This window comes from Strigops habroptila, chromosome 15 (assembly GCF_004027225.2).
Source record: "Strigops habroptila isolate Jane chromosome 15, bStrHab1.2.pri, whole genome shotgun sequence".
NCBI lineage: Eukaryota > Metazoa > Chordata > Aves > Psittaciformes > Psittacidae > Strigops > Strigops habroptila.
The window spans coordinates 258,089-314,017 of record NC_044291.2 but is presented as its reverse complement, the minus strand read 5'-3'; the positions used below and the strand labels follow the sequence as shown (position 1 = coordinate 314,017).

The window sequence follows — 55,929 nt, the reverse complement described above, 5'->3', positions numbered from 1 at the left end:
ACCCCAAGAGCACCTGGGAGAAACAAGGGCTCAACAGTGCTGCCCCCAGCAGCTGCTCAGGGTGTGCTTTTCCTTTCAGATTACTCTAGGATGGGACACGGAGAGCGTATCTGCCCTGCACTGATTACTTAGATAACTATCCCATGATGTTGAGTATGTCAGGAATAGGAAGGCAAATGGGAGATATTGCAGGCTTTGAGATTTTCTCTTCTGCTTTCCAACAATGTAACTAGCAAAAGGAGCCCTGATGGCACGCAGGACCTTGTCTGAGCTCTCAAGCATTAAGTCATATTGACAGTGTTTGGAATATTTTCCCTGCAGAGCTAAATGCCAGAGAAAACACTCATTTCCCTCAGACTCCTCTCAAGGTGCAACCTACCTGAACCTTTGGAGAGGTTGAATATTTGTTTTTCGTTTGTTTCTGTAGCAGCTGGGACTTTGGCAGTTTAAAGGCACCTTTTGTCTCTTCACCCTCCCCCTTCTGATTTGTTTAAGGGCTGATGTATTCTCTTTTGGTTATTAGCTTTCCTATGTTAATTGGAATTGTAGTGAACCGCCTGTAGATCTTTGATGCACACACTCGGCCTTGCTTTAGTCTCTGAGTTTGTGGTCTTGCTTTATTAATGCCACTCACATGACAAGTGATGCTCTCGGATGCCTTCCATGCGGAGTCCCCTCTGGTCCCCTCTGCATCTTGGGTTTCACTCGTGGTCCTTGCAGCAATGTCACAGGGGCAGACCCATGTTTCCCAGCCCTGTGTAATGAGGGGAAATAGATCTAGCTCAGTGCCTGGTGTTTTAATGAATCATCAGTGAGTGCATCTCTATGTTAAATTCGATGAGGTTTTTACTGTCCTAAGACACAACCATTACTCAGGAATGCAGCAATTGATCCAGAGTGTCTCTCCTTGTCGGGTGACCTGCTGGTAAGAGGTTTTGGTCTGTCATTCAGCTTTACCAGGCAAAAGGCCAAAGCAGAGAGAGCCGGGAGCCGCACTCTCCCCGGTGAGCACGTCCCTCACCCCATCCCTCGCCCCATGGGTGCAGTGACCCCAGTGCATGGCACAGCCCCGCACCAGCCCTCATGCCGCTGTGTCAGCTCTAAAAGCCCATGTCTGGGTAGCGTAACATGCACGAGGTCTTTAGAGCTGCTGGGAAGGCTCCTGGGGCCGTGCTTACGGGAGGTGTGAACTGAACCCTGCCGTGCCCTGGGCTCACAGCGAGGAGCTGGGTCTGCACCTCTTCATCTCCTGAGCGAGGAGGCAGCATCCCCCCCTTTGCCCGAGGCTCCTGGGCTCATCCCTGGACGTGCTGTGCTCCAGGATCCTAGTGTGAAGGCATCAGATGGAGGCCCCTTGTCCTGCAGCCGTGCCCGCTCGGGCAGGCATCTGGCTGCGTTACAAACCCCCAAGAACAGCCTTGCCCCATTCTGACCTCCAAGCACTGATTCACTCACTTCTCTCTTGGCTTTGTTTCCTCATTGTAAAGGGAAAGAAGCTGAGCTGCCAGCATGGCATCACTGGGGGACATGGGGGGGTCCTTAGCTAATGAGTTCTGCCTCCATCTATTAGAGGTGGAACTCCAGGGTGCTGGCATGTGTGAGTGGAGCTCCTGAGCGTTCCTGTACAGAAGGAATTTGCAGCGGAACAGCATAACATGGGCACGTCAGCTTGGAAACAGCTGAACTTTGCAGATAAGCAGCAAGAATTTATTTAAAGATAAAAAAATTATGTATATCTCTCTCCCCCCTTCAGTTCCTCCCCAGTCATTGCTCACAAATCCGGCCGCCGAGCGAGGATCCAGCTTTCCACTCGTTGCTGGGGGTGGTTTTTTTGAGACTTCAATGAGGTGCAGCAATGCCGGTTTCCTGACTCCCGCTGCCCAGGGCTGATGCAGAACTGCATCCCCCCACCAGGGCAGCGCTGGGGAGGCTGCAGGACAGGAGCTGTGCGTCCGGCCCCTCTCCTCTTGCCTGAGCTAATGCCAGGACAGATGGAGGTACCACGGGAGCATCCTGTGCTGGAGACAGGCTCAGGTGCCCCCCACAACCCCAGAGCCTGCCAAAAACCCGGCAGAAAGAACTAAAGGTGCAGTAATGCACAGGGAGTACCTGGCGCAGGCTGTGAGCCCTGGAGAAGGGCTGTTTTTAATGGACAGTGCTCACTGAGTCCTCAGGCCCATGAACCCAGCACCAGTGTTAATCCCTTTCCACGTGTTGCTGGCCCCATCCTCTGCAGAGCTGCACATCCAGACCCTCCTGGTGACGTGCTGAAGCTGCCGTGGCCTTTCACTGCCATTAAGGACCCTGGGTGCAAAGCCAGCCCTAAAGGGAGATGAGCCGTGGTTTCCAGAGCCCGGGAGCAGCAGTGCCTGGTGTATGTGCAGGGACGTTGGCAGGAGATGAGGGCTGCCTGCTTGGAACAGACACTGACTTACAGGTAAGTGGGTTTAAACACAGTTGATGCACCAAATTAGGGATTGAAGCAGGCAGCACCCCTCCGAGCTATAATCCATTGCCTTGCTAACGTAAATGGAAATTCAATTTGGGTGAGGGCAGGGATGGAAGGAAGGCAAGGGACTGCTGTCTGCCATGCAGCTCTCCTGCCCTGGGGCTCTGCTGTTCGAAGCCCCCATCCGCAGCCAGCCAGCGCCAGGATCGAATCTGCCTCCGTGCTGATGAGGTTAGGCAGTGTCTGGCTCAGGCTGAACCTGACATGGTGTGAGGAGGCGGAAGAGAAGGCTCGCACACAGGGGAGATGTTCACGTGGACAGGCAGTCATGCAGAGCCCCCTGCCCTGACCAGTGCTCTGTGCAGTTTCCCTGGCCAGATCCACCCTTCACCCCAGAGCTGGAGAGGCTGGACCAGCCCCGTGGCTCACAGGAACTGTTTGATAACATCCCAGTGGCGGGACAATTGTTTATTGTCCTTTTAAAAGGATCACTTTTCCTCAGTCCTGTTGCCGTCAGAAATCAGAAGGGGTCTGCAGGCTGCTCCTTGGCTTTGCTGTGCACCAAGAGGGTGCTGGGCTGCAAATCTGAGTTTCTGTTTGCCCAACAGAGGCATGGGCAAGCATTTAATGTCTCTGTGTCACCTGGGCCGTGGGCCACAGTGCGAATGATTGGGGTGGTTGTGCCTAGCGCCTTGCCATGGCGAGCTGGGGATGGGAGAGCAGGAGAAAGGCCAAAATTAGTGATAGGAGAGCACCATTGCCAGGCCCCTTGCACCGGGCTGCTCACACGGCTCAGCAGCCCAGAGAAACTCCCTCCCCGGTGCTGCCGCAGCTGAGCCACCTAATGCAATGTAGTCTGTGCATGCTATATTAGGGTTACCATGGATATGGTGCCACAAACATGGGGCTGTGGCTTTGTTATATAAACAGGAGAGGTTGCCACAAATACTCAAAATATCTGAAAAGGACAGGAAGAGACAACAGTGTTCTCTGGGTGTGTTTGTGAAGGGCTGTGTGATCCGGTGGATAGTGCCAGTGGGAGAGATCTGTGTTAGCTGGAGAAGTGGAGCACAGCGGAGCAGTGGTCTCGGACTCAACAGCCCTGGAGACTCCTCTCATCTCCAGCAGGGTCTGTCTGAAATGCTCCACGTGCTGCCCCTGCCCATCTCGAGAGCTGGATCCTGCAGCACACAGTGAGAAGTGCATTGTTCTTCGCGCTCAAGTTCGTCCCAGCTGAGCAGATCTTGGCCCTACCCCATTTCTGCCATATGCAAAGAAATCCTGATGCTCACAGCTGCTGGGGGCCAGGACTGGGAATGGTGGTGGAGACCTACAGTCATCAGCTCTCCCAAAACTGCCCGTGTATGACCCTGCTCAGCAAGACCATCCAGCAAATCTTGTACTGTTTCAGGTACAGAAAGTCCCTTGTACAGTTCAAGGAATCATGAAATTTGAAGAAAACACTGCTCTAGAAATGGAGGTGGGATGTAAGGGAGATGGAGACATCAGAGTGGCTAAAATTGTATTGTACTCCCACTCCCCTGCCAATAAAACCACCATAAATAAAGTGGCTTTGCAGTAACCATCTCCACGCACTGTAACACAGATCCACATGTCCCTGCAAAAGATGCTTCAAGCAGGATAAACTCAAGCCGTGTTCTGCAAAAGAGGCATGACAAGCTTGCTCCAGTCCTATCATGGCAATGGCTCTTCTCTTCCCAGCAGGTGCTACCCCCAGGCTCCCAGTCTCCATCAGTGGCTTCCTCCTCTCATCCTCCATGCTCACCAGTGGGTGATGTTCCCAGCCCATGGCTGTTTCAGCTCCTTCCTGGCCTTCCAGATGCCCTTCACCATGGATGACCGTCTATCACTTGTTTTCTCTCCTACTGCTCTCCCTGTGAGTCCAAGCAGACATCTTTCCATCCTTTGTTATCTGACATGTGGTGGAGAATACCAAGCTCAGTAAGGAAGGATCTGCTGTGTCATTTAAAACCACACAAAATCCATTTCTTGCTTTTCAGATGCAGGACAGCCTGCTTTGCCCCCCCACATGACCTGCTATCCCTCCTTTTGCAGGACCCATCTTGCTTGTGAGAAGTGACCTCTCGCATCTCCAGAGCAGTGGGGAAGAGTTCTTCTTCAATCTGGTAAGAAACAACAGCAGAAGGAGCTGGAATGTGCTGTGGGCATGGGTCCAGGGCAGGGCTGTCTGCCATGTGAGTGTTCAGGGGGTGGGTTGGTGCTGAGCCCTTCTGCATGGGGCTCTGCTCTTTGATGACAGCCTTTCTTGTTGCTTTTCCTCGAGCCATTGCTTTCTGGCAGTAAGCTGCTTCCTGAAGATTACACAGCAAGCCAGGATCAGCATCAAGAGGAGCTGATCCAGGAGAAGACATGGGGCCAAAAGAGCCTGAGGAGTTTGAAGATGCAGCTTTATCAGCTTAGCAAAAGGGTTGATGTAGTGAATGACAACGGCTGCAGGCCCTGCAAGTTTGAAGTTTGTCACAGACAAGTAAAGCAGGAGGTTGAATAAAGGGTAGAAATAGTGGATAAATATGATTTCCTTCAGAAAACTCAACATGACTTCTGTACAGGGAGTGCTTGCCCTGCAAGTCTCTTGACAGCCTTAAAGGGATCAATAAGCTGAGGGAGAAGGTGTTTCCAGAAGGTACAGTCTCTTTGGCTCTCCCAGGCTGTCACAGAAGGCTCTGGATGTTCCCACCATGGCCCAGATGCCCATGGAAGGATTATTCCCCCAGGTCTTCCTGAGCCCCTTCAGTTCAACAGCCCCCTGGTATTCCTGCCTCTGCGGTGAGGACTGCGTAAAGGGGCCTGAGGGAGTCTGTGACGAGCACCCTTAAACTCCCCCCCGCCTCTCTAAGCCCTTCCTGGGCACTGCTACCCAGCGCAGCAGCTGCACGGGATCACATTCGGGCAGTCTGGTCTGTCACGTCGGTGCAGAGGCTCGAGCTGATGGGAGGTGCCAGGCGAGCCCTTCCCTGGCACAACCTCGGGGCACCTCTGCCCGTGCTGCCGTGGCTGCGGCTGGTGTCACCCGCCAGCATGGCCACTGCGGTGCCAGTCACGGGCTGGGGTGTTGAACACTGTGATTGTGGAGCATGCTGGCTTGTGGCACTGGGCAATTCCTCTGTTCAGGTTAAAGCATGCGCTTAAGAAGCAGTTTCTCTCTGTGGCTGCTTTGTTAACTCTTTTAAGCAGATACATCCCTTGCCACCCTGAGGTTGTCACCTTCAAGGACAGAAATCTCAGAGTAACACTTGGCAGCCCTGGCCCCAGGGCACCTTCAGCTCCGAACCTGCCTGGAGCAGAGTGGTAAGCCACAGGGACCCGTGGGTGCGAGAGGGACATGGAGCAAGGTCACGGTAACTGATCTTCACAGAATTGCTCTTAGAGTAAGTAGAGCTTATTCTAGGGTCCAGAAAACAAGCCCTATATTTGTACAAGGCAGCCCAAGCATTTGCAAAGTCCTTGTTCTAACATTGTTTTTCATTGCTTCTGTCCTGGGCTCAGAAGAGTGCAGAATTGCTTTGACATCCTCACTGGGAGGCGAGGAGGCTGTTTATTGCAGTGCAGGAGTCCAGGCATAGGAACTGAAATGAATGGCCCGAGCAAAGAACCTCCATCGTTCATATTTCTGAGCAGAGATACCGTGATAAATTGCCAGACAACGACATTTGACCCATAGAAGTAATAAAAAGCTAAAATTGTTTTCTTTCCTGGCATAGTTTTGCAATATCTTTTGCACATAGTCCAAGCAACCTTGAAGAAAACTGAACTGGAGCCATGACATAGCCAGCTCAGTACTAACCGATGCAGTCTGTAATAATTAAACAATAATAGTCTTAAGTAGACTCTCTAAAGATAAACTGTATCTTGCCCCCTTGCTTCCATTTCTTGTCATTAGGCTGCATGACTTGCCTTTCACATCTCTGCACAGGCGTTTGAACTGCATACAAAGTGTGCTGAAATTACTGTCAGTAATTAGTTTATTTAGGGAGCAATTAATTAAATGCAACTGTTTCCCCCTCTATAGATTAAAAGAGTGCTATAAGCGATACCATCTTAAAAAGAGCAGATGTGCTATAAAAGGACCAGAGACTAATTATTCTCATCAGTCAACAAGGACAGAACAAGTATCGATGGGCTAAAACTGCCAAAGAGAAAAATTAAGTTAGCTCGTAGGAATAACTGGGACTGGAAACGCGAGTCAGGCAGGGAATAAACGCTGCAGGACGAGAGTCACACGTCCCGACAGCCAGAGGCACTCCAGGCTGGACATGCTTGTCCTCCCCGTGGCGTCACCGGGAGGCTGGCCACGGCAGTGGCCTGCAGAAGGGTCCCTGTGGCCCAAAGAGGCTGATGTCTTGCAGATGACGTGGGTGACAGCAGGCAAGGCGGATGGCAGCGTGTGCAATGGGCCCTTCCGGACACCCTGAGCATCCCCTGTGACCGGGGAGCGAAGGTGCTGCTCTGCGCAGGGTGGCTGCTGCGCTCAGGGGTGCAGCGGGAGAGCTGGGGCAGGTTTTGCTTCCCTGTCACAGCAGCCTGGGGACGGGGACAACCTCCCTGCATGGCTGGGACAGGCCATTTGGTGCCAGTGCCTCTGCAGGTTGCCAACCTGCTAAGGGGAGATGCCAGCTCCAACTGCCGGGGTTGATCCCGAGTTCTGTTGTTACCAGACACTGTTTTTTTCAGCTCTGGGACGTGACACAAAGGACGTCTTGTGAATCACCACTGCGAGTGCCCAGAGTGCCCTGTACGATAACGGTGACTTCGGAGGAAGCTGTGGATGAGGACTTCTGCAGTAGCTGAGGTTGTGCTGGAACGGGCATGGGTTTGGGAAGAGGAGATCCCAGGGGTGGTTTGTACTGAAACCAGACAGCAAAACCCTCAGCACAGCTCCCGAGAAACATGCATGGGACAAAATTGCAGCACGTGTAAAAGTGCCCCGGGACCCTTGTGGGGCTAAACGGGGAATGCTGTGGGGTTTCCCTTGGTTTTCTCCTATTTTCTTCTATTTTCTTCCCTGCAGGAGGTGGGATGCTTTCCCTGGGCTGGGGATGAAAGCTCCCTCGGCCAAACTATGGTGTTCCCAGCCCTGTGAGGGGGAGTCCCCCGGTTCCACGGGGATGACCTGGTTCCATGGGGGGCGACCCGGGTCTTCCCCGCTCTTTCCCCCGCGATGCCCAGCTCAGGCCCGCATCCCGGTATCCTTGGAAGGGAGTGCGGGGCCCGGGCGGGGTGCGGGGGATGCTGCGGGCGGTGCGGGACTCGGGGGGGCTGCTCCGCTCCCGCCGCCGTCATTGGCGGCCCCGGCGGCGCTGGGGCGCGGGGCGGGGAGGGGGGAGCTCCCCCGCAGAGCCGCGGCTGCGGGGCCCGGCCATGTGCCGAGCGTGGCTGCTGCCGGTTCCGCTCCACGCCGCAGCCGCGTCCGCGCCTCGCGGGTTCATCTTCATCATCTGCTAATTATTTTCAACTGTTTCTTGTTTGCGTTGGCGCTCTCCGAGGGGAGGCTTCGGGAGCCGCGGTCCTCACCTGCGAGATCCGGCACAATTCCCCCACTGAAGGTAAGCGGGAGGGAAGGGCAGCGGCGCGGGGGCTCCGGCACCGCACACGCACACGCACTGCCGGTCCCCGGCCTCCTTGTCCCCGGCTATCGCCACGCCGGGGTCCTTTGCGGCGCTTCTGCCCTGTTTACTTCTCCCTCACCACCCCCCCGGCGCATCCTGTGCCGCCGTTCGGCAGCGGCGGGATGGCTGCTCCGCGGGAACCGGCGGAACCCGCGGGGATGCCGGCGAGGGGGAAAGCAGGGACAGCCCCGGCAGCGGGAGCTGGGGCCGGGAAGAGATTTGAAGCAGGGTCAGAGCGAACAGGGAACAGAGAACTGCACAGCATCTGCTCCCCAGCAGCCGGTCTCAGGGGGATTGGTCAATTCCCGCTGCCTTAGACCAGGATGAAAAATACCAGGGTGCTCCAGGCTTGGTTTTCCCTCATCCTACAGCATCTTTAGTTTCAAAGGCATGCCTATGAAGGAAGTCATGAAAGCATCTCTCATGGATGGGGTGGGAAAGCTGTCCCCATCCCCGGCTTGCCTGGGTCGCATCCTTCTCTGCCCCAGGAATGGCTCATCCTTTGCACCCTCAGCATGGAGCTGAAAGTGAACATTCTTGGTAGCCTGTCTGGGCATCTCACCAGGATAAGGGTTTGTTTCTATCTTGTGTCCTGGCTCCAAAGGACATTGGAACCCCCCACTCCATCCAGAGGAGTTTGTAGAGACCACCCCAGCCCCAGGTTAGGCAGCAAACCACCACTTGCTCACACACAGTGAAGCAATGGTAATGGAGAGGACTCCAGGTTGAACGTGAGGAAGGCAACAGCACAATTATCTGTGGGTTGGTTTTTACCACTATTTCATTAATACAGCAGCTGTCTAGGTCTGCGCTCTCCGAGGCACATGGACGTTGTTCAGGATGCTGAAGGTAGTCCGCGGGCTCGGGGGGGCTGTGGGAGGGAGAAAGAAATCCCCCAGGGGAAGATGGCTTTTCATTTCCCCGTATCGCCTGGTTTCAGACAGGATTATTTATATTTGACATAACAGATCACCAAACTTGGAAGGCAGTGGGGGTGTGCTCATACTCATTAAGGTAGACAGTTTTCTGACAGAATAAATTAAAGGTAAGAGAAGACTGCACTTTGAGGTTCAACAGATTGTCTCCTAGCCTAAAATGAGCAGTGAAATCAGCATAAGACCTAGGAGGTAAAATCACGTGCTTCAGTCTTCCCTGACGGGTGTCTGTCATTTTAGGAACCCTGGTGGATATCCCAGTGTTTAGAGTGCAGACGGTGCTCCTGGGTGGCCTCACTTCAGCAAACGGACCCGATGTGATGGGGTTTTGGTCACTGGATTTGTCTTCACTGAGTAAGCACCTAAATTGCAATGCTACTAAGGGAAAACAGTTTGCAGAAATTGTGTGTGACCCTGTGGGTGCCTGAGCTGCCCCCACACCTGTAGTTAGGCTCTCGCCCCTTGCGATGGTGTGTGAACAATGGAAGGTTGTTTGCAGCCTTTCGCGGTTGGTTTTTGTCTTGTCTGAACTGAGCAGGAAGATGCATTATGGCTGTCAGGTGGTGAAAAGAGACTTCAAACACCTTAAAGACTGTGCAGCTGTAATTAGAAGTGAGCTTCCTTCCTCTCTGTGTCAGGATTTCTGTGCAGGATGATGACAGGAATGGTGCTGGTGCTCAGTAGGTACAAAGAACTTCAACAAAATCCCCTGCAAAGTGACTGATGTTGATTTATCACCCCTCAGTACATTGGTTCTCACTTAGAAGGATACGGGGATGTGAGGGGAAGGGAAGGAAACAGCAGTACAAATACAGGCAGCTCTTAAATACCTGTGCCTACCTGAGCACAAGAGTCGCAGGACGTTGCCAGCGCTGTGGTTACTGGCTGGCTCTCCACCATGTTTCAGTTTGTTTTCCAGCAAAGCCTGGATCCTTCTACTGTCACATCTCCTGATCCTTTTCCATTGTAACTGCAGCAGTCCCTAGCCCCTCATGTAGGTGACACGAGAGTCAAGCCTGAAGGTTTGGTCTCATGGGCTTTGCAATGTAAGAAGAACATGTTCAGAAGTGACTAAGTGACAGTGGACCCTTTTGCTGTCAGTGGCATGTTGACCCAACTTTTTCTAAAGCCATTTCCATGTCTAAAGCTGATTGACACCCACTGACCCTACAGCCATGCCTGAACACCCCTGTAGAAGCCTTACAAAGTTCTTCTGGGCACCAGATTCAAAGAGATAAAGGAGTTTAATTCTTTCAAGCATTTAGTGCAGCCCAGAGAGCTCAGCTGCATCCTTGCAGGCTGAAGAAGTCTGTGCCCCAACTTTTGGGCATGTCAGGACACGTCCTCGGTGCCCAGCACATGGGTCAGGGAGGGTTTTGCCACTGGCCAAGCTGTGAGGGCTTTACCTAACTCAGACCTTTCCATGTGACTGTGCAGTGCCCGGCTGCATTGGTGCTGGTGTAAGAAATGGAGATGACTTGCTACCTTCTCGCTCGCCGTGTTCTGGTACCTGGCTGTTGTGTTGTCATGGATATGGATAAGGATGTGGCCAGCGAAGAGGTGCTTGTTGCTGGCAGGGCTCCTGCAGCCACAGCTTGTGATGCAGCTTATAACATTGAAGAGCAGGGAAGGGATGGGGAGAGGTGGCAGGTGTTGGGCTGAGCTTGCCACTTGTTCCCATTCTAATTTACACTTCTTCCCGTGACAATGTTGTCTCCTTCTGTCCTCATGATCTAATTTATTACAGTAGGCAGAGTGTGTTCACCCTTGGCCTGTGAAAAAGGCATATATCCCAGCCCCACAGATTGGCAGAGGGATGATGAATAGGTTGGGTGATGGGCTCTGACCCTCTTCAGACCTTTCAGATCACAGCTGTGGCCAACCTGGACAAGGCTGGGACCTCAGGAACCTGTGATTCCCATGAGAGCAGCCCTGAGCAGAGGTCAGCTGGAAAGGTTGTAGAATAAAAGTCATAATAACATTTTGAAACTCCTTGGGCACATCTGTCCCTGGAAAGCTTAATAACAGCCATGACCCATTAACAGCAGTTCAGGGCACCAGAGGGAGGACCTGGCTCCCATGGACTGTGTGGTTCTCAAGGTGCCTGTGTCAGAGGCAGCGCAAAGGTGGGGACAGGAGCGGAGCTGATTTAGGCCAAAGTCACACACCAGTGATTTTGCCCCATCCTACATGGCCAAGAGTACGGATTTCTCAGTGCAGTTGGAGGGCAGTGGTGTGAGCTGCAGCCTGGGATGACCCTGGTGCTCTTCTGGGCAGGCCAAGGAGTGGAGACAAGTGATGAGCCAGGGGCTGGGGCAGCTCTGTTCACCCGCTTCAGGCAGAGATTTATCCTGCCCATTGAAACAAGCGCCTGTGTTGGGTTAGAGCTGGTGTTCATCTTCATGCAGAATAAATGGCACTGAGACATCTTCCCCCGGTCTGCCTGGCCATGAGGTAGCTCAGCCTCTCCTCGGTGCCTCCAGTGCTTCTCTCCCCACCACTGACCTGCAGGACACGTGCCATGGGCAGCAGCGCACACCCAGCATGGCAGTGTGGGAGCTCTGCCCGATCCAGCACGGGAGCCGCCAGAGGGGCCAAGGTGGAGGCACACGCAGCTCCGCCGCCCTGGAACCGTCTCTGAGCTTTGGTCAAAGAGATGGAAACTTGTCACATTCCCCCTACAACACTATCTGACATCAGCCAAGCAATTTGCCTGTGGTGTGTTTCCAGAAATAGCCAGGCCTACGGTAGACACGGGTGACATCTGGATGCATTACTGTTGTGTTCAGAAACATGCAGTAAACAAGACAGGGTCTGTTGTTTAAAGGTCATTTTAAAAGACTCCTGGCAAGTTGTCTGGCCGTGCAATGGGTAAAGCCTTAATGGCGCTGTGATAATTGCCTTTTTCTGAAGGACATTTTAGAGGAAAGTTAGCAGAAACCCAAAAGCAAGTCTCAGCCCATCCTTGCCAGGCCAGCGACCTGATCCAACCTGAAAACAGGAGGAGATTTTCTCTTTATTTCAGTGCTGGTTGGATCAAGCCCAGGAAATGTGTGCCTGGCTGTGGGAAGCGCAGGCGGGGGACGTAGAGGGGACCACCAGCAGTTCGACAGTGAAAACCAGCCTGAGATCAGCATAATAGGGCAGCAGGGTTCACATCAGCAGGGAGGGTGAGAGAAGGAGTCCTCCCCAAGGCTCTGAAAAGAAAATGAGTACAAGCAGTGGATAGAGCAGCCGCTGCTGAGCACCTGAGCAGAGAGCGGGCGGCTCTGCAGGGAAGGGGGGGCTGCAGCACTCGAGGCCACTGTAGGAGACACTCTGCAGCCCACAGCTTTATTCATCATGTCCCTGCCCAGCCAACAGCCTCCTTGCACACAAGGGAAAGGAGGGCAAGTGAATTTTCGTCAGAAGCCGAGTGCCAGCATCATTCCCTTCCCTCGCCCGGGTGACGGATGCTGCTCACATGTGGCAGGAGGGAAGCAACGTGGCTTTGCTGTCACTCACACTGGCCTTGCATCTGCACCCGCTCCCGGCAGAAATCGCTCCCGGCTCTTACCTCAGCGCCAGGCAAACACAATCAGTTCTCACCGTTGGGTTCATGCCCCTTGGAGAGCTGTGATGGGGAGGAAAGCGAGTCACTGGTTTTCTCTGTGTGAGGTGGGGGAGATCAGAGGGTGCCCGTGGGGTCCCAGAGCCCAACTGGAGCGCTCTGCCCACAGCAAGACTGGCTCCAGCCCTCCTCTGCTTCACTCGGTGCTGCCGTGAGGCTGTGTCAGCGCTGCAGGGAGCCCCAGCAGTGGGTGCTAGCTCAGAGATGCTCAGGGATGCTCGGGGCATGCACAGCCCAGCCTGCCTTCTCCGTCCTGTTCATGTGCTGGTGCTCCTGCCCTGCGCTCCCATGGGTCAGCCACTGCTCCTGCTCTGCAGCCAAGTCCTCTGCTTCCTTCCTTTCCTAGGTACCCATTACAGAAAGCTTAGGTGGTGCAATAACCGTCAGAAGCTGCCAGCCTGAAAAATAGGCTTTGGTGAAAAAGCTTGTAGGTTTTTTTTCTTTAAATTGCTACCAAACTCCAGCTTAGGCTCCTCCAAGACTGCGCTGGTTGGCCTCTCTTGGGCAGGGGATAAAGGAGATGATCTTCTCACGAGACGGGGGACGAAGCCCTCCACGCTGCCAGCTTTAGGTATGGCTTTGAGGCCACGCTATGGCTTTTCTCCTGGTACAAGTTCATCAAAGGGTCTGAGCTGCAGAAGCTCATAAGCTTATTATATTGGAGGAATTGCAAGCGGTGGGCACACCACACAGATGGGATTTCCTTCCTTTCTGCTGGAGAGGACTTTTAGTAAACTGGGAAGAAAAGTCCTTTGAGGTTTCATTTCTTTCCTGTGCAGAGCAGTCCCCTGTTCCTCAGCTGCCTGGAAACCTAGGCTGGACCATGTGGACCAAAGTGGCCTCGTGTAGCTCTGCCTGTTCTGCCCGTACCTGCAGAGCTGGCATCAGTCAAAGCCAGGCTGGCTCTTTTACTCACGGAGAGTTTCGGGCTCTTTGAGATCTAAGGGGAAAGCACATGCCTGGGGGAAGGTGAATACACAGGTTGCCGGGTGATCTGGCTACTTGGAAACCCTCTGGGGGCCCCGCAGCCTCATGATGGATCCAGAAGTCATCATCCACCCACCCTCCCCCCCCCCCCGACCTCCCTCCAGCTCAGGTCACTTCAACTGAAATGGACCAAAATGTTTTGAGGTTCAGACTCGCAAACCAGCACCAATCACAACAGGGAGATAATCAGACTGCTGTAAAAGCTGGTACATGGGCTCCACAGATGCTGGTGCTTTGTGGTGAAGCAGGAGTGTGCTGGGAGACAGGGAGTTCACAGGCAAGCGCCAGACGAGTCCCCAGCGGCTGCGTTACAGCCTGCGAGTCGCAGCACTGCTAAAGCATCCTCTTACGTTTCCTGTGAGAAAAAGAATTTGCCTACAAATAGCTTTGCTCATTTTTATTCCCAATATTCCACCTTCACTCCTCCAGGTTGTTTGTTCTTTTCCCTAGAAATCAGTGCAGTATTTCTGAGATGATGAGCAGGGACAGTGCAAACCCTTTGCAGAGCTGCTACCCTGGAACCTGCGTTTGCTTCCCCATTTAAGCAGGGATATAGCTTGTGCTTTGCCACACAATTTACATCTGGATTCTCTTTGCTTCTGGTGTGGATTTATTTTAAGACCTGTTGTGGGTCTTCCTGCCTGAGCTCTGGCAAACCATTAAGCCTCTCCTTTATGAGTTCCCTGCCTCCATAGCTAGATTACAGCCCGTGCAGTGCCGGGAGGTCTGCCTGCATTACCCTGCAGGCAGCGATGCTCATTCTTCCTCCTGGTTTCCCACCCTTGAATGCACAGAACAACACTGTGCAGGTTGTCACTCTTTAGTTACGCAATATACGTGAGTTACATAGCGAGACATGGTGCCTTTTGTGTCAATTTGAGTTAAACTCCCCCCGGGAAGAAAATACAGTATGGAGGCTGACAGAGGCTTGGTTTTGAGCAAGAGCCACCGTGCCCCGGCTGAGGAAATGCACGGCCTTGTTGTTGGGGATCTCTCTGTCTCCTCTGCGAGCCAGTGCAAGCAGGGATTTACAGGGATGCAATTTATAAGGCTCTCGTGGAAGGAAAAGGAGGTGTCTTGGTTTGATTGGTGTTGCCTGCTGGGTAGCTAAGCCCTGGGAAGATTAGTGGTGGGATCTGGGGAAAAATAGCCATGCTGTGAGAGTGGGAGTGGAGTTGGGAGGGAAGGATAGTACATGTTGATATGGGTTTGCTATTAGGAGAATTCTGTGGGTTTATTGTTATATTACACAAAGGAGGGGCTGGGGTAATAATTCCGGATCGTGAGCAGGATGCTACTGCTGTGCTGTGCAGGGAGGGTCTGGTGGTATCCCTCCAGCCAGGGCAGGATGTGATATCCCGTGGGCAGGCGTCACCCCTGAAAGACAAGCATAATATGTGTGCAATTAATATTAGACAGTTCCAGCTTGCTGCTGCTGATCCACAACAGTTCAGCATTACTGTCTTCTCAAGAGTTATTCCTGATTCTCACAGTAGCTCGTGGGAGCAGATTCAGCCCACAGAAAGGGGGGTTTTCTTGGTTGCACATATTTTCCCTTGTGTTTCTGGCATCACATCTTTGTTTTTGTTGTATTTTTAAACAAAATAGCATAGGTTATAGAAAACACAAGACTGTGATACCAGTTTCTGAGAAACCAAGCACTGATCTTACTTGCTCTCTGGGTACCTTTGTAAATCTTGTGTTATATTGTTGAATGTTAGGATTGACAGACAAAAGGTTGGTCTTTAAAATACTGTCTGGCTTGATTGGTAGTGAATATAAAGCATGAATTTTGCTGGGCTGTGGCAGTGCTGTTGACCTCAGAGGATTAGAGTTGCCCAGCCTCAGAAATATGTAATGCTGGCACGCTCTTGCTGTATCCAGGGCTTGGGTTTTTCTCAAAAAGGGAATATTTCCAAACATGAACACAGATGAGAACGTTTGCAGGAACCTGAAAAGATGTGCTTTGTTTGATAGGAATGCTGACATTGCCTGTAACCTGAACATCACAACCTAGTGCAGTTTCACAATACCCTAATTCAACCCATCAGAAGCATCCCGTGCTCATAGCAGGAACTCACGGTCCCTCCGCTGTCAGGCGCAGAGGCAGCCAGGCTGCAGGGTGTTTTATTAAACAGGCCGGTGCTTTAGGCAGCAGTGAATGTATTCCCAATTCCCAGAGGAGACCTGTGGTCTGTTTAACCTTGCGAGGGGCACCTCCTGCAGGCAGAGCTCCATCTGGAGTCAGGCGCCTGCGTTTCGATGGGCCCTGGTCTGCTAAAGGGCACTCCCAGGCTCAGGGCACATTTACAGGTCTGGGTTTTGTAAGACTTAAACTTCAGGTTTCTGTATGGTTTACCATTGAGGCAGGCTGTTAATGAACTGCTCCTTGTGGTGCTACAGCATCAGCATGTGGTGTCCAGGGGTGATGTCCAGAGAGCTCAGAACATCAGTGTAGGTTCAGTGAAAGGTTGTGATGCTTCAGTTATGGGCTGCCAGTTCGTCGCACCTGCAAGGTCAGCTCTGGGGCAGAAAGTGTTATTTAACAGTACAACATACCCAATTCCCAACAAGTTCAAACAAAGGCATTCAAGCAAAGTAAGCTCACGGTGGAAGTGAAGAGGGGTGAAAGTCAGCCGGGATTCATAGGGTGGAGTGGGGAAGTGCTGGTGTGTGAGTCTCCTCCTGCTTTCCAGGATGGATGGAGCCATTTCTGCATGGCATGGGGGTTTAGCGACCTGACACCCGGTGGCTTCGGGGGGCGCAGCCCATCCTACTGCAAGAGCAACTGCTGTTGGTTCCCTGCCCCGTCCGCCCTCCAGCAAGGCCAAGGAAGGGCTCGGACGCTCAGGGGTGATTCATGCACTGGTCTGAGGCTTGGCTTTCAAAGAGGAGACACTTGGTGTTTTCTAGTCCTTTGAGTGCTGCAAGTCAGGCATCATTTAAGCAAGGAAGGCAGAAACTGCAGCCTGCTGGGGAAGCTGGTCTGCTGCAGACACGAGGAGCTGGGGAGAGCAGAGCCTGACACGTGTGACAGTGGTGGGAGCTCCCTGTGCCGCTGGGTGCGCTGCTCTGGCTCCTGGGGCTGGCGAGAAGGGAGCGTGCGGGAGCACGAGCCACCACATCGCTCTCGAGGGCCTCTCGCACAGCAAGGAGTCATTTCAAAGACAGGGCTTGCATCGTCCTGGTGCTGATGCTGGACAAAAAGATCCATCACGTGTGTTTTGATTTCTGAGAGATGCTGTCCCTGGGAACAGTCAATATTTCAAACATTTGATCCCAGCAGCTCTGTTAAGGCCACATGCTTGTGAGTAGAACAATTTGTGTGAAGGTTTTTCTGATTCTTTATTAGCCTTACGATGGTTTTCAGATGAGCAATATAAATTACTTGATCTTTTCTTCTTTTCTGTGTATCATTTTGTTGTTGTGGGTTTGTTTTTTTCCTCTGAGTTAGATCTTTCATCCTCTCATCTCCCAGGAAAAGCTGTGACAGAATTAAGGTGGGAAAAAAGGAAAATTTACTGGAACCGGCTCACCGTAAATTGCCAAGATGCTGAAAATTACCCTCTCAGACAGTCTGTATTAATTCCCCTGATGCAGCAATGATAAATCCTTACTGAAAAGGATAACATAAGGAGATTTTACTGCCTGTAGGAAAACTCCTGGTCACAAGCAATGAGGAAGCCCTTCTCTCTCTTGTTCATGACCAAAGTGCATGTAAATGCATGTGTCCTTCTGCATGAGCCACTGTGCTGGCACCAGCCCTAAGTGTGTGATTGTTGTATGAGGCATGGATAAAAAGCAAGGCAAACCCCATGTTCCCAGGTCCTGTGGACAGTGACTCCATTGGCAGCAGCACTAAATCTGTGCAGATTCACTGCTTGTGCCAGCTCCTGTCTCTCTGGATGTCCAACCCTGGGAGCACCATGTGGGCAGTAGTTTAAATGAAGTGATTTTAGCCTCTGACCACATCAAGTGACATGCAGGTGTGTCTCACTCACTGTGCAGACAAGGGGGGACTGTGAGGTCTCCTTCCTTCCTCTCCTGCAAATGCAGCCCATGCCCCATCGAAGCGATGGGACAGACAGGGCAGGGAGCACAGTGCTAGTGGCAGCCTCACGTCCTGGTCCTTAACATTTAGCTGTTATTTCCAGAATCACTGAGCTTTCTCTCTCTCCACTTCTTTATTCATGCACTATGCTGCCTTGTATGGCTGGAGTGGGAAAAACACTCTGCTTGCTTCTCATTACATGGGTTGAACCTGAGCCTCTGCCAGAGCAATGTAAAGCTGTAGCTATGGAAACTATGGAAGCTCCCTTCCCCTTTTTGTGATTTGTTTTTTTTTTTTAAGGCAGCATCATATATCTCTGCTGATGCTGGGTAGAGCTGCTGGTGCCGGGTGGTTGTGGAGGCAGCTCCTGGGAGTCACCCGCTTCACACAGACCCGGTCAGGCTGCAGGGACTCTGTCACAAGGGCAGAGGAGCTCGTGAGGAATAGGCAGGTTGCATGGAGAGGCAGAGCCCAGGGCAGCTCAGGAAACAGCACAGGTCAGAGGGGTGCTGGTCTCCCTCCTGCACCCTAGTGTGGTGGGATGGAAGGTGGTGCCTGGAGCTGTCAGGTTGCTGCATTTCATGAGCAGCAAGGAGATGGTGCTCCCATCTCAGGGAATCCTGAGCAATGAGTGATTGTGCAGCTGCAAGGACTTTAATCAGCTGAAGCTCTTCCCATCCTGAGGAGCTGTGTTCATACCTCTTGGAAATGCAGAGCTGCTGTTTTTACTGCTTATTGCTGCTTATGGAGCCATACACGGTGCATTCCCCAGCCCCTGGTCGATGGCTCATCTGCACCTCAGGACATCTGCAGGAACCACCAGGTCAGGTTTGGGACTCATCCTTCCCAACTACTGGCATAGGGGGTGGAAGGAGAGTGGAGCTGATCCCAGCTTACTGCTTACCCAGTGCCTGGCCTGGTGTTTGATAGATTTCAAGCAACCTAGCTTCAAAAGCAGAGCCTTAACCAGCCCAGGGCTCAGTATCCCTGTCTGTAAAATGGGCATTGGCATAGCAATGCTTTCCCTCTCAGCAGGGTACTGCTTCGTTTGCCAGAGCCAGAGGGGAGCTGGGGCCAGAGGCCGAGGGCTGAGCCAGGGCTTTAGCTGAGGTATTGCACAAAGGCTGGTGCACAGTGGGGCTGCTGCTCCTAGTGCTGCGCAGGGGGCTGCGTGGCTTTGTGGCTGCCGGGGCCAGAGCCTAAAAGGCACAAACACAGGCTTCGAAGCATATAGTGTTTCTAATAGCACAGGACTGAATCTCAGCAGGGCTGACTCAGTCCATGTCCTCCAGGCCAGTTGCTGCAGTGTCTCCCATAGGAATGAGGCTCCACGCGTACGTCGCTGCATGGCCAGAGCCAACAAATCTCTGGAGCTAAAGCAGCCACTGCTGGGGAGGCCACCATGAGGGTGGCTGCTTCTGTTGCTTTGCATGGCCGTCAGAGGGTACCCAGACCCTCTGCGTAGTGTCCCTGGCTCCTAAGAGCCTTGTCCGAGGACCACTGTGATAGGGAGTGCCAGACTCACCCCAGCCAGGGCCGGGAGGCAGCTCCAGTGCCCAGCCAGGGCTGGAATCTGCCAGGAGCTCAGCTGGCGTCTGTGTGAGTCTCTTCCCATCCTCATGCCCCACCAACCCTGTGTCAGCCATGAGACAGGTATCTGCTGCGAGGCGGGACAGTGGGAAAGCTGCTGTGAGCTGTTGAGGTAAGGCACCAGGTCCCATAGGGCTCCTTGGGCTGCGCTGGGCTCCTGGGACAGCAGTGGCTGGTTTTCAGCCTGAAGAACTTTCAAAATCCAGGTGAATGGAGCAATTTTGGAAAGAGTTGCTCTTTCAGAAGAACAAATTCCCTTTTTCCGCCTTCGGTGCATCATTTCAGCAGCGTTTTGTAACAATTAAGGCTTTTTGATCTTTCTGTGGGCGCTGCAGCAGACGGTGCCTTACTGGGGGCTGCGCTGAGCTCTCCCGTGGGATGCTGATGGAGAGGGAGCGATGCCTGCTTGGTGAATTGGGCAGGAAAAAGTACTGATCAGGAGTAAGATTTGTTGTTAGTTCTCAGTAAGCTAACCCCAGCTTTTCAGGTTGGCCAGGGGACATTTCCAGACCCTGGGGTGGGCTGATGGATGCTCCCCACACTGACTTATTTCCCACTCTGCTGTGATTGCGGTAGCTTATCTCAAGCTGCTAATACCAAACCCTGCTCTCTCTGATGCTAGGATCTCAGGCTGACTAACCTGTAATTCAGGAGGTGATTAAGTGATGCAGAGCCTGTCTTTCTTTTTTCTTTTCTGGGTTGTTTTTTCGTTTGGGTTGGGGTTTTTTTTGAAGGAGTTTAGGCTGCTTATGTGTGTTTGGGATTATGGCCTGCTTGCCAGCTGATGTATGGAAATAATTCCTGGTACTTAAGCAGAATGTGAAGCAGAAAGCAGAAAGGTGGGACTGGGGAGGTTAAAACCGTCTGGTGTGGTTTGGCAGCAGCTCTCAAATCCTGACAGCCCCTGCAGCAGCTCACTGTGCACGGGTAGGACCTGAGGTGAGTCCATCACATCTGGAGCAGCTTCTTCCTTGTGCCTGGTTTTTGGGCTTACCTCTCCTGGGCAGATGACAGTGTAGGCTGATGTTCAGTGGTGCACTGCTGGGCAGCACCAAATCGCTAGCATCCCTGTCAATGTCACTAGCATCCCTGCCAATGTCACTAGCATCCCCGTTGATGCTTTTCAGGATGTGTCTGTACGGTTTTACAGAGAGTCAGAAGGGCAGAGCAGGGCGAACGTACTCTGCTTTATTCCACATGATGCAGAACTGTCCACAGACACCTTCTCTAGTACCTTTGGGGCAAGATAGCAGCACCTTCACATGGCCCCAGGCGCACTGGAAGGGGAAGCACTGTCCAGGTAAATGAGCATTTTCCCCATCCCTCCCGGCAGTACTGCTGCACTCTGTTCAGCATCTGAAGTCATTGAAATTCACGCCTGCAGTTGTGCCTGGGAAGCCTCAACGCCACTTTGATGAGCTGTGCAAATATTATTTTTCATTAGGCGTGATTTGGTTGTATTGAATGACATTATTGCCTCGTCACTGCAGAGCACAGACTCCCTCTCGCGTGCTGCTGGGGCCGGCATCCCCTAGATCGATGCTCTTTGAAAGCAGCCTGCTCAAGTGTGCTCACTAAGAGCTAATCTCTGCTTTAAAAACTAATAATGGCAATCGGTGGGAGGGGATCCCTAACTGTCCCGCAAACTTCTGCTTTTTTTTAGCTTTAGGAAAACCCAGAACTCCGAGTGGCAGTTGCTGTGTGAGATATCTCCCGAATAGCTTGCGCCCCCTTTGCTGGGTTTCATTGCTGATGAGCTGCTCTGGCACTGCCACCACTGGCAGGGACACTTGCAGGGGTATGTACATGGTGTGTCCTCACCAGTTGGAAATAGCTGATACAACCTACCAGAAAAGCAGTGGCTTTTCTAGGAGGTTTTGGGCTGCCATGCGATATTTAACTGAACAGTTTGGATTATAAAATTATGGGTTTTAATGATATATAATAATTATATTGGACGATAATAACAGATGAACGGAGCAGGTCACTGAGACATTTCAGCATCCCCATTCCCCATCTGCATCCGCCAGCCATCAGCACTGCTCTGGGAGCACAGGAGAGCTTTCTGGCTGTAAGGGCTGAGCTGAGAATGGGCAGAGGAGCAGTCTCTGGCTGGAGTTTATCATGGGATATGATTGATGCAAATACAGGGGTTACAGCCCCCTATCAGCCCAACGTGCATCTTGCACTACTCTTGATGTACCTGCAGGCTTAGCTCTCAGTGCCAGGGCTCTAAAGCCAGCATGAGGGAGCACTGAGAGAGCCCAGCTCTCAGCACCTTCCCCTGGTCCCCAGCACAGCCTGCCCCGAGCTCCCGCCTGGGAGCCTGGAGGTGGCCAGGATCCTGTTCTGCAGAGCTCAGCGCTATTCCAGCAATGTCCTATCTGCTGAATAATTTATCAGGCACTGTGTATAGATTGTCTTTGAAATGTGGTGCTCCTGCTCTGGACATCAGCAGGAGCAAACACCTATTTTCTGGGTAAGGAAAGCCCCTCCTGAGTGCAGAGGCTGCTCTGGAAAGGGCCAGTGTCCAAACAGAGATGGGACGAGCACAGTCCTGGTGAGTACTGATAGGAGGGCAGGGCTGCTGGGGTCCCCAAGGCATCTCCAGCACCCAGGAGGCCCCGTCTGCTATGGATGAGCCTAGGAAATTGTGAGTAGCCTTCCCCAAACAGGGGAGAGCAGGGATTGAAGTGCCCTATGTTCATAGGATGCTCAAAAGAAACTTGGGAGTACAGGGTGCCTGGAGATACAGGGGGTCCCACACGGGAAGTACTTGTGCTGAAACAAGGAAGGATCGATGAGACATGTGTCGTCTTGTCCTTGTGTTGAGGGATGCTCAGATGCTCTTGTTGAAGTGATGGGCCTGCAGGCGCAGTGCTCCCCCTCCCCTTCCACAGCCCCCCATCAGGCCTGGCTGTTTAATTCCCTGCTGTTTGCAGAGCACCAGCCCCCAGGCCAGGAGCGCTGCTGTCAGGAGGAAGAGAGAGAAAGCAAACAAAAGTGATGCGGGCCTTCTGCTCAAGGTGGTTTTCATATGGAAAGCCACGTCCTCTGCCTGTGTTTCTGGCAGCTGCCCTCTCTGCTGGCTCGGGCAGGGCGACGTCTTCGCTGGCACGCTGCCGGTGGCTCCTAGCAGCAGCTCTTATTCATTGACTGGGTAGGATTACAGGAACGGGGGAAATGCAGAAATAAGGCTGTATTTGCCACTAAACTGGTTTTGAATCCTAACTTGTTTGCTGCTTTTCTGCCTCCCAGGCTGGTGGCTGCTGGCCGGCCGGTGGCTTTTCCTTCGCACTGATGTTCTCTTGGGTTTACCCTTGGGCAGAGCTGTGGCACTTCTGTGGTGGCACCAGAGGGAGAACAGGGGAGGGTGAGCCCGGCTCACCCTGAAACTTTGCAGCATCAAGGGCTCAGATCCAGCCTGCTCCACCCTTGCCAATTTATTGTAGTGTGATTTCTTGTTACTCTGGGCTGCCTGCACTCAGCTCTGGGCAGAAAGCAGCAGCAGCAGCTTGGGGAAATGGCATCTCAGACATCGAGCATCACTCATGCTCTCCTGTTTCCCTGGTTTTTGTTGAGCTTTTCCTTTCTTCTGAAGTGGGACTTGGTCAGAAGTGTTGGCATCATGATTCATTGCGCATGGATGAGCTGGGAAATGGCCACATTGACCACCAAGAGCAAGAGCCACAGAGCTTGTGACTTTTGATGATTTCTCATCCCCCCTTTTCCTTTCTGCATCATCAAGTGCAATTCTGTGCCCTCCCATTCTCTGTTGCTCCTGAGAAGCTTCCTCCAGCCCCCTGAGTTGGGTTGTAGCACATTAGGAAGTTCCAATGGTCCCTCATAGCAGTGCCCAAGTGAAGAGGGGAGCGGAGGCTAATGCAGTCCTGGCTCCTAGTGAATAGTGAATGTCTTCAGCCATGCAGGGGATGTCAGCAAGGAAGAAGGTTGCCAGTCTGGGACTGGAGCTGGTGGGAGCTCTGCTTGTGTCTTCTCCAGGCTGCAAGGAATAGGAAAGGCCATTTTCTCACACTCTGGGACTTCCCAGCACCTGCAGGGCTCCAGGGATGGTGCTGCTGTAGCTGCAGCAATAGAAGCCCCGGCAAAAGCAGGCATGTGGTACAAGGGTTGTGTCTAAAGCCAAACAGCTCACCCAGGAGCAACCTGGAGCAACCACACACTGGTTTTTGCAGCGTGACCCGTCCTTCGTGCACTGGGAAAGTAAAGCAGGGTGCTGGGGAAGGAGGAAGTGTTGCACCCAAGCTCCTGTGTGTCACCCAAGCGTTGCACCCAAGCCAGTGCAGCAGCTCCCAGTAACCCCAAGAAGCACCATCCTGTCGCCCTGCAGCACTGGGACCACTTTCCTACAGAAAAGGGTTCCAGGGCTGGCAGCAATCAGCCTGTGCGGAGTTAACATCCCCCCACAGCCCCTTCCCTGCTGTCTGGCAGTGATGGAGAATGTGCTGGGGGCTGGATTCAGATGGGGCAGATGGGCTGGGGGGGTTCAGGCATCCTCGGTAGCTGGAGGGCTCCTAACGTTACCAAGGGAGAGGAAGGAGCCAAGCGGCCGTCTGGTGGGACCGCATCTCTCAGTGCCTGCATTCCTCATACCAGGGCTCCTGCATACTTTCTCCAAGACCACAGCAGAGCTGCAAAGCACTTCCTTCTACCAGGATATTTATTACTAAATATATGAATCTGGGAGCCTGTGGAGCGTGAAATTAGGAACAAATGTAAAAAGGAGGTCTAGACAGGAATTGTTCTGCTTATGGGCCTCCGCATGCTCTGCTTTCCTCGCCCTTTGCATGCTGGAGAGTTTAATGCTTCCAGGTACGCAGCTTTAATCAGACAAGTATGTTATGGGGGGATAAAAGAGCAAAATGCAAACGGCCTTGCTCTGGATGGAGCGGTGGCTGCGGTGCCATGTCCCCTGGCTGCAGCTGGACAGAAACCGAGAGCAGTGGCTCTGTGCAGCCCTCGCTTGTCCCCTGGGCGAGGGAGCCGGGGCACCAGAGCCCTGCCAGAGCCCTGCCTGTCACTGCACACCTTGGGCTGGCGAGGAGATGAGGTGCTGGGCAGCGATGGAGCGCCCAAGAGGCTGCAGGGCTGAGTCCGGCCACCCCAGAGCCAGGTCCTGCGCCTGCCCTGCACGGCCCTGCCCTGGGCTCCATGTCCACATGGTGATTGCAAATGGGAGCAGCCCATGGACAGGCATTTCCAGCCGGCTCTGCCGGTCCCATGCATGCGCTCACAGCACCTGAGGTTTGCAGCCTTCATCCCTCTTTGAACAGGAATCAAAGTTTCCAAATAGGCAGTGCACTGTTTTACAAACCTTTCCCCTGAATGTGTTCCCCCCCACGAGCCTCCTCAGAGCATTTTGCCCGAGGAATGGGACAGGATTTGGCCAGCACATGCCCCGTGGCTGCACTGCTCGAAGGCGTTCAGACATCCTTATAAATTACCTTCCCTCCTGCAGCGCTGCTCAGCAGCAACATAAAATGTGATACTGCTTTATCCATTCAGCACTTGCCCAACTTTAGCAGGACATTAAGCGCCTGAAAGTATGCCACAGATTTATTTTCTTTGGAAGCGAGTTAACTCCCTGACAGATACGGTTGCTTTTCCTCGGGTGCTGAAGTAATTTGGGTCTGGTATGGCTGTTTTTTTGTTTTAACCCAATAGCGTGAGCTGGGGGCCAGCTTTGCTAAAGCACTTGTAGGGTAGGTGGTCAGGGTATGATTTTTCTCTGAATTTGTCACTTCTGTTCCTAGCCCGATGTTTGTGGCACCAAAGTGCTGCTGGAGCTTTAGCTGTGGAGCGATGCTGGTGTTAGTGCTGCTGTCTGCATCACTGCAGGCAGGTCTCCCCAGCGGCTCCCCAGCATCCTTCCTGGGGCAAAGAGCTTGGTCTTATTCTGTGTGGGATGGAAGGAAATTCAAGTCCTCCCACGAGCCTTTGGGGCAGGGATGCTCAGAGAAAGACCTGTGCTGGCACTGCAGGTCTCATGTTCTGGGTGAGACCAGCAGTGCCAGAAGCAGGGACCTTCCACCACCACCACTTCTGTGTCAGCATGTGGATTCCTCTAAGGGACACTCCAGGGAGAAAAGGGTGCTGGTGATACCCTAAAATGCAAACGTGGGGTGAGCTGAGCCACGGTGCCTAGTGATGCCCAGCACACTGTGTCCCAGATGCAGAGTTTGCTGTTGTGGGGTTGAACAGCTTGCCTGAGGCTGTCAGAAACATCATCCTGAGGTGTCCCCACAGCCCCCACCAACACACGGTGAAGGCGAGGAGCTTGGTGCCTCCTGCAGCCAGCAGACACATCCCAGGAGGGGAGAGGCCTGTCGCTGCCATCATTAAAGGCTCACTTAGCAGCTCCAGTTATTCCAAATTAAAATACCACATTGTTTTCATGGGGAAAATGGATTATAGGCTCAGAGAAAAATGTGTACAGCTCAGAAATCCTTACAGCAAAGCTCCTTCTCCCATTGCTGAAGCTCTCTGCCACCAGGCAGGAGCCAGGAGGGTGCCCTGTGATCTGCTGGTGCTGGGCAGAAGGTTCTATTTCCCTTGAGTCCTGCATGCAGAATAGCCCGATGTGACCCCACAGCTTCTGCTAACTCAATTCCTCATCCACTACCTGAAGCTTTTTTTATCCCCATGCACCCCTAAGGTGGCATTTAGTGGGGATGGGGACTCCCTGATGGCTTTCACAGGTGCCCATTGCCAGGATCTGGCCTGATCCTGTCCATCACCTCCCACAGAGCCCTCCTGGTGCCCAGCCCCCTGAGCTGAGGGTTTGGGGAGCTGCATCCCGGTGCATCGCCTGGCGCCAGGCTCACCCAGACCCCCCCACACCCTGTCACCCCCTGCGCTCGCTTTTGCAGGCTGTTAATGGAGAAGAGTGCGGATGACAGCCGGGACCGTGGTCATCACAGGTGGAATATTAGCGACTGTCATTTTGCTTTGTATCATCGCCGTCCTCTGCTACTGTAGGCTCCAGGTAAGGCTGGGGGACGTGTCCCCAGGGGTGCTGCAGTGGGGTGGGAGCCTGGTGTCTCCTGCCTGTGGGTCTCTGGGGCTGGCACACAGGGAGCAGCCCCTCGGTGGCCAGGTGGGAGGTCGGGACCCAGCTGAGCCCCAGCCCCACGGGACTGTCTCATTTCAGTACTACTGCTGCAAGAAGGATGAGTCCGAGGAGGACGAGGAGGAGCCCGACTTCGCTGTGCACTCCCACATGCCGCCGCTCCACTGCAACCGCAACATAGTGCTGACCAACGGCCCTTCCCTCTACCCCTCGTCCCCCTTCAGCAAGAAGCCAGCGCCGAACCGGCCCAGCTGCCCCAGCTGCGCGCCCTACGAGCCCCCCACCTTCCTGCTGCAGGAGCCCCCCGAGGAGCTGCACAACGGCGGCGACCGCGTGAGCTACACGACGGTGAGCCAGGAGGACCTGGAGCTGCCGGTGAGCGTGGCCAACCTGCAGGCGCTCAACCCCAACCGGCTCTCGGCCATGCGCGAGGCCTTCTCCCGCAGCCGCAGCATCAGCACAGATGTGTGAGGTGCTGGCTGCCCGCCCAGCCCGCAGCAGCACTGCGCCTCGCCGCCGCCACAGCGCAGCCCGCAGCAGCACTGCGTGCCTTGCTGCTGCAGCAGTTCATGGGAGAGTTTTGAAAAAGAAAGAAAAAGGGAAAAAATGAATGTGTTTCTGCACTCTGTATGCAGAGGCATGCTAAATGGCAGTACGGAGGGGTAGCAAGAAACCAAACCCAATAGGGGAGCATGGGGGAGGACAGCTGCAGCTGGGACACAAGGTTTTCTAGTGCTGCGTTGCATCTTTTTTCCTTTTATAAAGAGGGTTTTGATATTGTGCATCCTTTTATACAGAGTAAACGCCCCCCCCCCCACCGTTCGGCTGAGCGCTGACGAGCAAGTGATGGGGCACATGGTTGGCTGCAAAAGGGCTCGTGCTGCAAGTCAGCAGGCGCCTGCTGCCGGGCCGTGGGGACACGCTGCAGCCGACAGCGCCTGGCTCTAGTGCACATACACACACACATGTGTGTATATATATATATATATATACACACACGCAGACCCCCCCATGTCCATTGCAAAGCAGGGTCCTTTTGCCCACCCTCCTGCCACCCCTGCTGCACTGCTCCATAGTGCAGCCCTGTGTGTGTGTGTGCGCACAGCCCTGCCCTATGCCCAGCCCATCTCACTCATGTTGGTCGCTTATTCCCAGGTGTGAGGTGCAGTCCCCTCAGGGTTGGGATGGCCGGTGGGAGCGCGGCACTGCCCCCGGAGCCCCCAGGGTGGCCCCATGGCTCCCCAGCAGAGCTGGGCTGGGGAGGGCAGTTTGCAAACCTATTGTATTGCCTGGCTGTGGGAATAACACACAGTGCAATTTCGGATGGAGGAATACACCCACAGCTGCCCTCTCCGAATAATCAGCACCCCTGCTTCAAATAATGAATCCCACATGTGACTTCTGATTGAGCACAGAGCAAGCAAGACCATGACCATGTATGTGCCCACCCTCCTGCATGCACATTCTTACATGCATTTGTGGGGTTTTTTTTTAACAAAAAAAGCCATGACACTTTCTGTCCATCCAGGAATGTGTCAAAACAGATTTAGGCAAAGCACCTCTTTTGCATTTTTCCTCCAGCCTTTTCCCACGGCTAGGCAGCCTGGCCCAGCGCAGAGCCATGTCCCCTGCACTGAATGTGCTGTGTGGGGATGCTCCTGCTCTGGTTTTCCTCCTGTCTGTCCGGATTCCCTCCTCCAGCCTCATGCTGCTCCCAGTTTGTCTGACAGAACACTCTCCTTCTCCTGGATTGTGCATTATTCAGATTAAAAGCACCGCGTTGGACCTGGGGACAGTGGCGGGGGACGGACTGGCTGCAAAAGGACTCTGATGGCCTCGGCGCTGTGCTCTGCATCAGCTCCATTTTAAAGATGTGATGGGAAGGAGAAGCCGTGGCTTCAGCCCCGTCAGCTCCCGCACACTGTACACACCCAGCTGGACATTTTACTTTTAACCATGACGGTTTTTAATTCCACAGCAAATCTTTTGAAGTACGAGTCAGTCTTTGCAAATGCGTATCTTTGACTTTCTCTGGGGAGGGTCTATTTGGGGTGGGAGGGGGCTGGGTTTTGTTTCGTATGTGTTTAATATTCCGGGCTTGGTCCGTGTGGTGCCATATCCCCGGAGCACAATGCCTCTGCTCTGGGGGTCGGCGCCGCCTGGACCCTGCTCCCGTGTACAGTGCTCACCGGGTTCGTTTCCACGCATCAAGTCCTCCTCTTGGCATTTCTTGTGACTGTACTTCTCTCACCAGCCTTCCTTCCTTCTTTCCTTCTTTACTTCCTTCCTTCTTTCCTTCTTTACTTCCTTCCTTCCTCGCTTCCTTCCTTCCTCTATAGCTTGGAAAACTAAGCAGAGGGTTGGTTGGCCTTCACTAACCTTTAACTGGTGATCTGTTGTACAGGGAATCATGGGGGGTGGGGGGGCGGGGGGGGAGAAGAAGAAAAAAAAAGAAATAAATGACTTTGTCCTGGGCTTTGGGGCTGCCCTTTCTGTCCCTGCATCTTCAAATATGGGGGGCTATTGGCAAAGCTTCCACATAGGCACAGGCGTTTCCCTGGTGAAGGTAACTGCGGTGCACACACTGGTACAGGGGATGCTGAAGAGCCTCTGGCCCAGCCTCAAGTCGCACCTGCAGAAACACAGAGCAAGAAAAGGCCTTTTCTTGCTGACACAGCATCAGACCTCTTTACTTGCAGACTCCTGAGAAGCTTCAGGGTCACAGCTCCTAAAGCTGCACACATAGCCCCAAAGAGCCCCTAACCCAGAGCAATGGTCCCACAGTCCCTCGCCCGCCACTGCTGGGACCTTTCCTTGCATCCCTGTCTGAACAGCCATGATTCTCCTGACTTCGAGCTGCTGCTTCCCGGGGCTATGAAAGGGCAAGTTCATAGACCCAACTCCAGTGTTCCCAAGCACACAGGGCAAACACTCGCTACAAACTGGAGAATAAAACAAGATACCACCATAAATATGACAACTTTATTAAAATATACATATGAGTACAAATTAATGATTATATGGATAAAGTTCACTGTCTGTAAACAAATATATTAAAAAAGAGCACGTCTTTTTTGTGATATAAAGTGCAGTTATGTTTCCATATTATATACAATATGTCATCATTATGGGGAAGGTTGGAAGGACTATGGAACTAACATTTGATTATAAGATAAAATTCTCTGAAAAAGTATACACCTACATATTACAGAAGAAGGGCTTGGGCTGGAGCTTATTTAGCAAACAACAATCAGCTTTCACCACGTTAATGCAGCTAACGAGAGTGCAGGGCTCAGGATAAATTGGGAGAGAGGCACTAACCCCCTTGGTGAAGGGAAACTTGGACTTCACAGAGTTCACCCCTTCCCCTCGTCAACCCCAAACTTGCACAGAGGAAAGAAACCAAAGGACAAGACATTGTGAAACACGTGCACATGTCTGCAGTTCGGGGGAATCAAATATACACGACTTTATGTACAGCTCTGATAATGGGGGGTACCAATGTACAGAGGTAACGGCTTTGCAACCGAGCCATGCCAGCACCGGTCCTTATGCAGGAAAGGGACCAGGAGAGTAGTTCTGCATCGGTGGGAAAGACAAACAACCCAAAAGCCTCCTTAACACCAGTCTGTGGGGTGTGTTGCGCTTACTAAACGGCACAGGGAGCCCGTGCTGTGGGAGGCGCAGCCCGGTGCTGCCGGGCACTAGGAGTGGGGCGCGCGGCAGGAGCGGCAGCAGGCTTTGCTGTAGTACCAGTGGCTGCAGAGGTTTACTTTGATAGCCAAAGCACAGTTGGTTCCTGCCTGGTCCTGGCAGCTGTCGTCTGGGGGAGAGAAGGCAAAAGGCACCGATATGGAAAAGAAAGAGAAACTAAACCATTGTGAACTCATGAGCTCATTTCCCTCATCTACACAACCTGCCCTAAGCACCAAGAGCTGTGCAAGGAATCACCCCAGCTGTGACTGCCACCTCCCTGCCCTGGTATCTGGCAGAGCATCACCTGGAAGACACCATGGAGCTTCTCCATAAATATCATTGTCAGCCTAAGCAAAGGCAGGAGAAGGCTGACCCATTCCACTATGCCTAGCCTGCCTTGGGGAGTCTCATTTAGTCCCAGTCCCGAGGCTAAAGCTCTTCCCTGTGCAACAGAGCTGCCCAGGCATTGCTGGAGCCACCAAGGCAGCCTGGCACTGAGCTGCCTCAAGCCAAGGGCTTCCCCTGGTAGGGCACGGGGTGGCCCCAGCATACTCACACTTTCTGCATCAAAGAGACTATTTGGGAAAGAGAATGGTAATCCAGCTGTGTTACAGCAGGAGTTAGGGGTGAGTGAGCTGCTGGAGACAGGGAGGAGGCCAGAGACTGCTTCAACGCTTTCCCAGCTCCCTTCAGAGCAATATTTTGCTTCAAACCCATAGGATTTACAGTTATATATATATTTTGTTTAAAGTCCATAGGATGCATGAAACATGGAGGCAGCTTGCTACACAGGGGCCACAAGGCACCTCTCAGGCACCATGCCACATCCCTGACCCCATGAAGCAGAGAGCACCCAGCAGGGCCAGAGCCGAGCCCAGAGCTAGCCCCAAACCTGTCTCCGATTTTCATGCTTTTCTCCCACATTGTCCTTATTCCCGAATCCTATTAAATGATTAGAACTGTGTGTTCACTAAAGATCACAGGGACTTTGAGCCAGCAGACAACTCAGATAACGAGAGAGTTACAAATCCCGCAGGACATTTGGAGACCAAAAATCATTAAAATTACAGCACAGATGCTGGATTCCAGACATTATCTGGAATCACACAGAAACAGCACTGAGTCAGTGCTCCAAAGCTCCCATTTGTCCTAAGGTCATCACATGCTTCTTTTGATCTCTCCCTTTCATTTAATGGAGTTACCTCCAGAAATAGCCAGTGCACGGTGCCCCATTGCTTGGGCACAGAGCGAGAGCTGTCCCTGGGATGACAACCAAATCGTTGGTCAGTGGGAGCTGACGCTGGGCAATGCTGCTTAGGGGGGAATCAGTGGAAATCGAGGCCTGGGGGTGCTGCTGGCAATGGGGCTCACCTGGGGGCTCCGTGGGGCAGGGCTGCAGGTCACAGGTCTGCTTGCCCACTGGCTTCACCAGTGGGTCACAGCCCCGGACAATGTCCTTTCCTTGGTAGCACTTCACATCCCGCATTCTCACACCGATGCCACAGGTTTTCGTGCACTGGGGAAGAGAGAAAGGGGGTGAGGCAAGACCCCACCACTGTGGAGACCTGTGCTAAGCCAGAACCTGCTAAACAAGTGTGCTCGCTGGAGATGCCAGGGCAGGGAGGTGAACTCTTCCCCTGGCTGAAAGTCATGTCTCAGTCCTGCACCACTGGCCCCTCACTCCATCTTTGCTGCCTGCAGCAGCTCCTGCCTGGGGATACATGGATGTGCTCCCATCTCCTGGCACTGCGACCCTCTCTCCTCCTGCTGCCCTTTGCAAAGGGCCACGAATGAGTTAGCCCAGTCCATATGCTGCTCTGTGACACCAGGGTGCCTGCAGGCACCCTGACACTCCCCCTCCAGCACCCCGTGTTTGCAGAGCTGCGCCCAGGCTGGTGCTCGCTGCCCACTGCCCTTCCGGTACCCCGTGGGGCTGGGATTACAGCAAGGCTGCTTTGGGTGATTACAGGCTGCAATGATGGTTTACAGACTAAACATGAGACACCTGGAGCCTCAGGAACAGGAAGGCTGCATTAGAGAGGGCTTGCAGGGACCCATCTACAGCCCTTCACAGCAAGAAAAAAGCCAAAGCTAACCCCTAACACCTCCTCTCATTCCTGTTCTCCCTGAGCACAGCCAGTCTCCATCATACCAGAGCTGCCAGTGCAGCAGAAGTGTCTCCCTGGGTGCTCCCCTGAGGGCTGTGCCCTGCAGAGATTCACCCAGCTCCTTGCAGTATTTGCAGGCGGTGCGACCCTAGGTATGAGGGGATGGGGCACCACACACTCTGGGCAAGTGCATCTCGAAGAAGGAGCATTTTTCCCCCATCTCCCTTCCCCAGATGCCCCGAGCTGCCCTCGGCTCACCTCTGACCAGGGGGTTGTGTACCACTTGAAGCACGGCCGCTCGAAGCACGTTGTCTCCTCCACGGGCTTCTTGGCCACATCACAGTCAGCGGCGCTGCGGGTCTTGATCTTGCCATTGACGATCTCCAGGCAGAGCACGATCCTCTTCTTCACGCCCCGGCCGCACGTGGTGTTGCACTGCGGGGCCCGAGCAGGGCTGGCTGAAACCCACACCCCGGACGTGCCGCAGGGCATCCCCCCTCCATCACCCCCAGAACCAAGCCCCAGCTCCAGCCGCCCCAGCTCGGGAGCGTTGCACTTACCCGCTCCCAGTCCTGCGCCAGCCAGTGTGAGGGGCAGTTCTTGTCCCCACAGGGGTGGATGGCCAGTGGCTTCGACTCCAGGTTGCACTGCGACTCCGGCACCACGCGCCCATCGCTGGTCTTGCAGTACACGTGCCGGATCATCCTGCCCTGCCCGCAGCCGCCGCTGCACTGAAACCGCACCAGGCATGGCGGCGGTCAGATGAGGATGGTCATCCCCCTCCCCACAATGGGGCAGAGATGCCTCCACAGGGCTCAGCCACCTCCCCATCCCCACCTTCCCCAAATCATGGGGGCATTATTTGGGCTCAGCTTAAAATAGCTGCAGGGAAGCACAGCACATCCTTTCCCGGGCAGCCCCATCACAGCCAACATACCCACGGCCCTATTGTGCCAGTGCTGAGTGAAAATCAGCATCTCTCATGCCAGGCAGGAGGGGAAACCACGAGCAGGGGATCCCGGGGGGGGGTCTCAGAGAGGTCAAGACTAAGGGGACCGAACAAGTGGCTGCACGTATTCCCCTGCACCGGACCGGGGCAGGCAGCGCCGCACTGAGCACTGGTGGAGGCCGCGGGAGCCCCATGGTGTTCCACAGCACTGCCGCTGCCATAGAAACCGCTTATTTTTAGCTGATGCTGATGTATCAAAACCTGGGTAAAAATAGCTTGGGATGGAGGGGGTCTCTGTAGCAGAACTGTGCAGGAAGGGAAAAGAGCAGGGGGAGAAAAAAAAAACAGGAAAAGGCTCATTTTCTGGGCATGGAGCATCAGCATTGCCATGGTACGCTGTGCAGCAGACAGACAAGAGGACTTTGACACCCACTAAGGTCCTCGGCCAGGTATTTTGGGGTTTAACACCTCCTGCACCCTGTCCCCCACAAGGGATGAGCTCCAGGAGGACCTAGTGGGAAGTGGTGGGACCCATTGGGACGCTGGATCACCCCCAGTGCCATGGGCAGAGCCGGGGTGGTCAGTCAGGGTGACAGCACTGGTGAGCAAGTCCTGGCAGAGATGACATGGGCACCAGAAGAGCCAAATGGTGGAATTACTTGGAGATTGGCTGGGAGATTGGCTGCCTGCGGGTCCATCATAGCTGGGAGCTGCCAGGGATAACGAGCCCGACCCAAAACTCCCAGCATCAGAGACACAAGCAAGCCTGCACACGGGGCCAGCGGCAGCAATGGCCACCCCAGGGTCTCACCGGTCCCCAGTCAGAGACGGTCCATTGCCGGTCGCAGGGTGGCCCCGTGCAGTTCTTCTCGGCCAGGGGCCGGGCACTGGCGTCGCACAGCTTCTCATCCTCCGAGCAGCGGATGTCCCGTGTCACCACGCTCCGCTCCCCGCACCGCGCCGAGCACTGCCAGGAAGGGACAGGATGGCATCAGTGGGATCCCGCCGTGGCGGGAACAGGGAGCCACTGCTGTGGGTTTGGGCTTTGTTTGGGATTTTACATTGTGAACATGAACTCTAAAAGCACACACTGACAACTTTCTGCAATGCAGTCCCTAGCAAAGCCACCCCTCTTCCACAAAGCCCCTCAGCAGCTTCAGCTGGTAGCTCAAGGTGCAGGAGGGCTGCATCCTGCCCAAGGCACCAAAAATGCCTGGTCAGAGCTGAAAGGTTTTAGCTGTCACCCAGAGCTGGGGTGAACCCTCCCTTGGCTCCCGCCCGGAGCAGCCTGCTCCTTCCCACCTCTTTGGAGAGTGTTTTCCCTAAGCCACACAACTGAGGTTTTTGTGCTGCGGATAAATCTGGCACTGCGCAGCCCAGTGACATTATTTAGAACTGGATTTGAGTTACTACAGTCTCACATACACACATTTGCTTCATGCATAACATAAAGCAGGGAAGTGTCACAGCGAAGCGCTCAGACGCACCGCTCAATATGTTAATCCTCAGGTCCTGGAAATATGCTTGCTTTTTTTTAACGCCTATTTCCCCAGCCAATTTGGCACCCAGCTTCAGATGGGATCCAAATGAGATTAGCTTTGCTGCTGGCTAAGTACAAACTACTCCAGGACTGTCTCAACCGCTCTGTCCCTAACACATGCTGGAGGAGAACATGGATTTCTGTAAAACAAGCCACTGGTTCCCACTGGCAAGGCATGGGGCACAGTTACACCCGCTATGTTCGCCACAAGCCACGCTGCGTCCCTCTCCCTGCACTACAGGCCATGGCAGGCAGGAGACTCGCTCTCAAGTCATCCCAGCTTGGAGACCAGTGCCAGCTCCCCGAGGAAGAGGCACTGATTTGGTTGTTTCCATTGGTTTACATTTGCAAGCAACATGCCAGAGCACTGACCATGCCTGGAGATGAACTCAGGGACGCAAACCCTTTCACAGGCTTTCCCAAGCAAACCAACAAGCTGAAACAGGAGCAGCACTGCACTACCCCAAACCATCTTCCAACTGTTTATGGATCTGCTCAAGGCACAGTAGGAAAAGGTTCAAGTCTCCACATCGCACAGAGAAATTGCAGGTGAGGAAGGGAAGTTTAAAGGAACGTAATTCATGTGTGAGGTGGGATCTCCCCTGGGTCGAAGAGGCTGCCGAGGAAATAGAGGTGGGAGGACCTGAGCCGCGGGCTCCTGCTCTACTCAGTGGGCAATGCCAGCACCTCATATGCAGCCAAAGGTCCCACGAGTGGCCTCCCCACCCTGGAGGGGACCCAGGGCTTCATTTTAGGGAAACAAATTTCCTGATGCACATTGGTCCACTGCAGCCAGTGTCCTGCGAGGCAGAGCCTCAGATGGCCACAGAGGAGCTTAAATTGGGAAAGGAACGGAGCAGCGCAGGCACGTGCTCAGCCCAGCGCTGCCAGGCCAGCCCCGTCGGGACCTACCTCGGACCACTCGGACATCTCCCACTGCGGCCCGCAGGCCGGGTTCCTGCAGACCTTGCGCTCGTCCGGCCGCACGATGTCAGCGGACTCGCAGAGGTCACTGTAGACGGAGCTGTCGAATCCTGGAGAGATCATCTTCCAGCAGCGGACGATGCGGAACTGGTATCCCTCCCCGCAAGTGCGGGAGCACTCGCTCCAGCTGCTTGTCTCCCACCTGCGGGGGCAAGAAAGGCTGGACCGCGGCTGGAGCATCCCACGGGAAACCCTGCTTGCTCCTGGCTGGAGGGAGATAGCTGCAGTAGCAATGAGCTGTAATCGGGCTGCCAGCGTGCAAGAGGTTTTCCTATGGGATGGGATCTGTTATCATAGAATCATCATAGAATCACAGACTGGTTTGGGTTGAAGGGACCTTAAAGCTCATCCTGTTCTAAGCCCCTGCCACATGCAGGGACAGCTTCCACTAGAGCAGATTGTTCCAAGCCCCGTCCAACCTGGCCTTGGACACTGCCAGGGATAGAAGTGTTTGTTGGTGGTTTCACCCGGCAGACCTGAGCTCATGCCCACAGCGGCAGATGCTAAAACCAGAGAGGAAGGAGGCGCTGGCACAGTGGGGCACGGACCGGTGCCCTTGCTGCCCGGTGCCTGTTACCGCATGCTGCACGCTCTCCAGCCAAAACCCTGTGTGTGCAGCACGTTTCTTTGCCATGCTTATGGCCCATGTTTGCCCTCTCCTTTTTGCCTGATCCGCTGAAGTACGAAGAGGACGCGATCATCCATCACCTTGCAAATCCCAGCAATAATGTCACACAAAGCTGTCTGAGCCCTGGTTGGACAGAAATTCATGCACCACCATCAGTCTAATTCTGCTAATGTCATGATGCAATGGGCTGCAAGAGCTGGGATCTGCTCTGAGACACTATCAGCCCCATACTGTCCCCTGCCACAACTGTCCTGATGTTACAAGACAGAAAGAGCTTGTAAACCAAGGGGAAAGACATCGAAAGTCAAGGTTTTTACAGTACAGTAACATTATAGCAATTCTGAATTAAAGAATAAACCGAAGATGTAAAAATCTAACTGGCTCAGAACTCACAGCCCCTCTGGACACGGGGCCACTGCTGCTGCCACTGAGCAGGACAGACCCGTCCCCAATGCACGCACAGGGCTCTGGGCACAAGCAGCACCCATAGGGAGAGGTGACACATTTAGAGATGTCACCTAAATTCAGAAAGGCAATGAAACCAAAGCCCATCCAGATGAGGCAAAACTCTTCTAGTACATTCTGCTAGGAAAGCATTGGCAGCCCATGCAGCATCCCGCTTGCCCAAAGGCTATGAATGTGCTCGGCTGCCCCGGCTGCTCCCTGCAGCATCTCGGTTTACCCACCACCAAGCTGCCATCACTGGTGATCACAGAGAAGCTCTTCCCTCTTACGGTGCAAGCCCATGGAGCAGGAACAGCACAACCATAAGGAGCAGCTTTATAAAACACCAGTGGGATGATCTAAACATGAAAAGAGCCCTAATGCTTGTACTAAAAAATTACAAAGTTAATGCAAGTAGAGACTAAGGTCCCCATGGTGTCTACAGGGCTCGCAGCAGTAGCACCATCCACCTCCCAGCACTTTTCTTGCCTCAATGGCAGTCCGCCCTGGCTTTCATCAAGATCACAACTGCAAAGGGCACATGCTTTCCCTCCCCGTCCTCCTTCACAATTACCCGAGGCAAAAGCAAGCCCTCTCCGGGTGCCATTCCTGGGCACTGGCATCACTGTAGTCTTGCTTTGCAGTGTTCACAAGTAACACCATTCCAGGGCATGCACTAGGCAGCTTTACTTCTCCCCCTGCCCTGCCCATAGTCTGACACCACCACAGCCATCCTTGCTTCAGCAGACATTGGTCTGTCTTATGTATAGTTGCTGATGCTGCAAACCTCCCAACAAGCACAGCCCATGTTACAGACCAGCAGCAGGGCTGCTTTTCAGGTAAAGAGCCACATCAGAAGGGAAACATTCAGCAGGACTCCCAGCAAGGGTTCCCCTCTGCACCAGCTTTTGCCCTGATACAAGCAAACCTCAGCGATGTTTAGGATGCTGAAAGGACCAGAGGGCCAGATCTGTGGCACAGTTTGCAAGCCCAGCCCCTCCACCCAACTCACACACATGCTCCTCCAGGCACTGGCCAGGCAGGATGCTGCCCAGTGTTAGAAGCCGAACTTGCTGGGAACCCATGTGCAAACTCTGCCAGGATTTATGGGAGTTTTAACCTGGCAGCTTGAGCTAAAGCACTCAGGAGGGAAGCAGCCCAGGGAGAGCCCAGGCAGATGCAACGGGGTGCTACAGGCCATCCCTGCTGCCCCACGACCAAATCCACACCGACCCCCTCCCCAAATACATCCACAGCAGAGGAAGCACGGAGCCCCCCGGGAGCGCCCTGTCGAGGCAGTACCTTGGCTGGCACTCTCTCCCAGCACAGAACTCATGGATGGGCTCGGGACGGGTCATGGCATCACAGTATGTATCATCCACTTCGATCCCATCATAGCGAACACACATTGCATATGTGGACATCACTCCTAGTTTCAAAGAGAATACACACACACAACAGAGGATGCTTGGTGATTTTGACATCCAAACTTTTTTTTTTTTTCTCTTTTTCTTTTGAGCTGCATTTTCCAAAACTTCCTCCCAGAGGAAAGCAGCAAGCCGGGCTTTCTGGCCCGCGGGATGGATGCTGCTGGGAGGGGAGGACCACTACGGTCACCCAGCCAACATGGGCAGTGCGGTTGAGCTTGGCCGCCTCTGCAGGCAGGCACGGCTGCCCCTGCCAGGGCTTGCCACCAAGATCAATACATGACTAACTCACTTTCATAGGAAACACTCGGGGCAATGTGTCTGCTGGGCAGCTCCCACCCTGCCTGGCTCGAGGGTGGAGGCGACAGCAAACAGTCCCCAACCCGCTCCATCCACCCGCTCTCTATGTGCAGTACAACCCACTTGCACCCGGGTGCTCCCCAGGGGCACCCAGCACTGTGGGCCAGGGCAGGGCTCCCAGGGCTCTGCAAGGAGGCACCTCCTGCTCCCCCAGAAGGCAGCCAGTGTCGTCAGACCGAGACCTTTTTCCCCGCAGCCTGCCGTGCCAGAGTAAATGTTGTGAAGTCCATTCTGGGACCTGGCTGGGGACCAGGAGGCTGCTCTGGCTACAGGTAACAAGAATTGCAGCTTTCGGGAACATATGGTTTACATGAAACTAAAAAAAGATCTACAGCTCTTGACATGGTATTGCTTCTCTGTGATATGTCATTAAGAAAAGGCAATGAGAAGGAAGAAATTTAAGTAAAACCTCTCTCTGCTAGCTGCAAACCAGGGCAGAGCAGCCTGGCCTGGACAAGGGGGAAATTTGTTCAGAGGGATCAAAGAAGTCAAAAATGTCCCAGACACTTGGCTGATGGGATCCTGGGGAATGGGACGGCTTGGAAAGCTCCTGCTGCCGGCACACTGGGGGCATGCGTCTGTCTGCTGGGCAAGAACAAATGCTTAAAAAATAAAATCCTTACATTTGTTCTTTTAAGAGATGTCCTTGGACTGCAAACCCCTCTCTCCCCCTTTTTTCCTACTTCCCAATTCCAGGAGCACCACATGATCTGGATTATTTCAGGGACTGTGCCACTGGGGAGCAGTGCGTAACCCCCACCCATGCTTCATCACAAGTGATAGGCTTAGCAAGGGGTAAAGGAGGAGAGAGATCAGGTGGCTTGAAGGTTTTGGGGGCAAAAAGAGGGAATTTATGCAGAAAGAATACAGGCCCAGATGTGACATCCTGGCATCTATGTGGTTGTTCCAGATTTATACCCTCGCAGCCGAGATCAGGCTCCAGGGTAGGAGGAGTGAGAGAAATGAAACGAAAATCAAAAAGTCAAACACTATTTTGTTTCCTGTCAGAGCTGAACAATCTTCAGAACTTCACTATGCGGGAAGCAGCCGAGGGTTTCAAACCCCGCTGAAGGTTGAAAAAGGGGAGGAAGAAAAAAAATGAGGTAATATGATGGGACTCCGCATGGGTTTGGGGATCCTGACGAGCGCCAGGGCATCCTCGCTGGGCTGTGAAGTGAAGACAGCACTCGGAGCCCACCCAAGGGAGGGCGTTATGCAGGATGATGGACACGCCAGGCACCAGCACCCGGCCCCCGTGGTCTTTGCACCCAGGCAGAGCAGATTTGGAGTTGTGCCAAACCAGCTCCAGAGACTGCGAGATCCCCTACACAGCACCAGGTCCTTCCCATCCCTAACAGACAGAAAAGTGACTCACACACCGGGTGATTTCAGCAGTTGTGCAGAATTTGGCTGCTTCTTATAACTACCTGTGGTGCATGTAGAGCTGCAGGGTTCATGGGAGGAAAGCTTCCACCTGTACATGTCAGCAGCACTCACACCTTGGCCCTTTCTTAACAACTTCAATCTGTTTCTAGCGATAAGCAAACAAAAGAAAAACAAAACAAAACAAAACAAAACAAGGCATTTACAAGGCGAGCGGTGATAGGCCACGTCAGACACACACATCTGCCAGCAGCTGCAGTCCGGTTGGGTTCGGGTTTGGGAGGGGATTTACTGTGTTTGGCGGTTGGGTTCGGTTTTTCTGAGTTTTGGGGGTTTGTTTGTTTGTTTGAATTGGTTTGGTTTGTTTCACAACATACCTGTCCTGAGCCCCAAGTAGAATCCCCAGCCCGGTTAGAGGCAGAGCTTCCACTGTCTAGAAATAGAGAGAATGGGATAAAAATACCCACAAGTAGAAACAGTTCAGAATTTAACAAAGTTCGCATTTTCTGCTCAAATACACCTGGCCCTGGGCATACAGTAACTAAAGGTGCAGTATCTCCTCCCCTGAGGCCGCGGGGCCGGGCATGCCGGCTGCTGCTCAAATCTCAGCAGCTCACTCCTTCCAAAAGCCAACATGTGGCACAGGAGTTTCTAAGCTTGCTTCTCAAAGCACACTTTGCTTCTAAACACCAAGGCATGCCATTTGCCTACCCACTGCTTTTGCCACTCTTGTTTTGGTTTGGTTTATTTTGGGTAGGCAATTTGCATCTCTCATATCCGTACTGTGCTCAAACACATAATGTCATTGAGAAAGGAGTAACAGAGTCATCCTGGTGTATGAAAAAGCATTTGTCAAACCAAGAATAACAGCTTCTCCCAGTTCAGTGCATCCTACATGCTGTGAGGTTTAACACACCAGGGATACTGCACCTTTACAACAGAAGGCTTCAATTCTGTTCTCATACCTTTGTTCAAACCCTTGAGATGGCTACACTGAAATAGCGTACAAGGTTGCATCCTGACATCCAGTTGTCTCTGGCCTGGCAAGATATGCAGCTTGTAAGATTTCTAGGCAGCAGAAGCTCTGAAATTGCCTTATTTAGTTGTTCGTAAGAAGACATTCAGGTCCAGTCTATCAAATCAACCTTTAAAAGGACACTGTGGAGAATCCAGCCATTTCCTTTCGGACCCACCCTCCTTCCACCGCCAGCACTGAGCCTCCAGAAGGATTAAAAACAACAACAATCTCATTTTCCCCTGTTGATTTTGTCTCTGTCAGTTTGGCAAATGGTCACTTCCTGCGTTTAAAATGGAACGAAATGAATGCGATTCTTTTTTTGTGGAAAACCAACAACTTCGGCTCACTATAAATAGTGTTTTATCTTCCCAAACCAGCTCTGCCTGGGGACCCACGTCAGCCCCTGCTCCCAGCTCAGCCCCATGTGCTGCCTGCTGCTACCCAGCCAGGAGAGGGCTCACAAGATGACAGTTTTCAGTAAGATCTATTAAAACACAGTCAACAGCTGCTTTTTGTCCTTTAATTTGCCTGAGAAAAACAGTACTACCTAGATCCTCCGCTCTGTACTCTGCTCTCTGAGGCACCAAGTAGATATCAAGTCCCTGTGACCGGGACTCCTCTCCCTTCAAAGGAGAAAATAATCTTCAAAATAAGATTTATGTCACAGCTGAGGACAGAAAAATCTTTGAACAGCATCCCTTTCATGTACATGATCCTAACTAAAGAGCTGCTTCCATGGCTAACGAGACTGCAGGGACAAGTTCTTTCCAGATAAATCAGACATTTGGTCACAGGGCAGTGTGTAGATAACTTATCACTTCAAGCAAAGACAAAACTGTCATTTTGTTCTCCTCTAAATGCAACAGCAGCACACTGTTCCACAAAGCTGGTGGGCTTTTTGCTTTTCTTTCTCCTCTTTATTGTAAGCTTTATTATGAAGGCAAGTATTTTCTTCCCTGCCTGTATTTTGCTTCTGCTTTTCAAGCACACAACAGCATCAAAAGTCAGCACCATCCCATGACCCTAGCTGAGGTCCAGGCTGCCCATCTTCCCAAAGCATTCCCTGTAGCAGAAGAAGGATTTTCCGGGGTGCACACAAACACCACAGGTCAGCAGCCAGAGGCCCCGTGCTCACAGTTCTGGGGTTTATTTCAGTTTTCATTTTGAAGCAAAGGAGGAAACTCATGGCTCCTGCTGCAGGATCAGCCCTGGCTGCACACTGCAGCAGCAGCATGGGGTAAAGGATGAAGGGTGCCCGGACCTGCCCTGGAATGCCATGGAAAGGGTTTAACTGCTCCAGGAGAGGAAAAGCAGCACTGCATCCCTACCACAGCACAAGAGCCACCCACCTGCCCTGGCACCAGGGAGGTTGTTCCCAAAGAGGAACGATAACGCACCACATTAGTGCAATGTGCTCCTATGCTCCATCCACACTAGAAGAACTACAACTGTTTGGCAAGAAGTAGGATGCCCACCTCTAATCACCACCCCCCCCACATGGATGGACTGGCTGGACACGGTGTGCAAAGAGATTATCTTCCCTTACTTCTTCATTGACAGAGAATGAAAATGAGCAAAAAGCCACCATCCACCCCAGCTGAGCCTGGGAAGGATTTAGGAGGTCTCAAGTCCACACTCCTGCCCAGACCTAGGCTGACCCCAATAACAGACTGTGTCCCACAGAGCCTTGCACAGTCCAGTCTTGCCCATCTCTAAGGATGGGGATCCCCCACCCAGGGCAAGATGTTTCCCCTTGTGCCACATTACCATTCCCTTCAGCACCACTTCCAGCTGTCCCTGAACCTCCGCTCCTCCTGGAGGAACAAGTCCAATCTCCAACACTCTTCACATGCCTCCAGCATCCTGCTCCTGACATGCCAAACCCAAAACCGCATCCCACCGGCAGTAGAGGCTTCATCCTGCTGTGTCAGGTAACAGCCCCAACTATAGCCCCAGCTGGGCTTGGATGCAGCCTTTTGGCTAGTGCAAAACTTCTTTGCATATTAATGTTTAGATCTGGAAAGTTCATATTTTATTCTAGAGAGAGGCGTGAGAGGAGGAAGTACTGTAGAACAAAACCTAGGGAAGAACCGGGGGTAGGGGGGGAGAAATAGAGCAGTGCTTGGTATCATTCCTGAAGGGTTTTAAATCCCTGCCCCTGTCTTCAATAGATGGGCAGCCAGGGGTAGTGCAAGGAGTTTAGCACCACAAAAAGCTGCACTAGAACCTCTGACAGTCTTTTGTGACTGTCCTGTAATAGCCAAGCTGCTCTGACAGTTAGAGCATGTAATGGTCACTGTATTCCCAGAAGGAGGAAGGCACTAGTCTCATTTAACAGCTACTGAGAGAGAGGTGTGGGGTACAGGGGGACAGTTAAGGGAGCATGCTAGGGAGCCCCCAGGGGAAGGGGACCCCCTTCCTCACCCGATGGCATGGGGAAGCAGGGAGCTGACAGCACTGCCCTTGTCTGGCAGAGGGTTAATGCAATGCTTGCTTTGGCAGCTGAAGGCAAAGTTTCCGCACCAAGCCACAAGATGAGATGATAGACTCAAGCCCTTGGCAATGTTTTAGTGTGCTTATCATTAAGAAGTTTGTTGACACATTTGGCTGCATGGACATTTTCCTTAGCATAAGTTTCTTTAGCATAATTTAGTATAAGTTCTGGGTAAACAGACCTAACTACAACTGGAGAGCATCTGCTCAGTGCTTTACACTTTATCTTCTGGAGCTCAGCATAACAATCCATGTTTTATTGGTGGAAGCTGGGAGACAGAAGCGTCAAGGCAGCAGAGCCAGGAGGAGCCCCACAGGGGAGATGGGGGTGCCATGGGGGTGCACAGTGGGACCCAAACCCACAGCTGCGGGTCTGTGACCTGGATGACTTCCAAGGCCGCAGCTGCAGCTCGAGCTCTCTGGGGAGTGCACTAATGTGTATCTACACACAGATGGTTAACTGCTGTCCTGCAGCAATGGTCCTATCTCATCCCTGTGTGCCTACACTGGGGATGAGCTCCCATGGGCTGGGACTAAAACCTGCTCCCCAGACAGCATTGGGGCACCTCATAAGATGCTAGACATAGACTGGACAAGCAATAACCTGACACTGCCTTTCACCCAGCCCATCCTTGCCTGGACAAGGTCTGCTACTACAGCTAGATTAATTCTTTTTTACTTCTCACTGCATTTCATAACACTACCAGTCCAAACCAGCCATTAAAATGAATCCCAAGTGACAATCCTAATATCAGTCAATGTGCTGCCACTGGAGATGTTTTGATATTCTTGTCAAAGCAGTGACTTAACTGCACTGCTTCTGTTTCTGTCATGGCAGCAAATCTGGGCTGGTTCTGCAGGCCCTACCAAGGAGCTCCTGTTGTCCCACTCTGCCTCTCCATCAGCAGGTTAAACAGGCAGGGCCATGCCTGGGAGCATGTTCCTGCCAACACAAATGAGGATCATGAGTGGCAGTCAACAGGGTGGGTAAAAAGGGGCCAAGACCAACTTCTGCTGCATCAGAACTCAGAAGGAAGGGCCTGGGGAATCAGAGCAGGACGTCAAGAGAAGCAAAAGGAAGAGGCTTCCTTATAGTCATGGCTCTGATAACAAGCTATTACAGGCAGATAGCAATGCATAAGCTGACAGCCATCAGCATGGACTTGCCAACATCCCCACTAAGGACGGCAGTGAGTTTTCCTGTTGTTTAATGCTCTCTTGACTTTCTGCTCCCAAACCTCTGGCCCTTCCTTCCAAATTAGTCACCAACAGAAAGCATTCACATACAACATTCTACCCCCACTTACCTTTGGCTTCTAAAGCAGATAGAAAGCACACAATGGGCTCTGCATTGAATACAGGGCTGAGGCAAGAATAGCAATAAATAGGATTTACTGTAATTAAAGGACATGTCTCCTACCTTGCTTTGTGAGTTCTGTTCCCTTGAGGGCTGGTCATGGTGACAGTGGCATTTGAAAACGGTGTCTCTGCAGAGGTGTTGACAGCTTTGCTGTTGCTCAGCTCCATGTAAGTGCTGTTAATGGTGTAGGTCACAGCACCATCAGTGTCCTCATAGTCAACATAAAGGCTGTCGATTTGTGACCCCACAGAGTTGATTGGGTCTCCCTGGGCAAAGATGCTGTTCATGGTCATGTTGAGCATCAGCTCCTTGGAGCCCGAGGTCTTGTCCAGCAGCTTGTCTGTGATGGCATTCTCCAAAAGGAATTCCCTGGAGGTGAACCTCGGGTCGAAGTCTCTGTCGCTATGGTCTGTCTGGTAAGTAGACCTGCTTACGTTTGAATCTAGATTGGAGCCAACAGGGGGAAAACAACAGTGACAACCACAAAGTGCATTCAGGCTGGGAGGCGAAAGCAGCCTGGAGCAGCAGGGGCATGGCAGAGCCTGGGCAGCCCAGGGGGATAGAGGCAGGAGCTGGATTCTTGGGGAGGAGAAAACTCACAGCGTTGTACCCCTTTGAGAAGAGGGTGCAGCTCCGTGGGTCTTACCCTGCTATTGCATGGCCAGAAAAGAGCTCAGCACCTGCCAGCACTGCCCCAAGCAATAGCAGAGGTCAGAAAGGAAGATGCCCTCGTGGCCCCAGAGCCCATGCAGCCATGCTGGGAAAGCGCTCAAGGCAGTTTGGTGGTGGGATGCCCAAGGGAGTGGAGTAGGAAGGAGGTTGCTGGGGGCCATGGAGAGGCAGGAGGTGACAACATATGTGACAGGGAGCTTTGTGCACCCAGGGCTCCCTCCTATCCTTGGCATGAGGCAAAGCACAGCAGGGCACCAGCAGGGAGACCTTGCCCATGGCCACCCCCCACCCACCAGAAACCAGAACCTGAAGGGCAAAGAGGATTTATGAGCAGAGATGTTTTAAAGAACTTTCCAAGATGTCCAAAAAACAAACCAGCAGAATCACCAGAGGTAGAAACAGAGCGTTTCTCAACAAGAGCTCCAAGAAACAACACTGAGGCCCAAGTCTCCTCCTTACCTTGGGGTTGTTTGCCCTTCAGTTTTGGCTCACAGTCAATTGTTTCTGCTCTTTCATAGACCTCATTGGTTTCCTGACCTTTGCTCAAGTTCAAATCTTCCTCCGTGTCCTGCCTTCCAAACACCTGGTTCTCCAAGTCTATCCTTTCCCTGGAGATTTTCCCAAAATAGGTTGCATTGTGCTGGATAAAACCCAATGGCACATCTCCATCAAACTCTCTGCTTTCTTCACTGTCTGACTCAGAGAAGGTGTAGTAGATAGGCTGCAGATTTTTTGAGTGTGGCTTCCTCAGGAGGGTGTATTCAAATGTGATGGATGGATTCTTGCCATTTTGATTCCAGACCTAGCAAGCAAATGATTAGCGGATGCAGTGAGTATATGGCATGCAAAGCTTGTGATTCATCTTGGACTTGACAGTTGGTAAGCATCTACTTTGCTTTTCCAATCTGCTTTCCATCATATTCTTTCCAAGAAAGGTTGGACCAGATAATCCTTCGGGTCACCTCCCAACCTGGTATTCTACGCCTCTAGATTCATGTTGCCAACTTCTTACAGCTGGAGCCCAGCACCATTTCCCAAGAGTTATTTGGCAGCACTGCCTCAGCTATTAGCCCCAGCACAGGGACAGGGAGCCACAGGTCACACTTCCTCCTCTGAGCAGAGAGCCATGGGAGAGCCACTTGAGAAGTTACCAACCATCACCTGCAAATCCATTTCTGTGGCTATTGGGGATGGGGACTCACAGATGATGCACTACAACCTCTTACTGGTCTTACACTTTATAAGTGCCCAAGCATCCCTCCTTTCCTGTTCCAGAGGAGCCTGGGGCTCCATGGAGATGGTGCTGCCCAGAAGAAAATTAAATTACTTTTCTCTGTATGCCTGATTTTTAGGTGGTTTGCTTTCAATAAGGATTTGGGGCTTAAGTTCTGTGCACTTGTCTAAGCTGTCTGGCCCAATTTCTTATTTTTACTTTTCCTGCCAGGTAACTTGGATAAAAATGCCAAGGAATAGAAGAGAATTCCTCTGGCTGTGCCCCAGGCATCTTCACACTGCAGAGAGGGGAGTTATCAAGCCCACATTCATTACTCACAGCCCTGCCTGCATCTGAGAGCACTGATGCAAATAAAATAAGAACCAGGCACAGTCCTCACTCCCACGCCCCTCCTCAAGCTGCCCAGGCAGCTGTGAAGCCGTGGCAGGACTCTGCCCCATGCCCACCCCTTCCTCAATCCAACATAGATTTTCCCTTCCCCATCACCCCCAGCATTGCTAACTTGAAAAGTCAAAGCTCACCATTATATTCAACCCTTGATTTGTCGGTCCTTGTGCAACAATATATTCTATGCCAGTCTCATAAACATCCATGGGCCTGCGGTACTTGAACACTGTGCCTGCAATGTTGAAGTTCTTTGGACTGTCAACTTTGTAGTTCCCATTGAAGAAATAATACCCAGCTTCATCAGCCACAGCTTCCAACAAGAGACAAAAAAAAAAAAAAAAATAAATCAGTGCCATCACATGGCAAGAGGAATGCAATAGTGCCACTTGTTCATTCAGGAGGTAAAAATCAGACATTACTGTGACACTCCTTCTCCCATATTACAATGCATTTGTCACTTATTTCCAACACATATCATGTGATTATATGCCCTGCATTCTGGTCATGCATCCCTCTACATTGCAAGCTCCTGAGTATGTGGCTTACACTAATCCATGGCTCCTCTCAACCTTTTGGCACTAGCACAGCATGAACATCCAATAATCACAGCTCTGCAGACAGAAAGACTGTCAGATGGCCAAGAGCAGGAGCTGCCTCCTTGGGAGCACTGAGCTGATGCCACCTGACCCAGCAGTGATCCAAGACAGATCATCCAGAACTAGCCCAAGAAGTGTACTAAATCCTCCTGTTCCGTTCAAGCCTCCCTCTCCCTGCACATGGCCACATGAGGCTGCAGAGCACAGCGGCTTCTGCCAAGTGAGCAACTGTGCTTCTCCTGGGCAAACCCAGATTTTCCACACTCCTCCTGAGCAGCTCCGCCATCTCCATTGCGAGATGAATGGTGTGGCCACCAACACTTCAGCAAGGCAAAACATAGGTCGCATCTCCCTGGTGCTGTTGTCATGTGGCCATTGCACATGCCCCAAGCAGAGGATGATCAAGGAGACCACAAGAGAGGTGAAGTCACTTGGCTACCCGTGATACGCACCAGCGTGTTTGTCACACCACACTGAAGCAGCAATAATATTGATCAACAGCTTCTGCATTAAAGCAACCAGAGTGGTCATATATACAGACCAGGTGCTCAGACTGCAGGAAGGAGAAATGCACTGGCTTAGACAACGCGCTGTGATTTACACTGACATGGATTTAGCTCATGTCTGCAAAAAAACTACATTCTGCCTCACATTGGAAAAAGCATTAGCTAGTATAGGCACACATGCTAGGGAAGTACCAAGAGGTTATACACACCCAGAACATCTGCAGACTTTTTCCGCTCTACTATCTGGATATCCCTTGCTCCAGCAGGAATGTGTGTTACCAGGGAATAGCCTACGGGAAACTACAGATTAATGAAAGGAACTTTGTAACAGATACTCTGAACACCACACTCTGAAGTCAATACTGCAACTATCGAGCACATTGGCCTTCATCTACAATTATTTTAATAAGTGGTGGATTAAAAAACTAATATTGACAATTTAGGCTGCAAACAGAACCTCAGCAATAATAGAGAAATGTGTGAACTACACATCCTGGCTTATGGTGGAAAAACACAACCAAGTAGGGGAAAGGATGTAATCCTTACATGCACAGATATCAGATTTATCTAAACTGGTGCAAGGAAATATACCCAAAGACTGCTTTGTTGCTAGGGAAGCAGTCCTGTGGTTCAGTATTGAACCCCGTGCTAGCCAGTCTTCCCAAAACTCCAGCAAGAGATTACAACTCTGAGGCTCCTTAGCACTAGGTAAGTGATGGGACAAGTCCTCCCACGGCCCCTGAAGTTCCTGAAGCTGGCTCCATCTTAAACTGATCCTCAGAGAGCATTGATCATTATTCCCAAGTCAGACTGCAGCATTTAGGACAAGTGGGTTCTGCTGCTTTACATCTCACTAATTTTGGAAATCCTGGTCTTTCAAAATATCCACGCTTCCTGTTAGTACAAGTCATTTCTTTCTAGTCTTACTGGGTCATGAGAAAGACTAAAACAGATGCCAGCCTCTTGCATAACCCTTTTCACCATTCAGCATCAGAGACCTCAGGCTTCTGACAAGCACCAAGCAGAGTTACTGGTTTTCTTTAAGGAAGGCTTTTCCTGCCCAAATTACAAGTGGTATTAACACCCATAGAACACATGGGGAGAGCTGAAGCAGGCAGTTGATAAGAGCTGAAAGCAATTTACAAAAGATAAGTTGATTTAAAAAATAGCCCTCTGATTCAAATAAAGCAAAAGGTCCCCAACAGCCTTACCCAAATGAGCATTTCCTTTCCTGTAACTGCCGGTGACGTGAGTGCAGCTGCTCCCATCTCCTTGGCAAACTCCACATTTATCCAAGGTGTGGGTGGAAAAGAGAATGCCATCGCATCCAATCGGCTACAACCACACAGAGTATTGAGGGTCAGGCAAATGTCGCACCCATTGTAGCTTTCTGAATGCTACTAACAATATTTTTGCTATAATGTTTAACAACCTCACATTTTCCAGACACGCAAACCCCTCGGAAATCAGTGTATTTGCAGGATGTTCCATCCCGAGCCTGAACCATTAACTGTCTCTGACCATCCACAGTGGTGCAATGGAGGTCACAGGGCTTGCTAGAAATGTGAACATAGTCATCTAAGGGGAAAGGATATAAAGATACATTCAAAACAACAGAAACACAAAAACTTTCATCCTACCAAAGTCAATGAATCTCTGCCAAACTAAACAACAGCAGCACAACGACACAGCAGCCAGGGATCAGAAGCCACCATCTCCTGTGTTCCAGGCCGGACAGGAGACAGCACTTCTGACAGCGTGGCAGCCCACTGCTGCAAACCTCTGCACAGCCAGGCAGTCCTCTGCTGCCAGGAGCAGATGCCCCTCCTGATGCCAGAGATACCATTAACATCAGCCCAGGGATGCACTGAAGTATCAGCTGCCACTATTCTGTGCAAGGACTTGCAGCAGTGATATATGTACACGTTACACAAAAACATATGCATGCTCACATATCAACATCTAATACATGAGTTAAATTAACATAGATATATAAATACACATACAAGTAAGACTATAGTCAAACCCATAGCAGCTTAAAACATAAGAACTTTTCCATAAACATCCACCCAAGCCGGACTTCGGCCGCCCTTTGCTTTCTGCGGGCAACTGGCTGGCTGCATCCATTGGCAATATCCACAGGAAGCAAATGACAAATTCATATACGCATCAGAAGCCCAACACTAAGTGTTGAACTTCAGCTAGTGAGCAGCATATACCCGCTGGCCTGCGCGCCCAAGCAAGACAGCATCAGTGTCAAAACCTTATTCTGCAAATCCCCCAGGAGCCACGTGAACGCCTGCTAAAACACAAAACAATTCACTGTAACTGTTCTGGTGAATCATCTCGAAGAGCAAGTGTGTTTGAAGAAATTGTCACCTTGCCATAGGAAAGGGACAAAAGCAGCCAAGTAGCTACAGCTAACCAGGCTGCCACGAGCCAAGCCCTACCACGCTGACCCTGCCAAAAAGGTTGGCGGGACAGGGGCTTGTTTCACATAGGAGGAGGCAAAGAGGAATTTAATGAAGCATAATTTTGTTCTTAGGTATCTACAGAGACCCCTAAAATAAGAAAGTCACATTAGATCCCATCTCTATTTTTAGACACCCCAATAGCACTGTGAATCTGAAGAACCAACACTGGGGAACCACCTCCTTGGGAGCAGCATCCAGGGTTCCCAACAGCTCTAAAAATTTGCCATGATTTTTTAGTGCTGAATTTTGATGGGAGTTACGCACCTAAGAATCAGAGAGACCTCAGTCTGACCCCTAAGAGCTTTCCGCAGTTCTGTGCTGCTCACCCAGGTGCCCAAGCCGACTGACCGCATCTCAGTGACAGCTGGCAGAGCACGCGAAGGGTATGGAGTGAGCAAGTGTCACCAAAACGCAACACAGCCAGCAATGGCCCCAGCTCTAAGGACACTTGTTCGGGTGAGCCAGACTCTCCCTGCCAGCACAGTCCATCACCCCACGCTCTCACATCCTCCTTCAGCCTTTCAGCTCTCTGGTCCTCAAGGGATGTGACCTACACAGGCTACAGCCACAAATTCATGTTATGTTATTTTTAAGCTGCACTGCAGCTGCAAAATGTGCCTTTGAGCTTGGGAGACAGTTGATTGTGTCTCTGAAAAATCACTTTAAAACAGCAGAGGAGGAGCCTTCCTGCAGGCTATAGCATCATAACTATCAAAATATTTGGCTAAGCATTATGAAACACACAAAGAATGTCTTGTTACCAGGATATAAAGGTTTCCATTGATACGTTCTGCCGTTATACACATGGGAGTTAAATGATGAACACTGCTCCTCTCGAAAGCTCCTTCCGTTTGCAGGGCACTCCTAGAATGGGATACATTAACATCCTGATGAAGACAAAGTGCGGGAAAGGTTTCTGGCACATCTTAACTGGCTGCAAGGAGTGTTTCCATTGCCTGCCCCATCCAGAGCCATATCCTCCTCCTCCTCCCACTGCAGGGACAGCCAGGGGAAACCCACATGGGAGACAGTAGAAGAACCACCCACTGGGTTTTATGGCCCCCAGTGCAGGCAAAAGGCCCAAAGCCCTGACACAATGGTGATGGACACCAAAGAAGAGAAGTCCAGTTGTTTGGAGAGGCAACAGGGTGACTGCCACGGGACAAATGATGTCCCCTCTCTGAGGGGCTCAGAAATGCCACTGTGCGAAGCAAGCATGACTTTCCACATTCTGTATTGAGTGTTCCCAGTGAGAAAAAGGATATCCTTACTTGTACTTTGCAGAGCTGGTATCTTTTGGATGTTCCAGTGCAAGTTTTATTAGCCAGCCCACTTGCTGACTTTCTTCTGAATAAAGAAATGACAGTTACAATGGGATCAGAAATCCTTCTTTCCCCTTGTTTATATGTACTTGTCCCTGCTTCTGCAAGATGAGTTTCCATGCAGCAGAACCACACAGGGATCTATTACGGTCTCACAGGAGTTGATAGAAAAGGTCTCTTTGGCTTTGTTACCTGCAGCATCCACTATTCATATTACAGTATCCTAAGAGGGATCATGGGGATGAGGGCCTGGGGACAAGGTTTGCAAGGTACCTTCTGGCAACCACACAGCCCGGAGAGGGCAGAGCCACACACAGAGTAGCCAGGATCAGCAGGTCCCCAACCAAGCCTGCACCACAGTGTCCTCACTGTTGCACCCAGAAGCCTTGGGAATGGGCTTATGCCACATTTGCTGCCCATCTGCACTAATCCCCACACGAGAAACTTCAGGGCCAGCACAGGAATGGCTTGGCTGGTCCTTCTGTCAGGGATGCCCAGGGCACAGCATCCTCACAGCGGCGTGCTCAGGGCCATGCCTACCTTCCGCATGAGCAGCATTTGTGAGACAGCACCTTTTCACCAGCGCTCATCTACCGAGCGATGACCTCCTGGATGAAGCTATGCCCAGGGAGCTGGAGCTCCCCACCCCCAGGGGCTGGGGCCATACCTCTGCCGCAGGCAGTGCCGCTCCTGGGACTTGACGCCCCCCCCGCAGGTCCTGGTGCACGCCGTCCACTTGGTCCACTCGCCCCACCAGTACGCGGTGACGTCTGCCCCTTCCTCCAGGCTGTTGGAGGCCTGTGCCAGGTCCTGCTTGGAGCATCAGGAGGGTGAGGAGAGCAGCAGCAGCCAGCACCCGCACCACATGGGTGGAATGAGGGCATCCCCCTCCAGCCCGCCCTGAGCATTTCCCTCTCCATCTGAGGTCAAGTTTGAGATTTCCATCTTGCAAGAAACCCTGCCTTTTTCCAATTGTGTTTTCATTACAAATTGGAATGAAATGGCAATATTTGGGATTCCTCAGGAAAGGAAATGTTTATTGTTTCTCTCAATTGACAAAACCAAGCTCACAAACAACCCTGAACCCTCCAAGTCTTTCGGTGCTCCCTGACTCTTGCTCCACAGTGAATTCAGGGAGCTGAAGAGCCACTTGCAGCCAAAACCTTCAATGAAAGCTTCAGCAAACCCTTGCAAATCTGCTCTGCAGCAGAAGAGCATGCCAGTGGGTGCTAGCAGGCTGAAGGAGCCCATGTGCTCTCTTTGCAAGGACAAGTTTGCCACTTCAGGAGGGTCCTTGACACTCCCCACCCCTCAGCCACTGTGGGCAGCAGCATGACCATGCAGAGGGAAAGGAGCTGCTCCACCAGCACTGTCACCACCACATGCCTGCGCTCAGCAGGGTGTTGGCATGCCTTTGCCAGGGCACAGAATCTCTGCAGAGGGACCCCAGCTATTCCTTATTGTGGGAGGAGCGACCAAGGAAGCAGTGCTCATCCAAGAATGAGCATGGCCTTACAGAGCCCTGGAAATGGCCTGTGCATGCTCTTAGCCACAGAAGGTACAACTTAGGTTAAGCCAAGACCAAAGAGCTAAGCCAAGTCATACATCCTCACACATGCTGGAGGCCTGATGCACGCACAGACCAGCCCTGCAAGTCCCAGGGATTGCCCATCCCAGACACCATTTTAAAACCCAGAGACCTCACAGCAAGGCAATGCACTTACCTGAGCTATCACAAAGGCAACATTGCCCACAAAGAGAAGGGCCAGAATGCCTTTCAGCTGGGATTGCGTGCTGATGGAGATGCTGCTCCACCTCCACTTGGATATCTTCATCCTAGAAAGCAACTAAACGCCACACTAAGCAGAGCTCTCATCTAGCCCCACAGCCTGTCAAGAGCAGGAGGGTTACGCAGCACACGTCCTCCTCAGCATTCCCGGTCAGCTAAATGACACCAGCCACCACTGGCTGCAGGGGCTTGATCCTGAAGTTATATTTAATCAGTGGAAGCATTAACACAGTACAAGTCCACCTCCCACCTCAGCTGCCATCTTCCAAACCACAACGTCGCACTGGTTCCCAGGGGCTGCACCTGATAGCACCAGTGTGAGCTGGAGCTTTAAGCCTGCCTAGGAAGGGAGTGTGACTTACACAGAAGCAAGCACTGCACAAAAGGCAGCGAGTAACAAGAAGTGTCCCTGGATCTATAGCAGCAGTGCATCTTAATACTCCATTTACAGAACTGCTCCTACAACAGTGAGATGAAAGGCTTCATTAAAAAAGTAATTCAATTAGCCAATATTTTTCTTTTTTTCATTTGTTCACTCCGATTCCCATCTATTCCCAGGGAAGAAGCCTGTTCTTATAGAAGAGAAACCACCTGCAATTAAAGAGCAGAATGAAGTATCCCGTGTCAGACTTTCATCTCTCTCTCCATCTGCCTCATGAAAGAGTAACCCAGAATAGCATTTTCTTAAATAAAACTCAGCTCAAAACCACAATACATTTTATTGTGAACCTCACTGCAAGAGCCAGAAAGGAGCAGGTTTCAGGAAATCAAGCTTCTAGGCAATCAAAGCAGCTCATGTCTGCAAGTCAAAAATGAAAGTGTTCTCCCCTAAGCTAATTCCCCTTGAAAAGACACTAGACAGAATCTTCGGGAGGTAGGGAGGTGGAAGAGGTGCTGCAGACCTGCAACATAAAGAGCTTCTTTCCTACCCCTTTTTCTTCTTGTAAGGGCTTTTGTAGCAGTTTGGAAATGCAGATTTGCCGGCAATGCCAGCACGGCTGTGGTACGCGGCTTACAGACATCGGCAGAGGGCTGCCAGGTCCCACCTCGGCTTCGCGGCCGCCCCCGGGGAGAGGGGCCAGCACAGAATCACAGAACTGACTAGGCTGGAAAAGCCCTTCACATGCGAGAGACCCTTTCCAAGAGGCAGATGCACGGATTGATGGGAGCGCGGCGCGCTTGGCCGGGGATCCCGGGACAGGTGGCTGCGACTTGCTTTACACTTGGTTCTCATTAAGGCTCCCAGACACGTCTGACTCGAAGCCAGTAACGGAGCTCGCTCCGAGATTATCCGCGGCCGGTCAGAGCTGCGTGTTTCAATAGAAGAACTGAAGGAGGGGGAGGGATGTGGCCGGAGGCACCGCGGGGCCGGGACAGCCCCGCCGCAGGCTGCAGACGGGCCGGGAGGGCGATGCGGGGAGCCGGGCCGGGCGGTGCGGGGAGCCGGGGCGGGACGGGCCGTACCTGGAGGCGGTGGGGCCGGGCGGGGCGATGCTCCGGGGCCGGGCGGTGGCGGCGGTGGTGGCGATGGATCGGAGCGGCGGCGGCGGCCCCAGCCGCTCCCTCCCTCCTGCTCCCTCTCCGACTTCAAAGGGCAGCCAGAAGCGCCGGGGCTTCCAGTGAGGAGGAGCCGCCGCAGTGGCTCCCCCCAGCCCGCGCCGGCCGCTCTTATAGCGGCAGCGGGGGGGTGGGGGGGGAGCGGGCGGAATTCACACCTCTCGGCCTGGGATGCCCCCACCCCGGTTAACCCCTCGCCTCCCCCGGCGCCGGCCCGCGGCCGCCAGCCGGTTTCCTGCGGCGAAGCCGGGGGGCAGAGACGGGGGCTGCCCGCACGCAGCCCGCACCAGCCCGCACGCATGCGTCCGCCGCACCCGGGAGATGCGCTGCCCCCGGCCGGGGGGACGGTCCCTGCAGCCCCCAGCCCCGACGGAGCGAGGCGGGCAAAGTACTGCCGGTACCTCGGCTGGAAGTGCGGGAGGGCTGGAGTGCGTCTGCCGGGTTTTTAATTGCGCTTTCTGCTGAGTAATAAACCAGATCCCCGGCACTCTGTTCTTGGTGTCATTTGCTAAGGCTCAGCATCAGGCATGCGGCTTCAGGCAGCTTTCTGGCATCAAGGAGGACGGTGGTGGTCAGAAAATAGGCTTGGTGCAATGGAGAGCCATTTTGGATGAGAACAGTCCCCCTGGCTCAGTGACAGGC

General features: G+C 52.5%; 2 protein-coding genes across 9 annotated transcripts; one reads left to right on the top strand and one right to left on the bottom strand.

Annotated features, from left to right (window-relative positions):
• The first annotated feature begins 7,752 nt into the window (after positions 1 to 7,752).
• Positions 7,753 to 28,836, top strand: FAM163B (family with sequence similarity 163 member B). 3 transcript variants are annotated; one of them, XM_030507325.1, is made up of 4 exons: positions 7,753 to 8,034; positions 9,273 to 9,386; positions 26,161 to 26,276; positions 26,442 to 27,081. In XM_030507325.1, exons 3-4 carry the CDS (start codon positions 26,184 to 26,186, stop codon positions 26,829 to 26,831), a joined length of 483 nt encoding a protein of 160 aa, XP_030363185.1. In that variant the 5' UTR covers positions 7,753 to 8,034; positions 9,273 to 9,386; positions 26,161 to 26,183; the 3' UTR covers positions 26,832 to 27,081. The 3 variants fall into 3 exon arrangements, with proteins under 3 accessions (XP_030363185.1, XP_030363184.1, XP_030363186.1); XM_030507326.1 differs by lacking the exon at positions 7,753 to 8,034 and adding an exon at positions 8,896 to 8,946; XM_030507324.1 differs by lacking the exon at positions 9,273 to 9,386 and having other exon boundaries at positions 7,803 to 8,034; positions 26,442 to 28,836.
• Positions 28,837 to 30,041: 1,205 nt separating this feature from the next.
• Positions 30,042 to 55,631, bottom strand: ADAMTSL2 (ADAMTS like 2). Of its 6 annotated transcripts, XM_030507318.1 has the most exons (19): positions 55,195 to 55,227; positions 53,666 to 53,777; positions 52,609 to 52,751; positions 51,891 to 51,966; positions 51,381 to 51,483; positions 49,578 to 49,723; positions 49,357 to 49,480; positions 48,355 to 48,435; positions 47,178 to 47,353; positions 45,882 to 46,224; positions 44,811 to 45,192; positions 39,924 to 40,027; positions 38,012 to 38,138; positions 35,566 to 35,779; positions 33,925 to 34,080; positions 32,725 to 32,895; positions 32,423 to 32,599; positions 31,428 to 31,572; positions 30,042 to 30,183 (listed from the first exon to the last, which is right to left on the bottom strand). In XM_030507318.1, the coding sequence occupies exons 2-19, from the start codon at positions 53,774 to 53,776 to the stop codon at positions 30,065 to 30,067; spliced, it is 2,898 nt and encodes a 965-aa protein (XP_030363178.1). In that variant the 5' UTR covers position 53,777; positions 55,195 to 55,227; the 3' UTR covers positions 30,042 to 30,064. The 6 variants fall into 6 exon arrangements, 5 of the variants coding, with proteins under 5 accessions (XP_030363178.1, XP_030363179.1, XP_030363180.1 ...); XR_003994511.1 differs by having other exon boundaries at positions 32,725 to 32,890; positions 53,666 to 55,631; XM_030507319.1 differs by having other exon boundaries at positions 45,960 to 46,224; positions 53,666 to 55,631.
• Between the last annotated feature and the right edge of the window lie 298 nt (positions 55,632 to 55,929).

Coding starts and splice junctions, on each gene's coding strand:
- FAM163B (XM_030507324.1), top strand. CDS start 26,184: ATGACAGCCGGGACCGTGGTCATCACAGGTGGAATATTAGCGACTGTC. Junction 26,277..26,441: donor TCTGCTACTGTAGGCTCCAG/GTAAGGCTGGGG, acceptor GTCTCATTTCAG/TACTACTGCTGCAAGAAGGA.
- ADAMTSL2 (XM_030507318.1), bottom strand. CDS start 53,776: ATGAAGATATCCAAGTGGAGGTGGAGCAGCATCTCCATCAGCACGCAA. Junction 34,081..35,565: donor AGATGTCCGAGTGGTCCGAG/GTAGGTCCCGAC, acceptor CCTTCCTGGCAG/TGCTCGGCGCGGTGCGGGGA. Junction 30,184..31,427: donor CTGCCCCACGGAGCCCCCAG/GTGAGCCCCATT, acceptor TCTCTCCCCCAG/ACGACAGCTGCCAGGACCAG.